The 55,978-nt window shown below is 37.9% G+C and overlaps 2 protein-coding genes across 2 annotated transcripts; one reads left to right on the plus strand and one right to left on the minus strand.

Moving 5' to 3' along the window:
• Nucleotides 1-2,619: 2,619 nt before the first annotated feature.
• itih6 (inter-alpha-trypsin inhibitor heavy chain family member 6) lies at nt 2,620-33,414 on the plus strand. Its single transcript, XM_038306625.1, has 17 exons — nt 2,620-3,050; nt 3,530-3,565; nt 10,756-10,910; nt 14,416-14,526; nt 14,642-14,889; nt 17,674-17,843; nt 17,919-18,035; nt 18,152-18,323; nt 18,407-20,038; nt 22,653-22,682; nt 22,845-22,862; nt 22,960-23,007; nt 23,092-23,115; nt 23,248-23,292; nt 23,377-23,490; nt 23,592-23,975; nt 32,485-33,414. The coding sequence occupies exons 1-17, from the start codon at nt 2,943-2,945 to the stop codon at nt 32,745-32,747; spliced, it is 3,675 nt and encodes a 1,224-aa protein (XP_038162553.1). The 5' UTR covers nt 2,620-2,942; the 3' UTR covers nt 32,748-33,414.
• Nucleotides 33,171-52,265, minus strand: gdi1 (GDP dissociation inhibitor 1). The gene is made up of 10 exons (XM_038306626.1): nt 52,141-52,265; nt 51,903-52,002; nt 49,829-49,963; nt 48,551-48,749; nt 48,335-48,466; nt 45,298-45,397; nt 45,032-45,203; nt 43,843-43,987; nt 43,693-43,747; nt 33,171-36,662 (listed from the first exon to the last, which is right to left on the minus strand). Exons 1-10 carry the CDS (start codon nt 52,252-52,254, stop codon nt 36,510-36,512), a joined length of 1,305 nt encoding a protein of 434 aa, XP_038162554.1. The 5' UTR covers nt 52,255-52,265; the 3' UTR covers nt 33,171-36,509.
• Nucleotides 52,266-55,978: the final 3,713 nt, after the last annotated feature.

Genomic DNA, 55,978 nt, shown 5'->3' on the forward strand with positions numbered 1-55,978 from the left:
GAAACTTGTTCCTTTTTGTTTTTTGATCAAATTCAAAAAGCAGAAAGTCCAGTGCTTTAGGTGGAAAAAAACTAAATGCTGGCATTTCCCTTAATGCCAAACAAATATGCGACAGAAACATGGGTAACATTTTACAATATGTATCTATAGATCAATTGTTTTATTGTACAGAAATAAAGAAAAAAAAAAAACAATAAAGCCTGACTCACATCTACATGAGCCAAACACTATATCATGAAGCCACTTGTATTAACTGAGAGCATCATGGTGTTATTATGGAAATAAAAGAAAGCAAACATAAAAAAGTGGTAACTACTAAGATTCATTAAGATTCCATTAGGCTCAATACAAGTTTCCTTCTGTGAAGTACATTTCTTTATCAGTATCAGGCCTTTCCTCGACCCATGACACTTTAGCCATATTATTTTAGCCAGCACTAGCGCTATCCTTACATGGGTTACACACTAGGGCACCAAGTAACCAAAGCCATGTTTTGTTTTTTGTTTGTTTTTTGACGCAATCTTTTAATCAAAAAACAGCCTATAAACTATTGAGAGGTTGGGGGAACAGAGGACAAGTGGTGGTGGAGACGGGGTGTCCTGGTGTGTGCTATACTCTTTAGCAAAGTAGCGGTATGCTGAAGAGTCACATTTAGTGATGGAACCACTGTGTACCAGCCCACTTAAAGCACTGGTAATGTCCATAGGAATTCAGAATAACACAGAAGCCATCATATAAAGAAGTGCTTGATGGAAACAATAAAATTCAAATCAACTTGCACTTGAGGCTTTTTTAGGAGTAAATGCTCTACATAAGAGATGGAAACACATCCTTGAATACTTTTTGACGTAGCAAATATTTAGCTTTATACTTGGCAATCCTGAACCAATGATTAGCTAGACTAAAAGCTGGGTGCAAATATTACCTGGTCCAACAGAGAACAATGGACCACAGTGTTGTTTAACTTTTTTGGAGTATGTCATTTTCATTATTTTATTATAAAGCTACATTTAATTCTTAACATTGTCCCAAAAGCTGTCCTAAAATCCTAAATCATTTCTGCTTTATTTGTGGCAAAGTGTAGTGAAATAACTTCTGCTCATCATGGACAGGTTCTCTCAACCTGTCTTTATCCAAACTGGACTTCCATCTTCCAGGTCCCTGAGTGAAGCTCTAGTATCAGCTCACGCAGTCCACTGGATCTCTCCATGCAGCTCAAGCACACCGTCCCGCCAACCAGCAGTCTATGGCAAGCTCAGACTAGGAACAATATTCGACCCTGGCCTTTTTTTCATCTACACCGGCCCAACTATGGACCCCCAACCCCCCCACACCATCATGTACCACAACATAGTTTTGCAAAATATTCAAACACAAATTCAGCAAACATAAGGGGAACATTGTAGTTTGGTTTCTACAAAAAAGCATTGTAGTTTTATTATAATTTAGTTTGTTGCAAGGATTTTACAGTTTAAATAAATAAAAAATTACACCATATGCCAAGGAGGTGCATGACAAGGAAGGGCTATATATACTGCATGCATCATTTAGATAGTTAACGTTGTGTTACTTCTTTAGCTCCTTCAGTTATGTACTGTCACAGGTAGGAGCTTCAGCCAGAGAGGAAGTTTTGGTCTATGGACTGAACCAACTTCATCTACCTCCAATCCACCACTAGTTTCAGTCCTGGGGGAAAAACATCCTTATTCTTTACTCCTGTTCATGCATATCAATCAGCATTCAGCGTTATGTTTTCTGCCGAGGTCTGAGTGCCAAAGACTAAAGTAATTGTATCAATAAAATTCTTCTAATCATCTTTTCTTTCTGTGTGAGTTCTTTTTTTTTTTCAGATTGAACTGTGTATTAGGTGCATAAATGATCATGGCACTGCTGATTGGAGACATTATTGGGAGAAATTGGGGGGCTCGAAATCAAACTTTGCTTAGCCTCACCTAAGGGGGTATAAATAAATTTCTGCCTGACAAAAACACACAAAAGTAAATCACTTATAGCCTCACAGCTATTAGATTTAAGAAGAAACTTTTGGTACGTCTGTAAAGGTAAGATGACATAGAATGGTTTTCTGGTGTCAGCACTATTGTAGCTTTGACCCTGCCTGAAATATTAGGGACAAAATACAAAATATTTTGCATTTTTTTAACCTCGCCAAAATTTTCTTTGAAATAAACATTGCAAAACACTACCAAAATATTATTTATAGCACAAAAAAGTAGTACAGACTTTCAAATCTAAATGTTGTGTAAAAATATACCAAATTTGGACTCAATCAGATGAATCATATTTATTTTAGAATGGTATTATTAGTGAGAAATTTCTTAGGCGGAGAGGCCATTTTGGCACATTTATCCATAAATGTCACCAAACTGCCAAATATGTTTTTTACATCAATACTGGGGGTTTGGTAAAACTACGAGGTCACGTAGCAGCTGGACCCGCCGGTGGGTCCGTAGGGTTCAAGGGGTTAGGGTCCAATTAAGGTTTGGGTCGGCCCTGGAATTATCAATTAATTCTTTAGAAAAGAACTCAAACAGACATCATTTAGTTAAGGAGTGCTGCAATGGGAGGAGATTGAGGCAGTGGTGTTTTTTATCCAAACATTGGAGACTAGGAACCCCTCGATTCTCTCAGGTCTGGGAGGCAGCATGCATGGACCAGAGCTGCGCTCCTCAACCAGAGCGGGACCAGCAGAACCTCTAAGCCTGGCTTAATTAAGAACTCGCAGGTGTCAGTCTAGATCAGATCATATTTTTAGAGCATTCTCACATGGATCGGGACCGTCTGCGCTGAGGGAGAGGAAAGACAGCTCGCGTGCGTAAAATGCGTGGCACGCGCCCCACTTGAGACCCCGGGACGTTTTTTTTGTTTTGTTTTGTTTGTTTTTCTTTAATCTAAAGTTTAATAATTTAAATATAGGTGCAAGCATGAGATTTTTGAAGATTCAATGTTTTCTCCTTTGCGTGTCTTACTGCGTGCAAGAAGGATTATCGGGGGATTTTCAGAAGCATCTTAAGAGAAATTTTCATTTCCAGGTAAGAGGAACGTCCCATTTTTATGCAACTTTCTGGAAGGCGCCCAGACTTAGAAAATAAAGGAGTAATTTACATCCTGTATAGGTTGTATAAGATTTTTTCCAGTGAGCGGGTTCCCACCCTGCAGATTGTTTATGTATAAATGCGCAGGATATTTGGTAATGGACTGACACAGCAAAGACTTGTGTGCAGAATTAACAGGAGGCCAGATCATGCAACCCTGGTCTGCCCATGTGTACAGTGAGAGCATTTATTTCCAGTTCCACTTCCCCCTCCATTCATCCATGAATGGCTAATTCACTCTGTTTTGACACAGGATCTTGACCCAACCCTCATTTGCTTAGATTGGGAGATTACTTAATAAATGTGGCCTAATGAACCCTCTTTAGAACTGATTTATTGCACAAGTCAGTTTTTTTTTTACCACTATATAACTGATGCTTTTTTTTTGTAACTCCCTATGTTTTACTTTTTTGCAGAGAACAAAACGTCAAAGCAAACCAGCAAAGCCGATGGTAAGTTTTTATTGATTTTACTGAAAGTTAACAAGAAGTCCAGACACTTAGACATAACACCTGATGGAGCTAAAACCCCAAATGTTCAAAGAGATTTTCTGTGTATCCTGTGTCTTTACCATCAGCTTTCTTTGGGACTAAACATACAGTAATCCTGTCTGTGTAGCACAAACCACAGCTTTCCTAGAGGCCTGATGTGGCTGTTCTCCTCCTTCCTGTCGCCTCATAATAAACTCAGGTGGCCACAATGTCCAGATCAGGCGCCACTTTCCCACAAGTAGACAAGATGTCTCAGATTGGCACAGCCAGTTTAAGACAGGGCTGGGTAATTCCAGTTTCTGCTGGCCAGTATCCTGCAACTTTTAGATCCACCCTTGGTCCAACACACCAGAATTAAATGGCTGCATACTCCTCAGTATGCAGTCAGTTCCTCTAGAGTCCTCTTAATCATCTAATTATTTGATTCAGATGTTTTTAACCAAAGGCACATCTGAAAGTTGCAGGATAGCGGCCCTCAGGAACTAGAATTGCCCACCCCTGGTTTAAGATAACAAGGGGGCTTCTTTTCTGCTTATACAAACAGACGAAATCCGAAAACCATCTTTTGAGACGTGTCTGAGTGGGGGCACACTTTAAAGGTTATGTCTTATCCTTCAAAAAAAAAGACCAAAATCCTGATAAAATACGGTTATGTATCAACATCCTGATAGTGTTTAGAAAGACCCTTTTGAGCATAAATAGAATTTCAGCAACAGATGCAATGTGCAGATATAAAGAGATGTGGTTCCATCTACATCAACATATTCTCATTGTCAGTTCGTATGAAATCGTACGAAAAGTTATGCACAATATTTCGTACGTTTTGGACGTTTTTCCTCGAAAATACAGATCAATGCGCATGCGCAGCCAGACAGACGAAAACAGCGTATCCGCGGACGGACGTAAAACTGGGAAAAACAGTGCAATAATCACTTCTTCAGGTCTCTAACTAGGTTACTTGCTGTTTTGTATCTTAGGGTTTGGGTTAGGGTCAAGGTTAGGGTTAATTGTATGTTAAATTTTATGTTATTTAATGGTGCGTAACATGCGCATTCGCAAGGATATCTTGTCTCTACGGTGGCTGAGAAGTGCAAAACACATTAACAAATAAAAAACAAAAGTGCAAAACACATTTACAATTCAAAAACACATTAACAAATAAAAAACAAAATAACATTTGAAGAAACAAAATTATATTTTATGAAACAAATGTATTTTTGAAAAAAAAAAAACTAAAAATTTTTAAAAACAAATTTACATTTTAGCAAACAAATTTATATTTTAGGAAACAAATTCACATTTTAAATAAGTTAGATTTTAGGTGAGAGAAAGTTTCATTTTAGAGAAAAAAAATACATTATAGGGAAACAAATTTACATCTAAAAAAAAAATTGACCGTTCGGAAACACTTGTACCAGTTAAAGACAAAACTGCAAGCGGAAAAACACAGTTACATAGCCAAAAACAAATTAACAAAAGACGGCTACACGGAAAGGGAATGTCCCAGTGGCCGGATGTGACGTCACCATTACCCTGACTTGTAGTACAAACAGCTCAATCTGTAGTCCTCCTGCTTTACGTGAAAAGTCAGCGGCGATTTTATTATTGTGGAGCAAATTTCAGCCAATTTACACCATTTTGTTCTTCGTGCGGACGGTCTCTGGAACTTTTACGGGACACGGATCAGGTGGCAGGACCACCGGAACTGCTGCAACGCAGCCACTGCCACGAATTGAGCTCGGCCCTGCTGCTTGGTCCTGCCACCTGGTCCGTGTCCCATAAAACTTCCAGAGACCACAATAAGGGCAAAACATTGTTCGGTTAGCGTAAACTTAAGAAAAACAGCTTCAGTGCAATTCTTTACATCTAAAATCGCCGCTGTCTTTTCACGTAAAGCCAGAGGACTACAGCTTGAGCTGTTTGTACTACAAGTCAGGGTAATGGTGACGTCACATCCGGCCACTGGGACATTCCCTTTCCGTGTAGCCGTCTTTTGTTAATTTGCTTTAGGCTATGTAACTGTGTTTTGCCGCTTGCAGTTTTGTCTTTGCACTTGTACAAGTGTTTCCGAACGGTCGAATTTTTTTTAGAAGTAAATTTGTCTCCCTATAATGTATTTTTTTTTCTCTAAAATGAAACTTTCTCAAACCTAAAATCTAACTTATTTAAAATGTGAATTTGTTTCCTAAAATGTAAATTTGTTTTTAAAAATTTTAACTTTTTTTTTCAAAAATATATTTGTTTCATAAAATATAATTTTGTTTCTTCAAATGTTATTTTGTTTTTTATTTGTTAATGTGTTTTTGAATTGTAAATGTGTTTTGCACTTCTCAGCCACCGTATGTCTAGAGGCAAGACGAAAAAATACGACGAAAAAATACGACGAAATGCGACGAAAAAAACGTCTAAAACGCACGAAATTACGGTGCATAACTTTTCGTACGATTTCATACGAACTGATAATGAGAATACACTGATCTGCTTGTGACCTGAATTTGATTTGAACCGGTTTACTTGAAAAAAACAGATTTTATATAAATATAAAGTTTAAAGCACCTGTTATTTAAAAAGTGTGCTCCATCTGTAGTACATTTTACTCATACTGTACCAAAAAAAAAAAAATCCAGACCCTCTTCTCTTTCTTTCCACAACCTGTGCATTTGCCTGTGTGAGCTAAGGCGCCGACATGAAGATTGACCAGTTTTGAAAAAGCAAAATAAAAAATATATATAGTGTGTGTAGGCATGGAGGAGGAGCTGGCATTCCAGTCTGCTGAGTGATATTGTCACGATTTGGTGTCGTTGGTTAGAGGACCCAAATGCAGAGATGAGTAGGTTGAGATGAATAAAGTGATTTAATAGGTAAACAGGCTCTGAGGCGGGAGTCAAAAATCCAACAAAATACCTCACAAGACAGGAGTCAAAAAATCCAACAAAAATATCCTAAGAACCAGAATCTAAGAGTCATCAGGGAAAAGGCAAAAACTAAGAACCAGGAAGAGACAAGGAAGGAACGACAGAGAACTGACCAGAGGTTTGATGAGAAGTAAGATGAGGATCCAGCAAACAAGAACTGAAGAGGGAGGGTTTTTAAAGGGGACAGAGACAAGGAGAGAGCTGACGAGGAAATTGGCAACAGGTGCTGGCAGGACAGAGAAAACAGCAAGGGAGGACAGAGCAGAAAACAGAGCTAGGGATAGAGGACACAAGAGGGCAGCAGAGGACAACAAATGGAAAACCTGGAGGAAAGGAACTAACAAGAAAACAACAAAATAATAATTAGACATTAAAACAAGAAGCAAAGTAAGACTGAATACTCTAAATAAACATAACAAAACCAAGACTGTGACAGATATAGAAATAATGAGTTATCTCAGCCATTATTTATTCTGCGTTGGAGTAGGGATCTAAAAATAGAGGAAATCCGTTCTTGAGAAGACGGAAGTTGGTCAATCCAGGGCCAACCAAAACTCCTCTCACTGTTCTTAACAAAACAGTTAGGGGAAACTTGCTGTGAGTACGTGTACGAATTTCTTTTACAATGCATTTTGGAAAACCTCCTGTGTCTTTGTAAAAGTTCCTTGTGTGCATATATAGTGCGAAACACATCAATCTGACCTATGAGAGTTATATGTGTTATCAGATTCACAATATTCTGTCACGTTCACTATTTTACTATTTGGAAGTGAGAGGCATATATTGGAGCAAAGCATTCAACCAGCCCTGCTCTGTTGTTCAGTGTCCCATTAATGATTTGAACAGAGCTGTGAGTCTATAGTTGGCACTGATAAGCTAAAAGAGAAAAAAAGAAAAAATAAATAAATTAAAAAAGTAATGCAACATGCAAAACATGAGAAGAGAATTACAGCCAGCGATGCCACAACTTATACTGACATCTAAAGCTGCATAAACAACCAGGGCCAGACTTGGTCAAAAAAAGGCGCGGGTATTTTTGATGGTGGCAGCCACCATGATTGGTAGGGATGCTCGATATTGGGATTTTGGCCGATATCCGATATGCCGATATTTTAAAACTCATGTAGCCGATACCGATGTTAAAGCTGGACAAAAATAAGTAGTCATTGAAAATAGCAGCTTTGTTATCCATTTCTGACACTTTGAAAAATAATATACTCAAATATATTTTCATATGCTGATATCAAATTGATTTTTAAAAACGCGGTATCGATCTATTTTACTTTTAAAATCTCGTGAAATTTCATCGTTCTGTTACAAACTCTCGTGATATTTTGCAAATTCTTGTGAGATTTTGTTAGTAAAATAGATCGATACCGCGTCAATATATCAACATATAAAAATATGGCAAAATTTCGTGAATTTTCGGGGGATTTCGTAGCATAACGATGACATATAGCAATATTTCATTAGTAAAAGAGATTGATATGGTGTTTTTAAATGGCAATATATCAGCATATGAAGATATTGGGATATTTTAATGTATCAATATTTTTTCCCTCGTCTTTAGAAGTTTTTAAGTCTGTAAAAAAGAAGTTTTAAAGGAAGCAGAAGAAGTATTTTTTTTTTTTTTTAGACTTTAGAAACTCAGAAGCTGATCAAATATCGGGTTAAATATCGGTGGGGTGGCCGATGTCCAATATTCAGTTTTAAGGCCGATACCGATAGGGGGCCGATTATATCGTGCATCCCTAATGATTGGTTATATTTTATCAGGAGACACAGCATACTGGAGGACACATGCACATACTTAATGGTTTCAAAAATAAATACGTAGTACACGAAATTAATCAAGCATAAGAATACCTGTTGTCAGAGGTAAAGTAAAACTAATTTTTGATTAGATTATCCAACCATTCTCCATTCACGCTCATCACTGCTGGGGTCGTGAGGGTTGCTGGTGTCTATCTCCAGCCGTCAATGGGAAAGGGGCGGAGTCCAACCTGGATAGGTCGGCATTCCATCGCAGGGCAAAACAGAGACAAACCGGACAAACAACCATTCACACACACTCACACCTAAGGAGAATCTAGAGAAGCGAATTAACCTAACAGTCATGTTTTTTTGGACTATGGGAGTACCCAGAGATAACCCACGGATGCACAGGGAGAACAAGCAAACTCTATGCAGAAAGCCTGAACCGAACCTGGAACCTTCTTACAAGGCAGCAGGGCTACATACTGCGCCACTATCGTTTGGTAAATTGATCAATAATTTTGTGCCGATTCAAAAACTATTATCGTTAAATACTTTTCTGCCTAAAAATAGGAGTGGGCCAAGTCAGCATAAACCCTGTATGCCCAGTCAGCCAGTACTTTTCTTTTGCCACAATAAGATACCTTTGTTTTATCAGCAAATGTCCAATTGCACCGGTTTAATCACAAGTCAAGATACAGATTTAAAATGGCCAGTTATTGACATTTAACATACTATTCAAATTTGTCAAAAAACAACAAAAAAAAGACTTGAAAGGACTTGAAATTTGAAGTTTCAGACTTGGGACTGACTTGCCTTTTTCAGTTACAAACTGGAGCTTTTTGCAGCATAGCTCTCTATCTGGGTTAGCATCTCACAGCAAAGACCAGCTTCTGGCTAATCTGCCTTCTTCCTCAGTTTGTTCCTCCTCATCATCATTACCTCTTATGGTTTCTACATTTTCATCAATTTCAACGCGCTCCAATTGAAACTGAAACCAGAGATGGGAAGTAACGAAGTACAAATACTTCGTTACTGTACTCAAGTAGATTTTTCTAATATTTTTACTTTACTTTACTACTTATTTTTATGGCGACTTTTTACTTCTACTCCTTACATTTTTACACAAATATCTGTACTTTCTACTCCTTACATTTTTAAAAATTGGCTCGTTACTTTAGTTTTGAATCATTTCAATGGAGTTACCGTTATTATTTTTCACGTCATCAATACCAAATTCAACCGGGAATCTACATTGCATTTGACGCACCACTACAAGATGAATCGACAGATTTGGCGGTATTCATTGGCGGCAAATCATTGCAGCTTGGTGGCGGTGGCGTTAGCATAGTAGCATGGACGACGAGATGATTGAAAATGAACACAACGGAGATCTAGTCCTATTGGCAGACATCCATTTAAAATGTAGGCAACGGCATGAAAAAAGTGGTTTCTACTTTTACTTTTATACTTTAAGCAAATTTACAAGCCTGTACTTTGTTACTTTTACTTGAGTAAAGAAGTTTAATCAGTACTTCCACTTTTACCAGAGTATTTTTTAACACAAGTATCTGTACTTTTACTCAAGTACGGAAAGTGAGTACTTTTGCCATCTCTGCTGAAACGTTTTAATGTTGCGCTTTACTGTTTTGGCTGGACGGAGCCACAGCAGCACCTAGCGTATATCATTTATCCAAGATACATTTTTACTTTTATTTTCTATATTTAATAAGTTATATTGGGCTGCTCAGTGATGCAGTGGGTAGCCTTGCAGCAAGAAGGTTCTGGGTTCGATTCCCGGTCCTGGGTCTTTCTGCATGGAGTTTGCATGTTCTCCCTGAGCATGCATGGGTTCTCTCCGGGTACTCTGGCTTCCTCCCACAGTCCAAAAACACGACTGTTTGGTTAATTGGCTTCTCTAAATTCTCCTTGTGTGTGAATGGTTGTTTCTCTCTGTGTTGCCCTGCGATGGACTGGCGACCTGTCCAGAGTGGACCCTGCATCTGGCCCATCTAGGATTAAGCGTGACAGAAAATGGATGAATGGTATTTCTATTAAATTAAATATTTGTTCATTGTTACATGTATTTATAAATGCCTTTGAAGGGGACACTCTGGGCACACACTATATGATGAATAGAGATGAGTATTAATTTTAGGTTAAGTTTTTTTTTTTGTTTTAAGGCCAAATCATAAATATTATTAGGAAGAAATGTGCTCTTTTGGGGTCAGATTCTTAGAGTTTTACATGATAAAAATGACACTATGATGACAAACGTTACAAAACTCAAGGTAAACAAAAATTAGCATGTTTTCATAAACGAAGGAAAACATCAACAATGGATAGCAAATAGAGGGAGCGGCAACTCATGTTCTTCAGGTAATCTGAAGGAATGGCTGCTGAATGCGCTATTGAATCAGCAAACGCCCACATGCGGACGTTTTTAACTTACATGTTGTTGTTTTGTTTTTACTCCACCAGCTAAAGTTTACAGACTATCATGTCAGCTGTTCAGTGGTGTCCCGTTACGCTGTCACAACCATCCAGAGTTCAGTGTGGAACCAGCTCCCCATTATTAAGGAGGCAGCGTTTGAGGTTGACCTGCCATCGTCTGCTTTCATCTCAAACTTCACCATGTAAGAAGATCTAACTAATTCTATCTATCTATCTATCTATCTATCTATCTATCTATCTATCTATCTATCTATCTATCTATCTATCTATCTATCTCTTCATCCACTGATCTCTATCTCTACTGATCTCTATAGTAGGGGGTTGAAGTGAAGCCACCGGCCACCATATTGGTACTCCCTAGTTAGACCAGTCGCAATGTAAACAATCTGTGTGCTACAGCATCAAACAACGATGGCGTTCTCATTTCCAGGGGGACTTAAAACTTTTAGAATAAATATAAATTCATCGCTTTGACACAGACTGGCTGTTTCATAGAATAATGAGATTATTCTAACTTATGATAAAAAAAAATTGACAGATCACATTGCATAGTTTGTTTGAAGTCAATGAAGTCTATAAATCATGTAATATAACATATTATACCAAATTAATGTGTTAATGGAGCATATATGTTGAGTAGCTTCCGTGTTTTAATGTCAGCTGCCTGAATTAGGGCAACTTATTATCCCAGCAGCAGAGATGGCAAAAGTACTCGCTTTCCGTACTTGAGTAAAAGTACAGATACTTGTGTTAAAAAATACTCTGGTAAAAGTGGAAGTACTGATTAAACTTCTTTACTCAAGTAAAAGTAACAAAGTACAGGCTTGTAAATTTACTTAAAGTATAAAAGTAAAAGTAGAAACCACTTTTTTCATGCCGTTGCCTACATTTTAAATGGATGTCTGCCAATAGGACTAGATCTCCGTTGTGTTCATTTTCAATCATCTCGTCGTCCATGCTACTATGCTAACGCCACTGCCACCAAGCTGCAATGATTTGCCGCGAATGAATACCGCCGAATCTGTCGATTCATCTTGTAGTGGTGCGTCAAATGCAACGTAGATTCCCATCCAATTAGATTGAATTTGGTATTGATGACGTGAAAAATAATAACGGTAACTCCATTGAAATGATTCAAAACTAAAGTAACGAGACAATTTTTTAAAATGTAAGGAGTAGAAAGTACAGATATTTGTGTAAAAATGTAAGGAGTAGAAGTAAAAAGTCGCCATAAAAATAAGTAGTAAAGTAAAGTAAAAATATCAGAAAAATCTACTTGAGTACAGTAACGAAGTATTTGTACTTCGTTACTTCCCATCTCTGCCCAGCAGGGTATCTGATTACTGGCAAGGCATGGCTGAAGATTCCCTTTTTATTTTATTTTTTTCCCATTGAGCTGACCCCTCTGAATTTGCTTTACTCATTACAATTATTTCGCTCTTTTATATATATTGTTTATCAAATTAGTCAACTATGGAAATAATAACTGACTAATTTAGTAATCAATTGACTGCTAACTGGAGTTAGATTCTACCTCATGGAGGTTCAAGGGAGTTTTTCCTCTCCACTGTCGCTACAAGCATGTTTAGTGTGAGGGATTGCCTTCGAGTCAATGACTCGATGCATCAACTGGTTTTCCTTAGATAGAAAACTTAATCAATCTGACTGGATGATCTGGTGAACTGGAAAGTGCCTTTAGATGACATGTGTTGTGAATTAGCGCTATAGAAATAAAGTGAATTAATTTGGCTGAAGGAGCAACTGACTCGGAGCAGTAATCCTGCCAAAACTATAAAAAAAATATTAAAACATTATTCTTTTAAGAGAGAAAGCCTTTTTTTCGTCTATGAAATGCCAAAATCTTTTAGTCATCCAGGTCATGGCAGCTGCAAAACAGGCTAAACAGACTTTTCACTTTATGAAGATGTTTCCACACCTATCCAGGAGTCTTTGGTTCATTCTATAGATTCGCACTAGAGGAACCGTCACTTGGAGCACGGATATTTTAAGTAACATGGAGGTCCATCCTGAGCACATTCCAACTCAGATGCAAATCAAAGACCCTGCCGTCGCCTGCCTTGGTTGTTGGGATATTTTGTTGCATATAGCTAATGTTTTAAGCCTGGTTTGGAAAGTTGTTGCTCTTCTCCCATTTAAGCCTGTTGTGTGCTTTTGTTATCAGAATCAGAATTAGAATCAGAAATACTTTAATAATCCCAGAGGGAAATTACTTTTGTTACACGCTCCAGTTACAGTTTTATATAATATATACACACATCCAACTATACAATATAATAAAGATAAAAAATAAGAATAAAAAGAGATCAAATATATACACATATAGCTCTTCTGTATATATAACTGTACGTATATCTATGCATATGTAAAAACTAAATCCAAATAAAGTGAAAATCCAAGTAAAGTGATAAATCCAAGTAAAGTGTTGCGTGGTGTGCAAAAATAGTCTGTAAATATGCTCCATTCAGAGCTCCTTAAAGGGCATTGTTTTAACTTCAACTGGTGTAAATTCTTTATAAAAGCTTATAAAACCATCTATTGCTTTCCATTTATAAATTATTTCATAAAAAAAATAATCAACGTTAGTTAATTATCAAAATATGCGTTAGTTGCAGCTCTAATATATATATTTATACACAGGGTTATCCATGTGCCCCTCTCTACTTCAAAAATGCTAAATATAAATAAAATAAACAAGTTCAATTTGCTGGATTTGGGAGCGGAAGCAGGTCAGGAGGAGGGGAACCCAGAAGCTTCATGAATACCGGGCTTTGTAAACGAGCAGTCAGAAAGTTAGCAGAGAAAATGACCAAGGTTTGCCCAGGCCGCCACTTTTTCTCCCCACATGGTTTACTGAGGCAACCTGCCAGTTTTTTATACACTCAGTCTACACACGCTTACACCTACTGTGTGCATGAAGACTTTGGATGTGGATTCAATATTTTAAGTGTATGTGAGCTTGGGGCATGAACGGGTTTTTCCCCCCCCAAACATGCGTGAATATTTTCACAGACAGAGGACCGACACAGCAATATCTCTAGATACCTTGAGGGAAATAGCTGTGGCAGACATATTACGTAGGTTCTTTGGCATTTCTGTGTGTGAAACTAAGACGTCTGTGTTCTGTGTATGGGTCACTGATGTTCAGTCATTTCCTCAGCCCCTAAGCCAGCCACACGCATAAATACTCCCCCACCACCACCCATTTTCCACTCCGTGCTTCTACTCTTTTGTGCTGTGTCAAACAAGACCCACTTCAAGCCCCTTGGTTTATTTTAGCTACACCTTTTTTTATATATATATATTTATTTAAACAACCTAACCCTAAAATGACACCTTGTCACGTGACATCATTGATCTTCAAAGGGAATTTTCAAAATGGTTCTGGTCAACATTATTTAGAGGTGTGGTACACAAACCATCATCAGCCTATAAAGGTCACACTTGCTTAATGTTGCTTCGTGTTGAACATTGCTGCATTCATAAACCACTTTCCTGATACGGCATGAGCTCCGTCTGTAAACAAGCGGGGTTGAGGCAGCTTTTCTAGCCGCTCTAGAATCACAAGAGGTAAAATAAAGTAAATTTCTGCGCTTAGCGTAACATAATCCATCTACTATATGCAACACAGAGACCTGCTTCTTTCTACCTTTCCCTCTATCCCATCAGTGCCTCCAACGGTAAGGTGTATGTGGCCCAAGTGAAGGAAAGAGCTGCAGCCAGGAAAATTTACGACGCCGCTAAGAAGCAAGGAAAATCAGCTGGATTGGTCGCTACCAAGTTAGTTTTTTTGTTTTTCTATTTAAGGACTGAAAAAACATAACCATCTTTGGCTGAATAGAGCTTCTCCAAAATGCCTGACCTTTGACCTGCCCTGTACGTTTTATCATTGCAGAGAAAGGGAAACCGAGAAGTTTCGCGTGGCGGTGAGCGTTCCGCCTGGAACTCGGGTGAAGTTCCTCCTGACCTACGAGGAGCTGTTGCCTCGTCGACTCGGCCGCTACGAGCTCAGCTTAGGTCTGAGACCGGGGCAAGCCGTGCAGAACCTCACGTTAGACGTAAGCATCCACGAGAGGACGGGCATCAGCTTCGTCCGAGTTTTACCTCTAAAGACCAGCCGACTGCTGTCAAACACAGCACAGGGTGAGTTGGCAGCAAATATAACTAGGAGGTCCATTAATAAAAGACTTTGCTTCAGGTTAACTGTCTTTAAAGGAATGAAAAGCAAAGTTCTTAACATTTCAGACATATCAAAAGACAAAAACTTTATTAATGCCCTGGTTTAAATAAAGAAAAATCACATTGCAATAAATGAATAAATACATCCAACAGGTTTGGTTCTATTAAAGGAAGGCTCTGTGTCGACACCTTGGAGCTTTCTCTCTCCGGTTCTTTTCCTGAAAAGAAATCACTCAAGACAAATTCTTTAAATACCACTTCATAACGTATATGTACTGAATAACCAGGAGATATGACAACAGGTTTTGTTATAAATTGTAATCTTACTCAGATCAGAGAAGTTGTTTAGAGTTACAGAAGGCAGCTGCTCACCAACCAGGCTAACTGCTCGGGAAGTGGCCCCGATTAACAGTTAAAAAGGTATTTTATACAACTCCATTCGGCCATATTGTCACATCATTACATCACACACGTTTGCAGATGAGGAGACATCCATGGCTCCAGCCATATCCCAATATTACACTTTGTTCTTAGCAGAAGGACACCGCTCTCATTCCATTCTCAAATCTTTGCCATGGACAAAATTATTAAGATTATAACTGTATATCCAGACAGAGGAACTGGCCTAATTAGATAAACTACTGGGGAAAATATGAGTTCTGAAACACAAAAGGCAGCTAATATTAAGGTGTGATAAACTCATACATCCTCAGTGATAATTATCCCAACAGGTTCTTTGCTTTGGAGCATACGGATGTCATAATATTGGATTTATGGACAGAAATTAAGCCTGCTAAATGACATGTTGAATTTAATCAACCACTGAAAGTTAACTAGTTCCACTAAACTTTGTAAATTTAATGCAAAGAACAATATATATTTATTTTTCACCCAAAGATGAACACAAACAAATTAGGATCATTAAGTCAAGCATCATAGCTTTCAGTTTGCAGAAGTTAGGAGATGCTAATAAGAGTTAATTATGCTAGTTTAGTTCAGTTTAATATTAGTAAATTGCATGAGTGTTACTTGAGCTCATTGATACTAATCATGCTAACCAACTCAACTTCATTTTAAAATCAAATTTAAGTTAAATAAACAGGAAAATTCAAAGACAGCACTGCATATCATAGGACACTTCCTCCTCCACAGAAGAGCCAAATCATGCCGCAAAGCATCTTGGGAAATAACAGGAAGTCAGACAATACACTGGAAAAAATCTAAATCTACATAAGTAATTTTTTCTTAAAATTTGTGAATTTTTCTTGGTTTCAGGAGGCAAAAGAGACATTTTGCCAACGGAACAAGACAATTTACTCTTAAAATGAGAAATCGTAATTGCATTGTCTTATTACAAGTGCATATTATCTAATTATCTTATTTAAAGAGGAAAAATACTCATTCCATTGGCAAACTATCTAATTCACCTACTCAAATTAAGGGTATATACAGTTAATTTAAGAAATTTTTACTTATTTCTAGATCTTTTTTCCAGTGTATCAGTTTGGCTGAATACCTATTATGTTTATATTTTAAGTGCTTTCTATGTTGTAACTTATATGCTGCTGTTACTTTGGCCTAGTCTCTCACAGTTGGACTAACTCGGTTATTTAATGTAATGGTTTTGGTTCTGTTGAAGTTTTCTTTCTGATTTTTCATTGATTTCATTTCCATTTTTTGTATTTTCTGGTTGTATTTGAGTTTTTATCTATTTCTTGTTTACCCTCTGTTGCCCCCTTGTGTCAGTCTCCTTCCACAGCATCCACACCTGCTCCTCATCCGCTGATTAGCCCAGTTTTTGTTCACTCTCCCGTTCATAACCCCTTTGTGCAGTTTCTCATTGCTGGTTTCTCGTCATTCCTTGTTCCTTATGTGTTTCCCTCACATCTCCTGTTTTTTGGTTTTGCTGTATTTTGGATTTTATAGAGATTATAACTTTTTTTCCTGAGGTAAAAAAGGTTTTCCGCTTCAACTACACTTACTTCTGAGGGAGATGAAATATTTTCCTTCATGCTTATCCCTGTTGGGGTTGCGAGGGATGCTGGTGCTCCAGCTGTCAATGCGCGAGAGGTCGCCGGTCCATCGCAGGGCAACACAGAAACAATCATTCACGCACACACTCACATCTAAGAAGAATTTAGTGAAGCCAACTGACCCAACAGTCATGTTTTTGGACTTTGGGAGGAAACCCACACATGCTCGGGGAAAACATGCTAGCTCCATGCAGAAAGACCATGGGCCGGGAATCAAACCCAGAACCTTCTTGCTGCAAGGCAGCAGTGCTTCCCACTACACCACTAAGTAGATAGGGATGAAATATATCATTAAAAATAAAAGCAAAAACTATAATTAATGGAGTAGACATGTCTGTTATCTTTAACAATCTAGGTATTTAGGGTTTAACAGGCCTTATTATCAATGATGATTCTTACTAATAAATCGTTTAATTTTTTTGGTTTTATAATTTTTCTGTATGTTCATTACTTCAGCAAAGGGAAACTTTTTTCTGACCCTAAACTATAAAATTCACACATTTTGTTGTTAATAAAATCAAAATTAGACCAACATAAAGATTTTTACCTCAGTGCTGATAATTTGTCAGTTTTCCTTCTATTGCTCACTGATTAATGCAGATAAATTATCTATCAATAATTATATTATATACATATAACTAAATATTGATTGTATACCAATATAATCTATGGTATTAAATTATTTAATTAGGCTAATCAAACTGCTTTCCCACAGGTGACCCAGCATCCCCTCCCTTCACTCGGGTCGAGCAGAGCGATCGCTGTGCTAGGATTCACTACAGCCCAACTTTACAGCAGCAAAACAGTGGATCCTCCAAGGGCTTAAATGCAGACTTCATTGTTCAGTATGACGTGGATCTCACAGACCCTATGGGCGACGTTCAGGTCCGGATCTTTCCTCTCCTGGCTTTTCAATGTCACCCAAATCTCACTGAATCACTAACATTTCACCTCTGTTAGGTGTATGATGGCTACTTTGTGCATTATTTTGCACCAAGGGGGCTTCCAGTGGTTCCAAAGGACATTATATTTGTCATTGACATCAGTGGCTCTATGATAGGCACCAAGATAAAGCAGGTAAAGAGGAGAGCACATATGGAAAGATCTACAATGGTCTAACTTGCTAAAGTTTCCTAGTTTCTTTTGTTTCAGATAACAATTATTCAATAACACCATTGGTTTCCTGTCAGTAGACAAAGCAGGCAATGAATACCATCCTTGGAGACCTTAGAGAAGGAGACCACTTTAACATCATCACCTTCTCAGACAAGGTTCACACCTGGAAGAAAGGCCGAACAGTGCGAGCAACTCGGCAGAACGTACGAGAGGCCAAGGAGTTTGTGAGGAGAATTATCGCAGAAGGATGTGAGTCAATATCGGATCTTTTGCGATGAATGTTCTTTTGCTTTGTAAAACTGATTGTCTTATTGTCCACGGTGTCATATTAGGGACCAACATCAACGCGGCTCTGCTGTCAGCAGCCCAGCTTGTTAACCCTTCATCCTCCACGCCGTCCAGCCGTCTTGCTTCCCAGCGGGTCCCGCTGGTTATCTTTCTGACAGACGGTGAAGCAACCACGGGGGTAACGTCCGGTGATACCATCCTTAACAACGCCAAGAAGGCATTGGGCTCAGCTACTCTGTTTGGCATTGCCTTCGGCGATGACGCTGACTTCCTTCTTCTTAAACGCCTGGCTCTGGAAAACCGAGGTGTGGCCAGGATGGTGTATGAGGAAGCAGATGCAGCTCTGCAGCTCAAGGGCTTCTACGATGAAGTGGCCAGTCCTTTACTATCCGATGTCCAGCTTTCCTACATGGACGATCAAGCGTTTGATGTCACCTGCTCCCTGTTCCCAAACTACTTCCAAGGTTCGGAGTTAGTCGTGGCGGGGAAGGTCAAACCTGGAGTAAAAGACTTTAAAGTTTCAGTCACAGCAACTGATTCAAAGCAGAACATAAACCTAGAGGATAACGTGCTTGTTTCCAGTACAAAGGAAAACGGAAGTACTGTTTTTTTAAGTTGTTCTGAAGAGTTGAAAGGGGTGTCTAATTTTGTGAGTCGTCTCTGGGCATATTTCACCATCAAAGAGCTGCTGCTGGCCAAACTCAATACAACTGACCCTGCAGCCCAACGCTTACTGGCAGACAAAGCCGTTAATCTCTCCCTTAAATATAACTTTGTTACCCCAGTCACTTCTTTGGTCGTTGTCAAACCAGATGCAGATGAAGCAGCTCAGGCTCTGACCACTATGAAACCTGCAACTACTGACACTACCGCCACCACAGCAGCAACAACAGTGGTCCCCATCAAAACATTTTCTGCCAGAGCTCTTAAAAAGCCCAGCCTACCCACCGACCACAGGGCTAAGGTATCCAAACCAGATCCACCTCAACCACCACCATATAAAGAGAAAAGTAAAACAAAGTCTTTGCCCACAGCTTTTGGTAAAACTGCAGTTTCACCGACCAAAAAAACAACTATCAACACAACTCCCAGTCCTTACAAAACCGCCCCAGCTCCCCTTTCCATAAAAAAGCTTGATGCGTCCCAGAATAACACTAAAACACCCATTCTGCCTTCTTTGTCTGCAAAGATACCCACCTCGCTTTTACATGCTATAAAAACAGCACAGCCTCCTGCACCTGGAAAAACATCCACACCGATGCCCAATGCCGTGAAAATAACCACCATTTCAACAACACCAGTTATGCAGACATTTGACACCAGCACTTCACCTCACTTCGGTTCATCCAAAACTGGCCCTGCACCTCCAGCAAGAAGAATCTCCCCCCAGGAGCCTAGCGGTAGGAAGACAGTCGTCCCTTCTCTCAGAGAGACAGGGCCATCCTCGGAGGTGGAGAACCAAAGCAGATCAACCTCAGATCTTCATCAGTCTGAAACTACTACAGCAATTCCACTAAGCCCTCCCACCCCAGCCTCTGCCTTAGTTGTGCGACACAACAGTTCAGATGTGGATGTTGACACTGATCTGGGCATTGCCACCTTGGTTTTGGGTACCTTTGCTCCCATGCCTGGTGTTACCAATGGACCTGGACTGTGGGAAGCAACTGGCTTTCTGGGTAAGTAACACATTAGATGTGTTTCTGTCAGCGCTTTTCTTGTGTGGATTTTTCTATTTGTGGCATTTGAAGAGCTTGATGGGAAAAGCAACATTTGAAACCACTTACAACAATTCACAAAACCTTTTCAAAATACAAAATCTGCTAAAGATGATATGGAAATTAGCCTCGTGAGATCATCTTGATCTCGTGAGCTTTCAAGGTTTCACTCGCAGATCAGTCTGGAGACTCTCCGTTGAAGAAAATTTGGAGCCGTTCACCAAACGAACGTCCAATCAGCGTTGGCTTTGAGGCGGGTTGAGGTGTGACGCAACGAGAAGCGCGACAGTTCAGTCTAAAGAACATGGCGGCTTCAGCCGATGAAACTAGCGTTAGCGTGGCTATCGAGCAAGTTTTATCGGAATTACAGAGTATTTCTTCACTGAAAGAAGAGCAAAACACTGCTCTGGAGGCTTTTCTCAGAGGAAAAGATGTTTTTGCTCTTCTCCCAACTGATTTCGGCAAGAGTTTTATCTATCAATTGGCTCCTCTTCGTCGTCGCTCTGTTACGTCATATGCTTCGTTGATCTGATTGGTTTATTTGGCCCGTCTATCACCAACTTAGGCCAATCAGCTAACCAGTATTTTCGCCCCCTCCCAAAATTACTTCTACAGAAGTTTTCCAGATGGATACGCGGAGTCAAGTTATATGGAAACCTGTTTAGTGAGCATTAATTTCATATGGATGATCAGCTGTTTCTGTTGCCGGTTTCCTGAATGCAAGCCTTAAAGTTATCCTTCTGTCTCTTAACAAGAGAGTTGTTTGCTGTCAAGTCAATGAATTGATGCAATCAGCTAATTTTCCAGGGATGGACAACTTTGAACTAATCTGACTGTATGATCAGGCTGAATTGTCCCTGTAATGCCTTGAAATGATGTGTTGTGAATTGGCGCAAAATAAATAAGCTGAATTTAACATCTCCAGAGAGCATGTACGATTGCTGTACTGTAATAGCTTACATCATCCAGTTAGTACAACTTGCCCTTTTGCAAGACATTCATTAAAGCCACGCATACACTGAGATATTTTTCAATCGTTGCACGTAGCTAAAATCCAAACTGTATGACGAAACCGCAGGGTTTAAAAGTTCACAGGTCAAGTTCTCAGTTAATGTTCTCACAATGTGCGACCCTACGCTCTGATGCGTTCTACCTGCTCACACTGCATGTCCAAAAACCAAAAAGTCGGACTCAGCGCCAAGAGATGGCGCTGGTCTGACTTGTCTATCTGGAAGGGTTGGAGTAGAAGAAGAACTCCCAAGTTTGCACATACGCAGTGCTTGATATTCTGCTTCAACAGCAGGATTTCCTCACGAACACCTGAAGGTGGCCGACTTCAATCATGTTTGATTTTCTCTCGACCTTAGGATTTCTGATCAGGGGGTGGTCGCAAGCTAATCGCCCCTCGTTACTTCCTGTACACTACAAGACGCAGGACGCACAATCAGGCTGAAAGTCGGCCAGATGGAAAAAATTCTCGTACGACTGGAGAATTGGCCCAAAAAGGGCAAAAAATCGTACAGTGTATGCCCGGCTTAAAACCTTCGTCCATTACTGATCTGTGGGCTATGCTAGCTAGCTACCTCTATTTCCTGTTTATTACGGCCAAGCATAACATCAGTGTATGATGATTGGGGTGGGTATTGGCAGAGAAGTCATTAATTGATTCAAATCACGATTCACATGCCACGATGCGATTCTATCACGATACATCATGATACTTGAAATATTGCGATGCATTGCGATATTTTCACTGAAGAGTGTAAGAAAAAGATACAGCCCTTACCAGTGGCTGACTGGCTGGGTGTGATCTGGATCGTGTCTTCAATTGATACATAACTGAAAGCAACTGAATTCATACATAGCTGTATTTACTGAAACGACTTTTGGAGGTGTTGCCATGAAAACAAATACTGGACAGAAATATTACTATTACTGGCGTGGACACACTGACAAAAACATCTTAGGATTCATCAAACTTAAAATAACAAAATAAGGATAATCAGTGCCGCTTACATGGCCTCAGTGGTCCTTTAAACCAATGAAATGAAAATATTAGAATGTATATTTCCCCTTTTGGAAATTACGTGCGTCATATCAATTTCATTTTTACCTTCTTTGTTGTTAAAGCCAAAATGCATCCAAGCATCTTACTTGAAATGTGATGGAGCCGCGGGGCGAAATTTCAGTGTCCTCCATATTTTGTTTACGAATGACTCGTCTCAGTATCCCGCAGCCAGAAATGCTTGTGACTCAAAGCAGCGGGCGTCAACACATCTGCAGCGACATCTGCTGGACTGGAAGTTGTATTCCACTTGGTTTGGCTGATGTGCGCCAACCATTTAATGTATTTCTTGCCTTCAAGAATCGATGCAATAGATCACAAAAATTAGAATCGCGATGCATCGTCATGAAGATTATTTTGCACACCCTTAATGACGATATTATGCTTTGCATCGCCACACCAGAAAGAAGCATCCCTAATTTTTACTTTCTTTTAACATTTTTTTTTAAGAATTTGCTCAAAATGGCTGGCTAATTTTTAAATGAATTATGGTTTCTCTCTCTCTCTTAGATGTCTCTACTTCCATTCAGAGCGAAGAAGGTAAATCTGAATTCCCTTCAAATCCTTTATAAGTTTTGAGATTTTTACCTAGTAAAACTGGTAACAGAACAGAAATGAGACTCTAATCTAAAATCACTTATATCTGGTACTGATCTAGTTTCCGAAACTCCTTTGTAAAATTTGATATTTTCTTCTGTTTAGATCTAAACCTTTTAAAAGGTATGTTGAACAGACAAGCCTTCATTAAAGCGAAGCATCATCAAATGAGTAACAGAACATATCAGTTTGACTTCTAATCCCTTCTTCCTTTTGTTAGATTATGATGCAACATATAATTATGACTATGACATCAGCTACGATACTTGTAAGTGTGCTTTTTAATTGGGGGGAATAAATATCTGCAGTTAAAAAAACGTCATAGTTTAAAGCGTCCTTCCTTTTTTCTCAGGGGACGGCAGCAGCGATTCATTTGGTGAGTGCTTTCTTTTAAAATGTGGGAATCCTGTTATTTCTAGCGGTGTGATCTGCAGTACATGTCTAGTCCTAATGTTGGCTTCAGGGCTTCAGGAAGACTGTCCTTTAGTTGAATGTCTTGTCCTTTTAGAACCTCAATCCAGGCTGAACTCTGTGAAGCTCTTCTCCTCATCAGGTCAGGACTTTTTTCTTGTTGTTTTTAAATCAAAAGCCATCAGACTTCCCTGTCTCTGTTGAACTTCTGCTTTGTTTGCTATAGTTGATGGAGATCCTCATTTTGTGGTCCAGCTTCCAAAGTTGAACCAGAACCTGTGTTTCACCGTGGACGGCAGAGCCAATGATGTTCTCAGACTTTTGGAGGATCCAGAGCGAGGTTTAGAAAACAAAATAAAATAAAAAAAATCCCCATTTATTCTTAGAATAAGACACATTTCAGGAGATTTTCCTCTAATCTGAGGTATGTCACTCTTTAAGGAATCATAGTGGATGGTCACCTGATGGGGGCTCCCCCAAAGCCCGGAGCAGAAGGCCGTTCGAGAACGTACTTTGACCGGCTCAGCATCTCATTGCCGGCAGGTCGTTCTGCTGACATCATGATCACCTTGTCACTGGATGGTGTGGTTGTGGATGGCGAAGGAAGGGAGATCCTGCCTGTTAATCAGCAGGGATCTGTGACGAGGCAGGGTGTGACGGTGACCATGGATAACCATCAGAGCTGCTGGATCGAGCTGGTTAAAGGTGTGAGGTTCCTGGTTCTGTTCCATCACTACAAACACCCCAACTACCTGCAGATGGCTCACCTGGGCTTTTACATCACAGACGGAAGGGGTCTGTCAGGGTTAACCCAAGGCCTGCTGGGTAAGCTACCTGATGTTTTTGTCTGAAAAATGTTTCCCCTAAAGAAAATATTCACATTCCTACTAAATTTTCCAATAAATGATTGTTAGAGGTAGATAGAGAGTACAGAAAAATTATTATGCAAATATGTTTTTTATATATGTATGTACGTATCCTTTATTTAATCAGGAGAATAGTCTAGAAATCTTTTTTTCCAACAGTAATGGGCAAGACAGCTGGTTCAAACATACAAAAATCCAAAAAATTAGACAACAAAAAAAGAGAACCAAAAAGAAAAGAAAAACAACTGATAAAAATGGTATAATTAACAATAAGGGCAGTTGCAGGAACCAGATGAGCTGTTAAGTAAAAAGTAGTCATCCAAACTTACTTGGTAAAGATGCTATTCAACTAGTGATTTTTATGGAGTAAATTGTGTTCAATTATCTTTGCAACCAATCAACTGTTTTTTTAAATAGAAATGTAAAAAAAAAAATCAATTAAGGTTTATTAAGGTAAATTAAGGTTTTTCAAAGGAAGATAGGAAACTTTGAGAAAAATTTAATTACAGTAAGGTTATGAGATAGGGCTGGGCGATATAGAAAAAAAGCTTATCGATAAAAAAAAATGCATATTGATCGATATCGATAATTATTGAAAAGATTTGAAACCATATTTTATGTGCAGCTCTGCCTGGACTTTTTATGATATTGCTAAATGATTTAATTTTAGTAAAGAACACAAACACAGACTTCCAATTAAATATTTATTTAACCAACTTTTTTAACCATAACAGAATTGTTTTAAAGAAAAATAACTTAAAAGACCTGAGTTAAGTTATTACATACTGACAAAGAATAAACTAAAGTGACCAGAAAAGTGACCAAAATAAATATACCAATAAATAAATAGAATACCCTATTTGGGTGGGAATAGTACACCACCAGCTTGTGGTAATTAAAAGATTGTAGGACTCTAGGCTACCATGTAAACTCCACTCAACAAGAACAAAAACCCAAATCAACTCACCCTTTAGCCTAGCATTTCTATGGGGTATTTTTTCTCTCCCCTATTCTTCTAGAGGTGCTGCTGGAACCTCGTTATGGTTCAGCTTAGCTTCCTGCTTTAACCTGAGTTATTACTTTGAAGTTTCGGCCCCTCAGCATTTTTCTCTCAATTGCTAGAACTACGTGGGAAACTTCCCAGAACTGAATATATATATATTAGGGATGCACGATATAATCGGCCCCCTATCGGTATCGGCCTTAAAACTGAATATCGGACATCGGCCACCCCACCGATATTTAACGCAATATTTGATCAGCTTCTGAGTTTCTAAAGTCTAAAAAATTAAAATAAAAATACTACTTCTTCTTCTTTCTCAAAAACTTCTTTTTTACAGACTTAAAAACTTCTAAAGACGAGGGAAAAAATATTGATACATTAAAATATCACAATATCTTCATATGCTGATATATTGCCATTTAAAAACACCATATCAATCTCTTTTACTAATGAAATATTGCTATATGTCATCGTTATGCTACGAAATCCCCCGAAAATTCACGAAATTTTGCCATATTTTTATATGTTGATATATTGACGCGGTATCGATCTATTTTACTAACAAAATCTCACAAGAATTTGCAAAATATCACGAGAGTTTGTAACAGAACGATGAAATTTCACGAGATTTTGAAAGTAAAATAGATCGATACTGCGTTTTTAAAAATCTATTTGATATCAGCATATGAAAATATATTTGAGTATATTATTTTTCAAAGTGTCAGAAATGGATAACAAAGCTGCTATTTTCAATGACTACTTATTTTTGTCCAGCTTTAACATCGGTATCGATATCGGTTATCGGCTACATGAGTTTTAAAATATCGGATATCGCCCAAAATCCCAATATCGTGCATCCCTAATATATATATATTATTATTATTACCGGTATTATTTATTTATTTTTCATTTTTTTCCCAAAATTCCCGAAGATTCCTCGGAGGAGAGCCGTGCCGAGGCCTAAACAGCTCGTACTCCTGCGGGTGTGAGCGGCTGAGATGATAAAAAAAAAATGGTTGTGTTATCAGACTGGTTTTCACTGGTTCCCGACACATTTTCCAGATGACTGTGGTTTGTTTTTTGTCTGACTTGCCATGACCGAAATACTGCCAAACTGGCGAACTACAAAAACCCTTCTTTGGAACAATTTCCTCCGCCTCTCCTTGCTGCGACATCTTCATGTGCTCTGTGTTGTGATTTGAGAGGGCGGCGCTTTGTGACGGCGTGCCTGGGTCCGCGATTGTGATTGGTTGGGAGGAAGTAGTGACTAGCATAAATCTATATGATAGGCTACAATGAGAAGGAAGGAAAACTGCGTTTCTTTATCGAAATTTTATCGACTCTCTTTTTTTCTATTGCGCCACACGTCTATCGATCGATATATATCGTTATTGAATTATCGCTCAGCCCTACTATGAGAGTAACTTTGCTATTTTCTTAGAATTTGAATTTCTTTTTTCAAATCAATTTTTTTTCAAAACTAATTTTTTAATTATATTTTTTCAAATTATATTCTTTTCAAATGCTGTTTTTTAATATGTTTTTACAGAATTTTTTATTTTTATTTTATCACATTTCTGTTTTTCAGATTTAGTTTTGTATTTTTGTCAAATTACGTTTTCCAGATCATTCCGTAAAAGTTTAAAAAACAATCCACTGGACCTGGTTTCCAAGATTCGAAGACGTTTCGCTCCCCCTCCAGGAAGCTTTCTCAATTCAAATGTCCGCAGTGAGTTTGAGTCTTTTTATAGACAAGGCCTTGTATCGCTTGGAAACATGCAAATTGAAACCGACGGGTCTTAAATTGAAACGTAGATGGTTCCTATAATCTGCAAGTTTCCTAAGCAATTTCTCACACTCACGCGTTATTCCGGGGGTGTCTTTCCCAAAATGGAGTGCAATATACTGATGAAGATTCTCAGTCATCCAGGTCATTCTGGTCCTCCAAAGAATGTCCTCTGTCCATAAGGTGTAGATGTACCGCAGAGTCTTGTACAGAGGAGTATATAAAGCCTGGAACTCAACTCTATTTCTGACATTTTCAATTGTCATTTTCAATAGCTTCCTGGATGGGAAGAGAAACGTCTTCAAACTTGGAAACAAAGTCCAGAAGATTGTTTATTTATACGGCACCAAATCACAATACGTCATCCAATGGCACTTTACTGAGACAGTAAAGTCAGATTGGTTCAAAGTTTTTGTCAAGAAAAACCAGTTGATTTTATCCAATCATTGGTTTTGCAGAATTCACTCTTCCTGGATGAACATGTAGGGATAATTGTTATTCACTTGCATTCTGTCATTGACTCTACAGCAATCCCGCACACCAAGCAAGCATGCGGCGACAGTCAGTAAAAAAATAAGGCAATTGTTTTTGGCATCTATCTCTACATTTAGCTTCATTAAATGTAATCGATGTAATTCTCTGGCTGTATATACCGACAGGATTATTTGGTGAAGGGTTTTGTTTCTATTTATATTCAGGTGAACTTAGTTTGTTTGGAAATTGGAGTTTGGTTTGATGTTAACTAGTCTATTTTTGTGTGTATTTGGTTGATTTATTGCCAAAAAATGTCTGAAATTGAGTGAAATAAATTCCTTTTAACTTCATTTCGTTCATAACATGAAACTATTTTGTTAAAATAACAAAATATAATTAAGTAGAAGCAAAAACAGTTCCATTATTTGTTTCAGTAAGAAAACTATGTAACACCAGAGCTCCATCAGAGCGAGCAGCCTTCTGCCGAGGTCGACTATAGATTCCAGGGTATAGAAGCAGAAACACAAAAGGAACATAGAGGCCATGTTCTATAAATACTTTCTACATCAGAAAGGCTAACGGTAAGCTAACTCCACAGGTGGCTCTGTCTGGGAAGGAAACAGTTAATCAGTTTTCTGAGCCAGTTTTCATGTTAAAGGATGAAAAAGAGAACATCCAATCAGGGGCGTAGCTAGATTGGGGGCCAGGGGTGGCTATGGCTACCCTTAGCCAATCACTGGCCACCCCTATTATTTTTTCCCTCTAATACAGATGGTGGCAGCAGTAATACTCTGAAGGGGAATGTTCACACTTATTAAACGTTTACATTTTTCACATATTAACAACTACTTGACAATAAATGCTGGTTAATTATGCACGTCAATATACAAACATTAAAGATGATAAATACAGAATTCATGCCATTTTCAGAACTAAATTTTGAATTATTTTGGGGTAAAGATAAAAAGATGTGCCTCTCCAAGTCAACAGAGTCTTCAGTGAAATCATAGATAAATAACTACTTTAATAATAACTTAAAAATTCATTTAATGTGGATGTTAGTTGATTTAAATATTTATTTACAGAATGATTATTGATAAAAGTAGGTAATGACAATGTAAAATATGTTCAACCCAGAACTTAAACCTAAAAGAATTTTGTCAACTATACCTCTTATTTACACAGCATAGATGTTTAAATATATCCAAAGGCTGCAGGAAAGTATCGTTTGTCTTTATTTAGAAAATATGGATGTTGTGCTCGTTCCTGTTGGAACCCTGAGGTTCTGGTGCCTTTCGGCCACCCCTCAATGTGCATTGGTTATTGACTGGCCACCCCTATTAGGATTTACTGGCTACGCCTCTGCATCCAATTAGTCCCAGTTTAGGCTGAGTCCATAGATATGTCTAGGAGAGAAACAGGACGAAACACTGGAAAACAGGCCCAACATTTTTTATCACCCTAGACAAAAGCATAGAGCTGGATAATTTTATCTACATTTTAAATGAGTACATTTCATAATTATTGGCATCGTCAATAAAGACAAGATAAAGCCTTGAAATATTTTTTATTTACGTGGCGTTATCTGATTGTACTTTTCATACTTTTGCATGGCTGTGAAAAAGTACTTTCTTACTGGTTATCTTTGAGCAAAAAGGCATTTCTCTTTATGGGCCAGCAGTGTGAGATTTAAGAGCGGAGCAGTGTTGTCATGTTGGCAGAAGGATAAATATCTACAGCAGCTGTGTTGTTTAGTGTCCCACAAGTGGTTTTACAGAAAGATGGATTTAATTTCAACATTATTCTCCCCAGTGACTACACTGCTCTAAATATTTCAGTGTTAGATCATGCCACTGTGATAATCTTCTTATCTTTACACAGATTAAAGTGTGGCGAACACTTCAAGTCTGGTTTCATAAGCCTCTTCTGTTTCTATCTTTATCGAGAAAATCTGGTGACTGATTAGTTCATACTTTAAAATAAAATCTGTTTGTTGATGTGATCTTGCAGATCTTTAGCTGTTTCTGTGGAAAAATGCACACAAACAGCAATTTCATGGAAACTAAACACCAAGCCTTTTTAATGCTACACATGAAAAAGTAAATCCTTTAGTTTAATCTAACTAACCTACCTGTTAAAAGAGAATCTTAAAAATATCTTAATTTTGCTGAAAGTTACTTGACATGTTTTGTTTTTTAAATTGGAACATGATTATTTACAGATCGGTCAAGTAACAGAGTACAAATACTTCATTGCCTGACATTGGTAGAAATGTTGGCTATCTATTTTACTGGAGTCATTATTTCTAGACAGTTTTTTTTTTACTTCTACTCCTTATGTTTAAAATAGACTTGTTTTGTTTAATTTCAGCCGGAGGTTTCAAATACATTGAATGTTAGCCTCCCCTCTATGGGGCGCCGTTTGTAAAGTTAAGCGGTCAAAATCAGGAGCAATATTTATGGTAATTTAGCACTTTTTAAGAGAAAAATAAGGAGTTTATTATTTTCCAAGTCATTTTTTGCACTATGTCATTAATTTATTCATTTGTAAAAAATATTACTTTGTTTAATATTTAGTTTTAGGCTAAATATTTAGTTTGCAAATTAAATATTTTGTTTGCTATATAAACATTTAGCTCTAAACTAAATATTTAGTTTGCAAATTAAATATTTAGTTTGTTAAATAAATATTTAGCTCTAAACCAAATATTTAGTTTGCAAATTAAATATTTAGTTTGTTAGCTAAATGTTTAGCTCTATGTTAAATATTTAGTTGGAAAATTAAATATTTAGTTAGTTAAATAAATATTTTGCTCTAAAATAAATATTTAGTTTGCAAATTAAATATTTAGTTTGTTAGCTTAATGTTTAGCTCTATGTTAAATATTTAGTTTGCAAATTAAATATTTAGTTTGTTATATAAACATTTAGCTCTAAACTAAATTTTTAGTTTGAAAATTAAATATTTAGTTTGTTAAATAAATATTTTGCTCTAAACTAAATATTTAGTTTGCAAATTAAATATTTAGTTTGTTAGCTTAATGTTTAGCTCTATGTTAAATAATTAGTTTGCAAATTAAATATTTTGTTTGCTATATAAACATTTAGCTCTAAACTAAATATTTAGTTTGCAAATTAAATATTTAGTTTGTTATATAAACATTTAGCTCTAAACTAAATATTTAGTTTGCAAATTAAATATTTAGTTTGTTAGCTAAATGTTTGGCTCTATGTTAAATATTTAGTTTGAAAATTAAATATTTAGTTTGTTAAATAAATGTTTTGCTCTAAACTAAATATTTAGTTTGCAAATTAAATATTTTGTTTGTTAGCTAAATGTTTAGCTCTATGTTAAATATTTAGTTGGAAAATTAAATATTTAGTTTGTTAAATAAATATTTTGCTCTAAACTAAATATTTAGTTTGCAAATTAAATATTTAGTTTGTTATATAAACATTTAGCTCTAAACTAAATATTTAGTTTGCAAATTAGATATTTAGTTTGTTAGGTAAATGTTTTGCTCTATGTTAAATATTTACTTTGAAAATTAAATATTTAGTATGTTAAATAAATGTTTAGCTCCAAATTACATATTTAATTAACAAACGAATATGCTAATTAACTCGACGATAAATATAAGTAAACTACTAAAGTAAATATTTATTTAAAAACCTAAATATTTGATTCGCAAACTAAATATTTATTTAACAAAGTAAGATTTTTATAAATGAATGAATAATATAGAGGAAAAATGACTTGGAAAATAATAACTCCCTTATTTTTCTATTCAAACGGGCTAAATAACCATAAATATTGCTCCTAATTTTTGACAGTGTAACTTTACAAACGGCGCCCCATACCTCTGGTAATAGGTAAAGATAATGCTTTCATATGACAGCTCAGTTTGCATTAACGCACATTTTCGTCTTTTTGCCGACACTATTCACTCTCAGAACCAGACCATGTAAAACCTAATTTTAAATAAAAAGCATCATATTTCCTACGTTTTTTAGCAGACTCTCGCACGCGTTCTTAATAGGCATTCCCTCTCAGGAGTGAGTACAGGGTTGTGTATATGCATTTTGTTTTTTAAAGTGGAGTGGGCAGGTCCTCCAGTATACCTTTAAATCTGGCAATGTTACCATTAGTTATAAAATTAAGAAAATTAAGAATAAGGAAGTTATCATCCAGAATTGTACAAAAAAGTTCCTTTATTAAGCTAGTTCAGTAAAGCTTCTGTTCTTAACATTTGTCCTGCATTACTTTTATACTTTTAAGTAGTTTTAAAAATGATAGTTTTACACTTTTACGTAAAAAATGTATTCTCTAGCTTCTACAAAAGTACTTTTAAACTGTAGGATTCATACATCTACTTGAGTAATAAGCATGAATACTTTTGATACCTCTGATTGGCTCAAAATCTTTACCGAAGTTTTCCCTCGTTTTGCTGTTTAGAGTTGAAGTTGTTCCAGGTTTCTGATTCAGAAAATGGCTAAAGGGAGACTTAGCTTGTGCATCTTTAATCTGCTAAATCATACTTAAACCTGGACTAGATTACTCTAGACTAATAGCAAAGTATTTAAAACAGAGTTGGGGATTTGTGAACGCTTTATCTGTTGTGAAAAGTTTAATAAAGGATGATTTCAGTTCTTTTTCCGTATCTAGACTACCTTAACTGACCTAGCTCAAAAGCTACAGTTCAAACCTGGACTGGATTATTCTAAAGTATTAGCAGAATCTTTAAAACACAGTTTGGGTTTAGTGAAAACTGAGTTTTGGAAGTAAGGAACAATCGGGTGACAATCTTGATGTGATCCCTGAGGGGAATGGAGGGCCAAAATTTATCATGAAATAAATTAATGTGACCGTATAACGATATTTACCAAACTGAACGATTGTTTTTCGCTACTTAAAAAAAACACTAGATATAAATAGGAAAAATTTTCTATTTTTTTTCCCATTTATAACATGGATGCATAAACAATTTTATTTCAGTGTTAAATTCTGTTTAAAGTAACAGATTATAATTAAAAATGTCTGTGGACTTTTACTGGTTGATGATGTTTTTTATTCAGACCTCGCTGATTTTTAATGGTTACCCCTGATGCAAAAAATCCTGCATGGTGGTTTGGAGTATAAATATTAAAGTCACAGTAAAGTCAGATTAATTTCAGCTAATTACAGCTGCTCTTCCTCTGCCTGCAGGTCAGTTCCAGCACTCTGACATGACCCTAACCGTGACGAACGATCATCGCCACAAAGAGGCTCACCCTCACAACAAAGAGGAGATTCTAGCCAGGGGGGTCCTGAAGTGGGGAGCGCAGCAGATGGGGGTGACTTTACAAGAGAAGACGGTGAAAGACTCCCTGCAGAAGCGCCACCCAGGGAAATGCTGGGTGGTTCCCAAGTCGGAGATCGAGGCGCTGCTGGGTCACCCCTACGAGAGCTACTTGGTGAACGCCGCGTAACCCCGAGCGAGACGACCACACCTGTTCTTTGTCCAGTAATCGAAAAGCATGAGGCCAGCTGAGAGTCTGCTGGGTAGAAACAGACGTTACGGTCAGACAGAGAGGCGGTTGTGAAACAGGAACGGGTGGTTTGGAGAGAAAAAGGAAGAAGTTAGATGAATCAAAGGGAAAATGTGCAGTCGTACTCAAACAGAGAACTGAACAGCCTCTTTATTACTCTCCGTCTCTGACTGGATCTGGATCGGTCACGCATGGAGCCTCCGTGTGCTTTCTGGTTGCATGGCAACAACAGATCACCCATTTATGCTGCCTTATGAAATCCGACGTATTTATTGGACTAATATTTATCATTCTTTTCTGTATTAAACCATGAAAAATGATTAAAAGCATCATTCTAGGATATAAGAAAGAGAGAAGCAGTGGTTCCAGGTTTGCCATGTGCTTTTTTTATTTTTCTATCATTTCATTTCATAGTTTAGTTTGTTTTATTTGTTACACAAGACATTAGGTATTGTTCACATACTAGTGATCAAACAAGGACAGTAAAGTCTTCTACTACTCAGCCTGGACTATTTCTTTTTCTCAACTGTCGAGGGATGTTGTTGATAGTGTGTTTTTTTTTTCCCCAAAGGCCATACTGGATGAAAATAAAGACAGCGCAACCACACACACGGCTTCTTTTCTGAGTAAAAATAAAAACAAAGGCGGGAAAGAGGGAACAACAGGTTAACGTAATCCAGTTTTCTTCAGGTTGTTTCCAGGATGAGCATCGTGTGAAATCAAAGTTGAGGTTGAGTTTTTCCTTCCATTGTAACGCATCTCAAAAAACAGCTAACGTAACATTAAATCCCGGAATGATCACCTAATGAGGTGAAGCCGACACACGACAGAGAAAATAAACAAATCAGAGAAGCGAAACGATCAGTCGGCGTAGCATCTTCGGCATTTCGACGTAAACCTTTCCATGAAAAAACGTCAGTGAGAATTTAATAAATAGATCATAAATATAAGACACAAACAGGATCAGTTTGGAGTTAAAAGAGAAAATGACAGCAGCTTCCTGTCCGATTATTATTTTTTTTATTATTTGCAGGATAAAACCTTAAACTTTTATGAAAAAAATCAATACCCCTCCAACGCGCGCTGCACACCCCATGCTGCCGCCAACTATTAGTCAATAACAGAAACACCAATTTTGGCACAAATCTACGGGGAGACTACTGTCCATAAAATGATATGTCTACTTGTCTGAATTTGTAAATAAAACTCAATGCTGTGAATAAATTCAAGATTTTTCTTCGTTTCTTGTTATGGACTCATACATACATGAGACATCTGATCATCTGTGAATATAGAATTTATGAATAGAAGTTAGAAAGCTGCAACTTTGCACCAATATGAGTACAAACTTACAAATTTGAATCACAAATTTACGAGTAATTGTACATTTTTGATTCTATTCAATTCAGTTTATTTCTATAGCCCCAATTCAGAACACACGTCATCTAAAGGGACTTTACAATTCACCAGATCATCCATTAAAAGTTTTCTATCTAACGAAAACCAGCTGATTGCATCGACTCATTGACTCAAAGGCAATCCCTCACACTAAGCATGCTTGTAGCGACAGTGGAGAGGAAAAACTCCCTTTTAACAGCAAGAAACCTCCAGCAGAAACAGCATAAATTTACCATTTACGTATATTTACTACTCATAAATCTGTGATTCATAGTTGTAAATTATTTTTTTGTAATTCTTTCAAAGTTTTAACTTTTTATACTTCTAAACTTAAATTCTCACAGGTGAAGATCAGATGCCACATCTATCTTTAGGTTGATATGAGAAACAAACACAAATTATAATTTTTTTTACATTGACTTTCACTTAAAAATTCAGACAAGAACGCATATGTTTTTTTTTTGACAGTAATCTTACCCCATACAGGATTGACCTACAAACAATGTTGGTGAAAACAAAGCAGTCGATTAATCCAAATAAGGCTAAATTAAAAGCATCTCGGTTCGTTCTGAAGGGGTGATCACATGCTACAATGCTTCTCCTGTTACCTCACATCTAGGAGGGGGTGGAGGGGGATGTACACTGACATTAAACACAAAGGTAAAACTGGGTGTTTTCACCAAAAGCTGAAATTTCAGTCCTAATCTTTAATCACCAAAAAAACTCATCCCGCCCTCCGTGCTTTATTCCAATCTATTTGATTTAGCATTTTCAAAAACCACCTCCCTCACAATAAAAACTTCCCAAACCCCTTCCTCGTCTCTGTTGTTCACAAATTCCCTTTTTTTTTATGTTTCACTTGAAAAACCATTTTTTTAACAGCTGCTCTGTAAACTTCATAACTTCAGCCTGTGAAATGTGCACCCATTATATAGAAATAAACTCTTCTAATAATTTAACAAGTTAGAAAGTGAACTATTCAGTTTCAAAACTGATGTTACATAACTTAGACGCACAAAAAAATGTTTTTTTTTTGTTTTTTTTTCTTTTGATATCGAGGGAACAGAGGTTATAGCCACTGATTAGCTTGCCTGCTTTGCACTGAGAACACAACGGCGTTGCAAAAGTGAGCGATATCGGTTGAGAGAAGAGCCCGTTTATATGCCTGTGCGGATCACATCACGTTTTTTTTTTTTTTGCCAGAAAGGAGCGACATCGCTTTAAGTCACGCAGGTAAAAAGACAAGAGTATGAATGACTTGGAGTGAAAGCAGCGTTGACAGGATCGGCGGCGCATGGAACGCTCCAGCCTTTAAACCGCAGTGTCGATTCGGTCTATGCGCTAAACCACTGTGTAAAAGATGCATGCATGTCAACTGGAGGTGTGGTCAACGAGAACGACAAAAAAAGGACTGAAATGGTATGAAAATCAGCGACTGAAGCCGGGCATACGCTGTGCGATATTTTTAATCGTTGCATGCAGCTGCAGCTCAAACTGTACGACGAAACCGCAGGGTTTAAAAGTTTGCAGCTCACTGTTCGACGCGACGCTCTGATGCGATCTATCTACTTACAGTGTACGTCCAAAAAATCACACGTCGGACTCAGCGGCGAGAGATTGCGCTGGTCGGACTTGTCAATCTGGAAGAAGAAGAAATCCTTGTTTGCACATGCGAAGTGCTCGATGTTCTGGTAATTCGTTTCGTAGCTCTGCTTCAACAGTAGCATTTGCGCACAAACGTCTTACGACGGCCGACTGAATTTCAAACATGTTTGATTTTCTCCCGACCTTACGATTCCTGATCGGGAGGCGGTCGTGAGAGGCTGATCGCCCATCATTAGCCCCTTTATACTACGGCGCACGATGAGGCTGAAAGTCGGCCCGATCGAAAAATTCTAGCACAACTGGAGAATCGGCCCGAAACGGGTAAAAAAAATCGTACAGCGTACGCCCGGCTTAACGTCAAAGCTAAAGTTATGGTTCTACTGTTTATACACATCTGAAAGAAATACCTAATCAACCCTGCTTTTCGGTGACAGAGGAAAGGAAGTGTTTGAAAAAGCATGTGTGTGTTTGTTTGTGAGCATTTTACGAATTTTATTCCGAGTGGAAAGAAGGGGGGGAGACCAAAAAAAGAAATGGAGGCAGACGTCTGAAGAGAAGGAAAACTCGCTTATTCCATTGCTATCAAACCATCCTTTGAAATCCTGAGAGAGGGACTGACCGTCTCTCTGACCCATTTTTTCACCCGCCTTCGCTTCTTTTTCTGCTCCCACCCTCTTCCGAGAGGCCCCCGAACCGCCCTCACTGCTCGTCCTCCCCGAAGACGTCGTTTTGTTTGCGCTTCATGTTCTCAAAGTCAAAGTCAGTCCCAGTCATGCGTTTGTAGATGTCCTTGATGTCGTTGCAGGTGGTCTCGAAGTGAGTTGTGGCATCATAGGACCTCGAGGCAAAGACCTGGAAGACAAAGTACGGAGAGTCTAAGTGTAGCTTTTCTGCTTGTCATTCCAATCATTTTACAGCAACTCATTAAAAAACCAGCAGACCAGGAAGGAATGCCTCCAAGACCATCAATGTTAATACAGGGGTTCCACAGGGGTGTGTGCTTAGCCCACTGCTGATTCACAAAAGCATGCACACCCACAGCAACAATGACATCATCAAGTGTGCTGTGGTATGAAGTGAATTTGTTCCATTATTTCCACAAGCTAAGAACACATTTTGCAAATAGAAATGAAAAAAAAAATGAAATCCCAAACCGAAACTTTGAAAAACATTTTAATAAGTAGCGATTTTGCTGTTTTCTCAGATTTTGTAAAAAGATATTTACTCTCCATATTTTGCTAATTTTAAATTTGCTCATTTTTGAAATGTTATTGCAGATTTTACGTTTAAAATTTTTGTTTTTTATTTTATTTTTTTTACTGATTTTAGATTTTTTTTTAATTTCAAAATTCTCTTGTTCAGATGGAGGATTCATAAATGCATTGTGTTCTAATAGCCTTTTACAAATTATATTCTTCTTATGCGAACGAGCTTTTCACTGAAATGAGAAGTAAAGACGCATTGCAAATGGGCTGCATGGACATTATAAACAATATTTTTTTATTCAATAGCGAGTGTTTGTATTGGGATTGAAGAGTTCAATTCATAAAACTTGTGGAATATGGGAAAAATAAAATTTTAAATTTGAAAAATACATTTGAAATAGCGAAATCTAAGAATATAGCCAAAGTAAACTCAAATGTTTTTTAATTAAAACGTTTTTCAAAGTTTCGTTTCAGTTTTGTGTGTTCTTTTCTTGCAACAATAATGGTACAGATTTTACTCCATACTTTGGTGCCCTTATCACAATGATGAAGCCAGCTGCAGGTGCGAGATGAGCCATTCAGATCAGAGGGTAAGTAGAACAATCTCCTTCTCGATGTGGGAAAGACTAAAGAGATTGTTGTCGACTTAAAGGGAAATATTATAAAGCATCCTCCATTGAACACTGTTTTTTAACACAACACAAATTACATTTTTTTAAACGATTGCTTAAATCTTATCTAACGGGAATTAATGAAAGAAAGTGGAGTGAATGTTTAGCCAACATTCATATCCATAATACATGGAGATAACAAGTGAGAAAGAGTATCAACTTATAACCAAGAATATTTTTCTTCTTTTCTTACAAAAGAAGAAATACATTGATCAAATTCTTTCTTTATTTTTATTTTATTCAAATTTCGCTTTAGCGGATCGGGGGAGTTATATCCCCATTGATTGGTTTCAGTTGTTTATCTTTGCTAGATGAAGTTATATTCAGTACTGGTCCAACAGATATCGTTAAGAGGCTGTGCTGTTTTTAATTTGATCTAATTTGGTTAGGAGTGACGTGGGGGGGGGCGTCCACCTGCTGCAGGTTCAGGCTGAAGCTAAACAGCTGTGAACAAAAAGAAGATCCTGCTGTAAAACCTGCTAAACAATGGCTCTGAACTTCACATTTTGAGCTCAATTCTAATGTCAGTCAAGCATAATGTCTATAAATAGGATTAATTGCATTTGTATGGAAAGCCAAAAGTACCACAAATTCATTACGTTAAAAAGGGAAATATTTCCATTTTCTAGATGTGAACATTTTAATGGGATTTCCAATACATTAATCAGATTAATAAAAAATATTGATTTTTAAGCTTATTATTTTTATTATTTGCATTATTAGTAAATTTTTAGGACACATTTTTATTTGATGGCCATATTTCAGAAACAAAGGCATTATAAACTTAGATTAATCTCTAACTTTTCATATCAAAATATTTTTACTTTTCACCATGAGCTTTTAGCACAGGAAGCCAACAAGGTTTTTTTTTTTAAATGTAATCAACATGTAAAATGTATTGAAATATATTCAAGTTAAATATTAAAAATGGATTCACATTTTTATTGGGTTCCCTATTACTACAATGATTGATCAATAAAGGCTGCAATAGGTTAAGGTTATCCTTGGGGAAAAGGCATTAATGAATAATAAATGTCACGGATGGGGGCCCATATCCTACTATTTGTCCCAGCCAAGGCTGTTGGCTGTTCTTTATAAGTAAATATTCTAGAAGAAAATCTGTCAGGTCTACAAGATTGAAAAGATGAAATGAGAAACTTAGACTTGATTTTCCAAACATGTCAACCCACTCTTGATAGCTTCGTACTTATGTGAGGTGATCTAAGGGAAACTGAGGGTGAAAAAAAAGTCTAGGCTTAGACTAATGCTACGTTCAGACCATAAGCAGCAAGAGCAGCAAAAACGCGTGTGCTGCTTCATTTTTTATGCTTGTACGAGTTTAGTTCTGACACACAGCTGCTCTAGCTGCGCTGTAGAAAAAGTGGCTCTGATGCGCGTTGGGCGGAGCTACCCTATCTGTTGGAATAATTATGTATAAGATACTTAATGTTTGTTCTTATGCTGCGTTCACACCGGATGCAGCAGGCGCAGCAGAAGCAGCGAGTTTACATGCAAAGTCAATGGTTGACGCACGTCAAGTCGCAGCAAAAGGTCCCGCAGCTCGTTTTGAGCAGCAGGCGCAGCGCGTCTGAGCAGCTGAAGCAGCGCGTCAGGCGCGTTTAAGCATCTGATGCGCTGCTGCTCGAGATGGAAAATTTTAACTTTTGCTGCTCGACACGCCGCGTCAACCTATCAGAGAAGCTGATCTGGGAGCTGGAAACAGTTTATTGACGCATAAATTAACTTAAAATGCAGAAATCTGCCGGCAGAATATGTTCGCTTTTATTATCCTGCTGTCTGCAGTTTAGATTATTTAGATGAAAAACACCTACCAGCCACCTGCTGTCTCCTGTAGAATGGGATTCCTCTGATTCGGCTCCGACAGAAATAATATTGGAAGGCAGGATTGTAATCTGGATGAATTGACTGCATTGATTAAGTTTTCAGGTGGATTTTCTCACTTTAAAACATATTAAAACTACTTTATTCCCACTGATCACAGCAAATATAGCTGCAAGGCAGAGAAAGGATAGTGAAGCTCCGCCCAACACGCATCAGACCCACTTTTTCACTGCGCAGCCAGAGCAGCATAGCTGCTTCAGCCACGCATCAAACTAAACTGGTACAAGCAGCAAAAATGAAGCAGCAGACGCGATTTTGCTGCGTCCGATGTGAACGTAGCATTATGATGTAGAATATGTGACATATTACTGTTCCAGGGAGGTGTTGCACAAGCAGTATAGGTCAACTATCAGGAAGTATTGCTCAAGCTCAACGAAACCAGGAGGTTCTCGGACCATTTGACCACAAGACATTTAAATGCAAATTGACCTGTTCACTGAGGCTGCAAATTGAATTGTATTTTTTGTTTCCTACTGTATACCTCAGCTTGTGTAACTAGGGACCCCCCTTCTGACTTTAATAAATAGCGAGGAGAAAGCTGAAGACTGGCAGAGTGGGATGGAGATTTGTAAACTCCGCAGTCTCTTCCTACTCTCCTCGCGAGTAAAACTAAATTAATTGTCTCTTTCTTTCCCTATATATATGTATGATGCTTTAGGTGCTTCGACCTGACACTATCCTTTCTTTGCCTGTAACAATAGCTACGTTTACATGGACACAACTAATCAGATTGAAGGCCTGATCAGATCAAAAATGTTTCATGTAAACATGTCAGACTGAAGATTCTAATCCGATTCGGTCCGATCGGATCTAAATTTAATTCCGAAAGAGAGAGGTGGTTTTTGCCGATCGCCATTCTGATTGGCGTCCATGTAAACACCCATTCGGATCTAAAGAGTAAAATAATCTTCACTGCGCATGTGTGCGACGTCAGCGTGACGTTTTTCCGCCCTGTCAACAACAGGAAACCACCGGTCGCTCTCGCTCTTGTTGTGAACAACATGGCGGGAGGAGTCTAGGAACGCCGACTTATACACTCAAGTTCATTTAAAGCTGCAGGAAGCAGGAATTTATCCTCCTCCTCTTCCTCTTCTTCCTCTCCACAGCCCACTCGCTCTCCCACGCCGGTTCAATCGCTCATTCTCTACATTTTCTCTCGGACATTTCGCTGCCAAGTGCTTTTTTCCTCCTCTCTCCTTTTTTCTTTCCGCTCGCTCCGAGCGCATCGTTTGTCAGGCCTCCCAAAAACCAGACGCAGACAGAACTGCCAAGTCCAACGTTGGTACATGTATACACACGTCATGATCGGATCATTTCATTTAGTGTCCATGTAAACTGAGATTTTGAATTTCCGATCAACCAAGGTTTGGGTCGGATTTTTTTGCGCATGTAAACGTAGCTAATGGCAGCTATATTGGCTGTGATAATTGGGCAAAAAGTAGTTTTAATATGTTTTGAAGTGAGAAAGTCCACCTGAAAACTTCATCTGTACTGTCAGTTCATCCAGATTACCATCCTGCCTTCAAATATTATTTCTGTCGGAGCCGCTCAGACCCCTGTACACCAGCGGTGCGCTGTCACTGGGAATCCCCTTTAACTGCAGCCTCTGGCCCGGTCGCCTCTTCGTTTGCTGGAAGGCGGTTTTCATGTACGTAATCCAAACTGCGGGCACCAGGATAATAAAAGCAAACATGTTTTGCTGGCAGATTTCGGCATTTTAAGTGAATTTAGGCGTTGATAAACTGTTTCAGAGGAGTGATCATAGTGCTCTGCTGATGCAGAGCTGTGTCTGTCTCCCTGCCAGCTCCCAGATCAGCTTCTCTGATTGGTTGAAGTGGCGTGTCGAGCAGCAAAAGTTCAATTTTTCCAACTCCAGCAGCAGCTTCTTTCGCAGCGCGTCCCGCACGTCAGGTGCTTCTGAGCATCTGTTTTAGCTGCTCAAAACTCCCTGCAGGACCTTCTGCTGCACCTTGATGCACGTCAACCATTGCCTTCGCATGTAAACTAGCTGCTTCTGCAGCTTCTGCTGCTTTAGGTCTGAACGTAGAATTAGACTCAACTTTATTTATTCCTTGGGGTTAGCACTTCAGGGAAATTCTAGTTCCAGTAGCTTATATAGAGAACAAAGAGTTTAGCAAGACTAAAAAAGTGCGAACAAAGAGTAGAAAAGATCCAGCTTTTCACCAAAATATCTCTAAGGTAGACTAAGTGCTAAATATAGTCTAAGGTGCTTTCATAACTCTTTAATAGGAGAAATCTGATCAAAATGCTCCCAAAATTAATAAAACGTCATCTTGAAATTTCCACAGTAAGAATAAGGCATAATTTGAAAATAACAGCAAAAGAACAAATGATTAATCATCAAAAATTGTCCAACCACTAATAAATCCAGACTTCTGGTCCATTGATGCCACTCAGCACAGCTTTCTTTGCCAAGCCAGAAATCTTTAAAGTTACTGTACATTTTTTTTAGGAGACATGGCCGACTAGATGACTGACTCAATGTGAGGTCCAGTGCAAGGATTGGTGTCCTATTACGGCTGTTTTCAGAAACTTCCCAGGGTCTTAAACTTATTTTGTAAATTCACAAACTTCCAAGAATTTTAACGACCGGTGGGGACTCTGAACCGTGTGAGCGCCATATTGACACCAGGACTGTTTGGAGCTGAATGCAGTTTCTGCAACAGTGTGGTGATGAACAAGCAGTTTTATTAAAATGTGGAAACTCTAGCCCACTGATGAAGTGAAAGTAAAAGTATTTCACTCTATGCAATATCTCAGGGACAGATGTCTGCCAGGCGATGCATCCAGAACCTGGAGGTTTAACATTGCAAAGGAGGACATAACATAGCGACAAAGGGAATAGAGCTGAAATTATTAGTCTGATCAATCAGTTATTAAAAAAATGGCCAAATAATTTGGTAATCAAATCAAATCTTTGTGTAACGTAATGTCAGATCGTAAGAAATGCAATTTTCTGAAAAAAATATGAATTACTACTGTCGGCAGTTATTGAAACATAACTCTAGAATAAAAAATAATTCTTTCCACATTTTCCTAAAATTAAAATCTAAACCAATTAAAGAAAATGTATCAGTATTGCAAAAAAGTTTTGGGGTTTGTTTTGTTACTAAAAATGCAGACAAATGCATTTATGCAATAAAACAAATTAAAAATAGTAGATATTTAACGGCACTTAAACTTAGTTTTGGCTCTAAACTAGTTTTAATTAGAGAGACTGAGGACAAAAAGGATGCTTGATTTTATAGGTTTTGCAGCCATTAATCTAAATCGGGATTTTTCTTTTAATTTCACAACAAAAAGTTGTTCATGAGCTTATTTAATTTCCTTTTGTTTAAAACAAACAAAAGCATTATAGGCACTGTACATATATTAGCAATAAATAAGGATGACCAAAAGAGGGGTATAAGCAGAAAGTTTAGACTGGAAAAAAGCGTCAGAAAACAGGACACAAACCTTTTTCTTATCTTTGTTCATCATCAAGTTATGCCTCTTTAATTTCTTTGTTTTTTTACTTGATGCATGGATTGCAATTCAGTTTGAAATTCACATAAAAAAAAAGAAAAACATTCCCCTTTTTGATGTATTACATTTCTGGGACTTGTGGGTTTCCATACAGGATGCAAACTTAAACTAATTTCTTTAAAAGACACTTTCTGGTAAGGTATTTGCTTTTGCATAAAACATTGTTTGGTTTTTCTACAATAAGCCAAAAACTTGTGTGATAAAGGTAGCCTGCCTTGATAATTAGGCATAATAATCCTTTTTTTGTTATAAAACTATGAAACATGTCACATTTTTAAAAGTGATTCCCTCGCCTCTACGTAGTTAGTCATTTACGGAAGTATCAGGGTGCAGAAAATTGTATATAAAGCATCTGAACTAAGTAAATCTTACCATCAATTAAGTTTTCAGTTATAAATCCCTAAATAGATTTTTTTTCGCTCCCAAAGAAACAAATCTTCTTCAAAATTGTATTGCACATCAGGTGGGCGTGCAGTTAGCATATTAGCCCAACAAAGTATTCAACCTGTTACATTGTGCAACAGGCTGAAGCTGTAAAAGGAGCTGGAATCTGCTTACCTGGCTCTCAGTGCCGTCATCTGTGGGCTCATAAAGGTCACTAATAGCCACAAACCTGAGGGGGGGAAAGGAAATGGCTTATTTTTTAGAAGATTCTCTATAGCTGTTTATTGACAGAATGTAGAAAAACAACGTAATAAAGACACTGACTTTTGATCAATGGGCTCCAGCAGCTCCAAGGCTGGCTCTATCTCAGCCTCTGGTTCACTAGTCTCCACTGTGGTGCTGACGATGGCTATGTACTTCCCTTGGGCCGCCACATTGTGGGCGTAAGAGATCATGCACACGTAGATGTCTGGTCAATATAAAAAAAAGTATTCAAATACCATGCATTAGCAATGTTGGGACCAACAGTTAGTTTTCATTGAGAAGATTACTAATTTTTTGCATTTTGCAACGCAGATACATTACTTGCAAATGAATCTGTCAAGTTGTGAAAGAGAACTGAATTTGGTAAAATGCTAATAAAGAAAAAATATGTTTTATATCAACCATCAGGTCTGTTAAATATGATTCATCTCAGGGGCTGATTTAGGAAATTTGGGGCCCTAGGCAAAGACAGGCAGGGGGCCCTCTGAATTGAGAAGACAACACATTAAACAGACCCGTTACACTGATTTTTTCCAAGCACTAAGCTCACTTAGCTGATTGCTCCTTCCTGTGTTTCCAAAAAGGCCAAAGTAAATAACCCAGTCCTTCTTTTCACTGTAGACAAGCCATGATCTGCTTATCTGTTCTCCATTTTTCATTTGGATGAAATAATAGCTGCATGAATCATGACAGCAGACAAGATAGAGGAGAGCAGGAGGCGGGGTTACCAATCTACTTGCTCTGGAGAGCAGAGTTCGCTGCTTTTAGATGTTGTCTCCAAAGTCTCCAGTAGCAGAAAAAAGTCGCTAGATTTGGCGCTAGGAGCTTTTTTGAAATAAAAGTGCTAGAGGGGTCTGAAAAGTCACTAAATATAGCGACTAAAGCGCTAAGTTCACAACACTGCTTTTCGCATTGTTTGCTTTCATATGATTTGCTTTCTGTTTGGACCTTTCTGAACATGTGCAGCAAATGGACTGATCCAATATGGTGGACACTGAAATGTCCCCACTAACTTTCATCACTAAGTTACACCCTTGCTTAAGACTTGGGGCCCTAAGCAACTTCCTCATATCACCTAATGGTAAATCCCCCCCTGATTAAGCTGATCTAAGATTAGTAAAAGTATGATATACATCTATGCTCTGTTTGTGATGTTTAATCACGAGATAAAAATCCACCAATTTATTTCTGTTGTCTGCGAACAAGCCCTATCATAGCCTGCTGTTAACAGTAAGCAGAAAACGCCCACCTGAGTTACGGTTGACCTGATTCTGAGGGATGATGATCTGACAGGAATTGGCGTCATTGGTGTTCTTGATGGGGTGGCTCAGGATACAGATGACGCGGATCACCTGGCCCGCCTTACGGACGCGATCTGGGATGTAGCTGGGGTCACAGATGAGCTGCTTGCAGCGAGCCACCTGCAGGAGAGGGGAAATCGATCCAGTATGCTGCACATGCTTTGATTTAAGGATCCTTATTACCGTAAACAACAACATATCATGGTGGCCATACCTCGCCTTCTGACTTGACTCCAATCACTTTGCCACCCTCCATTACGATCTCATCCACGGGCTTGTTCAGCATATAGGTTCCCCCGTAGATTGCGCTCAGCCTAAAAGAAAAATAGGTTCATCATCTTCTTTCTGTTTTATCATTCTCCACAGAGATTAACACGTTCATAGGAAACATTCACTGGCAAGCCATGAAAAGGTGTGTAAAAAGCCTGGAAATCAATTAAGAATTTTTGCAGATGCATAACTCCATACAGTATTTACTAATGGTGCATTTATTTAGGAAAATAATCTGTTTAGCACAAACTGACCCCTCAAATTGCTGTTTATGGCCACATACTAAGGGGGCAAACTATTATGTCCTTCCCTGCATTTTCTGTCAAGATGTTGCAGTTTCTTCTGTTGCGCTCTCTTTTCTATCACAGTTTTCTACAGTATTGGTTTCCAAAGCGGCTAAGAAAAAAAAGGAGAAAATAAGAAGAAAATCTGCAGAAAACTGTTGAAAAACGGATGTCTTTCCATTATAAAGCATTATATCTCTTAAAAATATAACCTACCTTGTCTGACAGAATATTAAAATTCCTCTTTCAATTACATAACAATGTTGGGTCGGTCATGATCCTGTCGTTCAAATTAATGAACATTTGTGTGAAGGAACTGGATAGAATCACTAGAATAAACTGATTCGTTACTTTTCAATCAAAATCAGTACAAAATTTTACACTCTGTCGCTCAAACAACAGTTACTGTTACTCCAAGCTAAAGGTTAAAGTTAGACTGGAAAGCTCCAAGCTAAGGGCTAAAGTTAGCCTGGAAAACTTCAAGCTAAAGGCTAAAGTTAGCCTGGAATACTTCAACTAAAGGCTAAAGTTAGCCTGGAATACTTCAAGCTAAAGGCTAAAGTTAGCCTGGAATACTTCAACTGAAGCCTAAAATTAGCCTGGAATACTTCAAGCTAAAGGCTAAAGTTAGTTTGGAATACTTCAACTGAATGCTAAAATTAGCCTGGAATACTTCAAGCTAAAGGCTAAAATTAGCTTGGAATACTTCAAGCTAAAGGCTAAAATTAGCCTGGAATACCTCCAAGCTAATGGCTAAAGTTGGCCTGAAATGCTCCAAGCTAAAGGCTAAAGTTAGCCTGGAATGCTCCAAGCTAAGGGCTAAAGTTAGCCAGGAAAACTTCAAGCTAAAGGCTAAAGTTTGCCTTGAATACTCCTAAACTAAAGGCTAAAGTTAGCCTTTACTTCCTTTTAATTTGGTTTAATTTAGCTTTATTTTAATTTTAACTCATCTAAAGCCTTTTAAATTGTCTTTGTACTGAATTGTGCCAGAAAGATAAACTTGTCGTGCCTTGCCTTGGAAAACCTCCCAGCTAATGGATAAAGTTAGCTTGGAATAGCTCCAAGCTATTAGCTAAAGTCAGCCAAGACTACTTCGAAGCTAATAGCTAAACGTACCCTTAAGGTAAAGGCTAAAGTTAGCCTTTACTTGCTTTTATTCTAGTTTTCTTTCACTTCCACTTTATTTTCAATTTCACTTTCACTTTATTGACTTCAGTTGCTAGAACTTCAAAATAAGGTAAGATGAGAGCCTGGAAAGTTAAAATATTTTTCACCTCTTTGGTAGCCTAGTAAACTAGCCCACCCACCAGCGGCCAAAATAATTTTTTCCTGCGAGTGGTCTATCCTCAGTGCCCCAGGCCCTAGAACTGGCGGGCCAATCACAACGCAGACATGCATGTTTTGAATTTCTGGATGCAAAGTGGGCGGGGTTTTGAGGGCGTAAAGACAAAGCTGCGCAACGCTGGAGAAAGCACAACAAGGAAGATGGCAACAATTGTTGAACAGTTCTCCTTTGTCTCAGCTTTGGAATCAGTTTTGGAAGGATTAGACTGTGGGTTTTCGTTGAAATGTGAGCAGGAAGAGGCTCTACGCTTGTTCATTTTTAAGAAGGACGTATTCGCCGTTTTACCGACAGGCTGTTTGTTTACACTCCCCCACCAGCTTTCTGTCGCGCTTACTACGTCACAGTCAGTTGCGCTCATTGGTCAGAGCGTTGGCCAATAGGCACAGACATGGTTTGAAAGACAACGGGTTGTTCTCATCAACAATCTTCCGATTTCTCATTCATCGGGGCCAGACTAAATTACACCTTAATCTCTGGTTTATCAGGCTACCTGTTTTTGCTTTTAGCGAAAATGAAAGTCTGTTAAAGGCCAATGACAGGCATATTTAATGTCTCTAAAGCCATGAATGTGCCTATCATAAATGTAAAGGATCAGAAAGTGCAGTTAAAGCTCTGTAAATAGCTCACTATGTGACTGAAGCAGCTCATTTAAACTGTAAAACCAAAACTGCAGTTGCATGAAATGAGTGATTCGGTGAACAAATCACATTAATGTACTAATTCTAGTGATACAGTTCACTCAAAAGAACTGCTGTTCCCATCACTATAACATACTACTGTTGGTCTGACTTTTTTTACCTTTAAAGATAATCAAAAAAGCCTAGAGCATATCTAAAAGTAGGCAATAATATTTGTATATTAAGCCTAGATAACAATGGTGTATTAGGGCCAGGCTAGACATTTTTTTTTTTTTTTCGAGAATAAAGTAATAATATTATGAGAATCAAGTCATGAAATTACGAGAATAAAGTCGCAACAATAATAAAGTCATAAAATTACAATAATAAAGTCATAATATTATGAGCATAAAGTCCTAAAATTCCTTAAAAAGCACTTTTTTCCCTAAAATGAGGATTGTAGAGTGCTGGTCAGCCGTCATAGGCTGGTCGAGCTCGAAACTTTGTTTTTGAAACAGGTGGTTTGATGACTTTATTCTCGGAATTTTTTAACTTTATTCTCGTAAACTCTGAATGGGAATGAAATGAAGAAACTATTGTAAAAGCTGTTATTTCAGTTTAAATATATACTTTAATTAATGCCATTATTTATCATCCATCTATAAGGGGAGCCTTATTGTAAAGTGATACCAAGCATTTTTTGCATGTGAAAAGAAATGTCAATAAAAATAAAACCTTGCAAATCCCTGTGGCAGCTCTCCCAGGCCATACAGGGGGTAGAGGTAGGGGCTCTTTCCATAACGTGCCAGTGATTCACTGTACAGCTTGATACGATTGATCGTCTCCAAACACGGAACATCAAGATAGCTGGAAGGGGAGAGTAAAGAGTTAATAAGCCTGGCTGGTCATGTGGTTTCAGAGTACTTACTTCATTTCCCCATCTAGTCTTACTCATCTGTCCTGTAGAGGGCCAGGGCGTGGCCGGTGAAATCAATGACATCTTGGCCAAGGTCAAACTTCTTGTAAACATCCCTCATGGTAGTGGCTTTAGGGTCCACGCCCTCAAAGGTCTTGGGGTCGTTCTCATCGAAATTGGCCACAAAGACCAAAAACTTCCGAAACCTTCTCTTCTCAAACATTCCCATCAGGTCTGGACATTTAAACAAGACGATTTAACTCAAACTGCACAAACAAACGTCTGAACAAAACAGCAAACAAAATACCCAAGTATGGAGTGAACTTTGTTTCATTATTATTGAAAATGGTAATTGTCTCCTTTCTATCTCTTCTTTTCTCTTTTTTCTTTCTTTTTTCCTTTTCTTCTTCTGTTTTTCTGCTCTATTTACATTGCAGAGTCCATATAAACTGTAAAACTCCCTGCATAATTATAATAAAGCAATTTATATGCATGAAACAAGTGGAGCAAGATGGCAATTGCCGTACTGCTACACTTGTGAAAGTAAAATCTGTTGGGCTCTTTTTGGCATCAAGACAATTATTCTTGTTGCCACATTGCCAGACAGGACACCGTTAAAAAAAAAAAGAAAAAGAAAATGGTAATTTGAAAAACTGAAATCCAGAAATGAAACTTTCAAATGAAATAGATAAAATAAGAGAAAAAAAAAATGTCTTAATCAAAAAAGGTTTTCGGAGTAATTTTGATGTTTTCTCAGATTCTGTTTTTCTAAATTGCTTAATATGTATTATTTTTTTCTTTTCATGTTTCTTTTTCAAATGTTATGATTTGTATATATATATATATTTTAATTGCTCTGTTTCAGACTGAGTTTTCCAAATTACATACTTTTAAAAGATCAAAAGATCATATTTTCTACTGGAGTAAAGAGTGAAGATGTATTCCTATTGGTCTGCTGGACATTAACAACATTTTATTGGTCAAGAGCAAATGTTTGCATTGGGCCTGAAGTGAAGAGAATGTAAAAAAATAATTTGAAAACGATGAATTTCGTAAAACTCAGTCTGAGAAACAGAAATGTGACAAGATCTTTTTTTTATAAAAAAATTTATATGAAAAAATAAAATTTACAAACATGATATATAAGTAAAAACTGCAAAGTTAATCTCAGAAACTTTTATCTTATTAATAAGTTTCATTTTTATAAATCGATTTTTCCCAATTATTCTTATTTTTAAATCTTATTGCTTCTTTGTAAAAATGATGGAACAAAATTCCCTCCATACAGGTCATATTTGCAGGCGATGTCTTACTGGAAGCGAGCGCCTCGGTCTCAGTTGACGGCACCTTGTAGATCTTCCCTCCTTTGTAAACAAAGCTTCCCTCCACCACTTTAAAGTCCAGGTACCGCGTCACTTCTGTGTAAAGCAGCATCTTCACAAGCTGACCTAAAGTAGAAAATGGCGTCTTTAAATCTGCCCCATAATGGTCTGATTTACCCAACTATATGTGGGAAGCATGAGAAAAGTTTTTTCTGCTATTTATTGCTCTACAACCTACAAAAATGTTAATATCCATTTTATACAACAAATATTTAAAAAAATTGAAAAATCAATACATAGCTGTCATTTTGCACACCTCTGATGTTGCTGCTATTTTCAAATATCCATTACTGTAAAAATGTCCATAGCTGTATGGTTATTTATTCTCCAGGTTCACAGTTTTATATTGTTAAAACATTTTACAGTACAGCATTTTATTTGTTTATTTTTTAGCTCTTCACAATTATGTTATTATTATTTATAAGGTCCACATTGGTGTCACCATTTTATTCTATAGTCTTTTTGCTGCTGTAAACACCAGAATTTTCCCATTGTGGCTGTGGAGTTAGGAAGCGGAGGCATTTCTTGCAAGAAAAAGGTTTAAATTTATTTAACGTCTTCAGACGGAGAGATATGGCTCTGACTGGGCAAAGCTCAGTATGTACATTTATACATTACAAAAATCCCAACACACACACTGCCCCCAAGGGAACTAACCCACCCGCTGCATAAAGAACTTTCTGACATTTGAACATTTGGAGGAAAAACAAATTGAGTTCATCAAGTCTGTTCGCTGTGAGGTTAATATATCTATCACTGCTCCGCATATCCATCTGGAAACCTTCCGTTGAAGTAATTTTGGGAAGGGGCGAAAATACTGGTTAGCTGATTGGCCTACGTTGGTGATAGACGGGCCAAATAAACCAATCAGATCAACGAAGCATATGACGTACTAACAGAGCGACGACGAAGAGGAGCCAATTGATAGATCAAACTCTTGTTGAAACCAGTCGGGAGAAGAGCAAAAACATGTTTTCCTCTGAGAAAAGCCTCCAGAGCAGTGTTTTGCTCTTCTTTCAGCGAAGAAATACTCTGTAATTCCGATAAAACTTGCTCGATAGCCACGTTAACGCTAGTTTCATCGGCTGAAGCCGCCATGTTCTTTAGACTGAACTGTCGCGCTTCTCGTTGTGTCACACCTCAACCCGCCTCAAAGCCAACGCTGATCGGACGTTCGTTTGGTGAACGGCTCCGAATTTTCTTTATCGGAGAGTCTCCAGACTGATCTGCGAGTGAAACCTTGAAAGCTCGCGAGATCAGGATGGTCTCACGAGGCTAGTCTAGGCCTGTCCAATGAGATATAAAAAAAAAAACATATTCTGTGTATTCGCAGAATATTTTTCCCATCTAAAAACTCCCCCATGTAATTTGAGAGCTTCAGATCCCTCAGCGAATTAGTCATGTGACCCTAACATAGCAGGACTCATATATAAACCAATTTTTTTATGTCAACCATCAAAAAAATCTCCACCGTCACTCTTAAATAGTTTTTCTGTTTGTTGTTTTTTATTAAATTTGTTAGAAAAACAACTAAAATCCAAAATTTGATCGCCTGAAAAAGTATAAATTACGACAGGCAAGTGAGTTAACATTCCATCAGTTTGACTTTTAGCAAATCTCTAGCATCATTCTGATTTGTCAAAACTGCCGTTACAGATATCTAGGGCTGCACCTCCCGGTTATTTAAGTAATCAGTTAATTATATTTTTAATTATTCAACTAATAAAAGAAAGATACTTTTAGCACAGAAAGAAAAACCTTTATTACATATTTTTAAATTAATTGCATATAGATAGATAGATAGATAGATAGATAGATAGATAGATAGATAGATAGATAGATAGATAGATAGATAGATAGATAGATAGATAGATAGATAGATAGATAGATAGATAGATAGATAGATAGATAGATAGATGGATCTATTTATTTATTTATTTATTTATTTTCTTTTGGTGTTCAAAGTTAAAGGAATATAAAATCCTACATCTAACCTGATACTGACCATTAGCCATGAGAAACTTGGGGATGAGATCAACGTTCCAGTCCCTTCCTCTGCCCATGGACTCCGGTGGGCTATCAGGTAGACTAAAGCGCTTGTACAGCTGCAGAACACAAAGGATGAAGAGTGAGATTAAAGATAGCCAGTCACAGCTGCTAAAAACACAATACACAAAATGAAATGTTATACAATGAAGAATATAACTTTTTTTCTGTATATACTGATTTGCTATCCGTCGTACCTCTTCCAGGGGTGTAATGGAAGAGCTCTCCCCACCGTAGTAGGGGTTCCTGTCCATATGCAGAACCTTTTTCCCATTCACGGACATGATCCCAGACAGAATGCACTCCTGCATGAAGCACAACCAACAACCAGCATCAGTAAAAGACACTCAGACATGATATAATTGGAAATAAACCAGTGTCCACCATATTAGATCAGTCCATCTGCTGCACATGTTCAGAAAGGTCCAAACAGAAAGCAGCAAACCATTTGAAAACAAACGATGCAAAGAGCAGTGTTGCCAAATTAGCGCTTTAGTCGCTATATTTAGCCACTTTTCAGACCCCTCTAGCACTTTGATTTCTAAAAAGCTCCTAGCGCCAAATCTAGCGACTTTTTTCTGCTACTGGAGACTTTGGAGACAACATCTAAAAGCAGCGAACTCTGCTCTCCAGAGCAAGTAGATTGGTAACCCCGCCTCCTGCTCTCCTCTATCTTGTCTGCTGTCATGATTCATGCAGCTATTATTTCATCCAAATGAAAAATGGAGAACAGATAAGCAGATCATGGCTTGTCTACAGTGAAAAGAAGGACTGGGTTATTTACTTTGGCCTTTTTGGAAACACAGGAAGGAGCAATCCGCTAAGTGAGCTTAGTGCTTGGAAAAAATCTTTCATTCCTTTAGAGACAGCATGAAAAGTCAGCTGAGTACTAAACATAGAAGAAGAGAGGGATAACACCTAGAACAGATAATGGATGTCTATTCTATTAACATTTCTCTATCTGTATAATTAGTCTGTTTTATGTGTTGTAATGTCTTCTCAATTCAGAGGGCCCCCTGCCTGTCTTTGCCCAGGGCCCCAAATTCCCTAATCCTCCCCTGTCTGCACCATCTCTATAATACATAATACAAGTTCTTCACTCTTCCCACAAACTTCTTTCTTGTTGCATCTTTTTAAATATAATTTAAAAATATAGTTAATATTAAAAAGGAAATAAAGAGTAAACATATTCAACAACAAAAAATCTGCCTTTATAAGCCACGACAGTATTTCAAAATCCAGAGGTGAACAGTAACTAGGAGTGCACTGAGTGCACTCGCCCGGCCGATCAATCTGTCTCAATTTCCTCAATTCTGGAAGGAAGGTGAACTTCACTTAGATGTGAAATTGATCTTATCCACCTCTGAAAGGTTCTGAAAATACCCAACTGTCAATATTCTAAACGTTGGTTTTTATTTTAGAGAAGTTATTTCAGGAGTTTTCTTTATTGTTTCACTGGGATTTTTTTTTAAACTGGGATTTCAGTAAGTTAAGATTGAAATATGGAAGGTGTTTTATGATCTTATAATAACTGAGAGTGTGATTTACATGAGAAAGAAATGGCTATACATAAAATCAAAATCGGTATGTATTTAAATTAGCATTCAGCCAGAAACCAACCAGTGCGCCCATAGTAGCAACCAGTTACATTTACTAAATTACATGAGTAATTTCTAAAAGTAAAGGACTTTTAGGAGTAGGTGTATGGAGTGTATTTTGCTCCATTATTGTTGCAAGCAAAAAAAATAAAAAAAATTGGGTTTTGCAAATAGAAATTAAAAACAAAATGGAATCCAGATCTAAAACTTAACAACTTAATCAAAAGAGTAAATGTTTTTAGAGGAACTTGAAACTTGAACTTGAGAGAGGATTTGCCATCAAACTTCAGGCCAGAGAAAAAACACGTAATATGTAGCCAACATTTGGAAGAAGAATGTTTTCAAGATGACTTGGATAATAGCGCGTTGTGACAAACACCAGATACAGCACTGGGACTTGATCAACAGCCGATACCGCACCGTGACGTCACAAACCAGTAGGTGGCAGTAGTGTTCTTTGACAAACATGGATGCCTCCAGTAAAGCACATTCAAATGAAAATTATTCTTAATTAAAAACACTGATCATTTATTGAACAGTATGGAATAATGTCATATTGAATTCTGAATGTGACCGGACTTTTCCTTTAACGTCGTAGGAAGCGGCTGTTCCAATGGTTGCATTTCTGGATTCTCCAGAGTGGTGCCCGACTTTACACAAGTGAATAAAGTGAATGTGATTGGTCGATTAACAAGGGGGTGGGATTGTTGTGACGGAAGGTTTTCAAGCAGTTTGGTTGTGGCCGGTTTGTTGGAAGCATCTTGCTAACCAGTTAGCAAATTAGTGCTAGCAGGTTCCCAATGGGAAATTCCATTGGGACCAAGTAGCACTAAATTGGTGACTTAGAAACGACGCTGTCAAGGAACGCTATGGACAGCGGAAACATGCAAGAGGAGGAGAGTTTAGTGTCGGAGGTCGTGGATGAGTCTCCTCCGTCATCCATTTTTTATTTAGAGGAGGAAAGCGGGGACGAAGATGTTGTGAAAGAGGACGCCAGGGCGGCAGAAGCTTGGTTTGGTGTAGAAGGCTTCCAGCCGTACAGGTTTGAGCCCTTGCCTCGCAACGCTGCCAGTTCTGTTAGCTCTACGCCTGCCGAAGACACAGACGTCCATCCCCGTGAACACTGGGACGCAACTCAATGGGAAAGGAAAGGATTCTGATTTCAACCGTTGCGTATATTAGCTGCGACACATGAATCAAGATGCTATGACCGAAAATATTTGATTGGCAGATGACCGTTGATATATGATTGGCCGAATTTAGGTGTTCAGGCTGACGTAGAACTAACCGGCCTGCAGAAGATAACGGAAAAAAAACACAGATTTTAAGACAGAACTTTTGGGACAATATCTTCTGATAAAGAGCACATTTATATGCATGTTGAAGCCAGAATGATTTGACATTTAAATATGACTTCCCTAAGATTTTAATTTAAAAAATGTATCATTTATTGAACAGTGTGTAAAAATGTAATATTTAAAGTACTTTACATTTTTATTTTTTTTTTATTCTAAGTTTACATTTTTAATATGACCAGACTTTTCCTTTAAAGTTGTGGCCCACAGACTGTTTGAAGCACTGCTTTCACTTTGCATCATCTTGATTCCATTAATTTATGAAGCCGTTGAAGATAAACTTGTTCTGATTGGTTTTTAACTAGTTTCATGCTTTGGTGTGACATGTATGCCGTTTAATCTATGTCTTTTATTTGTCTTCTTTTTTTCTGTTGTTTTATGGTTGTTTTTATGTTGTTTTTTTTTATTTTTAATTAACTGGTGGATTGTATCCTATGGAAGAGGATTAGGGCCACTGGAAAAAAAAAGTTAGCTAATTTTTAAATATTGTTTCAGTTTAATATGGGAAATCTCAGAATTCTGACTTTAATCTCAGAGTTTTGGATCTTAATCTTAAAGGGCACCATGAAGGAAGACATGTGGGTGCGCTTAGCTTCACTAACAAAAATATGAGTTGTTTGGGAGGGCCAGTGACACATTGGTGGAAAATGATGGGATTAGGCGACTTTTTATGTGCCCAAGGGGTGATGCTATTTCATTAATGGAAGAGCAGAAGACTAATTAAACAAGAGAGATAGTTTAGTCTCTAAAACAGACATGGCTACGCTAGATGCTAACATGTTTGTTAGCCTTCTGACTAGGGGTGGGTATTGCCAAAGACGTCACGATTCGATTCGAATCACGATTCACAGGCCATGATGCGATTCTATCACGATGCATCACGATACTTGAATTATTGCGATGCATTGCAATATTTTCTCCTCCATGTTTTGTTTTTGAATGACTCGGCGCAGTACCCCGCGGCCGGAAATGCTTGTGACACAAGGCAGCGTGCGTCAACACATCCGCAGAGACATCTACTGGACTGGAAGTTGTATAACACTTGTTTTTGGCTGATGTTCGCCAACCATTGATGCAATTTT

Source organism: Cyprinodon tularosa, unplaced genomic scaffold, assembly GCF_016077235.1.
Source record: "Cyprinodon tularosa strain WSP-4 unplaced genomic scaffold, ASM1607723v1 ctg587, whole genome shotgun sequence".
Lineage (NCBI taxonomy): Eukaryota > Metazoa > Chordata > Actinopteri > Cyprinodontiformes > Cyprinodontidae > Cyprinodon > Cyprinodon tularosa.

Coding starts and splice junctions, on each gene's coding strand:
- itih6 (XM_038306625.1), top strand. CDS start 2,943: ATGAGATTTTTGAAGATTCAATGTTTTCTCCTTTGCGTGTCTTACTGC. Junction 3,051..3,529: donor AGAGAAATTTTCATTTCCAG/GTAAGAGGAACG, acceptor ACTTTTTTGCAG/AGAACAAAACGTCAAAGCAA. Junction 10,911..14,415: donor TTCATCTCAAACTTCACCAT/GTAAGAAGATCT, acceptor CTATCCCATCAG/TGCCTCCAACGGTAAGGTGT.
- gdi1 (XM_038306626.1), bottom strand. CDS start 52,254: ATGCAGGAGTGCATTCTGTCTGGGATCATGTCCGTGAATGGGAAAAAG. Junction 48,750..49,828: donor GACCGAGGCGCTCGCTTCCA/GTAAGACATCGC, acceptor TTAAATGTCCAG/ACCTGATGGGAATGTTTGAG. Junction 43,748..43,842: donor CTGGAGCCCATTGATCAAAA/GTCAGTGTCTTT, acceptor TCCCCCCCTCAG/GTTTGTGGCTATTAGTGACC.